The 72,089-nt window shown below is 42.2% G+C and overlaps 1 protein-coding gene and 1 long non-coding RNA gene across 7 annotated transcripts; one reads left to right on the top strand and one right to left on the bottom strand.

Annotated features, from left to right (window-relative positions):
• Window positions 1-13,736: 13,736 nt before the first annotated feature.
• Window positions 13,737-26,117, bottom strand: LOC123843812 (uncharacterized). Of its 5 annotated transcripts, none has more exons than XR_006790637.2 (5): window positions 25,706-26,117; window positions 22,140-22,252; window positions 18,200-21,419; window positions 17,664-17,815; window positions 13,737-15,370 (listed from the first exon to the last, which is right to left on the bottom strand). It is a non-coding gene; the product is annotated as an uncharacterized LOC123843812 (long non-coding RNA). The 5 variants fall into 5 exon arrangements; XR_008505982.1 differs by having other exon boundaries at window positions 17,664-19,567; window positions 21,177-21,419; XR_010411536.1 differs by having other exon boundaries at window positions 17,664-19,567; window positions 21,181-21,419.
• On the top strand, window positions 24,770-35,218 carry PCED1B (PC-esterase domain containing 1B). Of its 2 annotated transcripts, none has more exons than XM_064591357.1 (2): window positions 24,770-25,212; window positions 32,079-35,218. In XM_064591357.1, the coding sequence occupies exon 2, from the start codon at window positions 32,136-32,138 to the stop codon at window positions 33,420-33,422; it is 1,287 nt and encodes a 428-aa protein (XP_064447427.1). In that variant the 5' UTR covers window positions 24,770-25,212; window positions 32,079-32,135; the 3' UTR covers window positions 33,423-35,218. The 2 variants fall into 2 exon arrangements, with proteins under 2 accessions (XP_064447427.1, XP_045724470.1); XM_045868514.3 differs by having other exon boundaries at window positions 24,770-25,721; window positions 32,079-35,217.
• The last annotated feature ends 36,871 nt before the right edge of the window (window positions 35,219-72,089 follow it).

Genomic DNA, 72,089 nt, shown 5'->3' with positions numbered 1-72,089 from the left:
CTGTGGAATATCTATCTATTCATTGTTCTAGAACTACCGTTTTCTCATTGCATCTAGATTTGCTTTACTTAAACAAACTGATAACTGTCTCCAAGATGTAGGCTATGCTTTATCATCTTTGCCTCTTTCCATAGTGGTGTGTGTTCATTGTTTTTGCAGGTCTTCCCCAGCACGCTGAGAGTACTTTGAATTCCGGGCTTGGCAATTAGAGACACTCAATATAGATACCAAGTTGGGGGTATAGACTCTTACTGAGTCCTCACAATATCTCTGTAAGTAGAAGTCTTCTTGCTTTTATGGCTAAAGGCTCAGAGAGGCTAAGTAATTGACTCAAATTGGCACAGGAAGTAAAAAGTGGAATCAGGTGTTGTATCCAGGCAACAGAATGTCCCCATTCCGTACTGGTATCACTGTCCATTCTGCTGTCCAAGCCAATCCAGAAACCTCTCTTAAATTAACCAAAGTAGGAGGCCACTAGGTTGAAATAGCTCGAATGCCCTGGCAGCCTATGTAAGCAAACCAAAATCTAAGCCCAGATTACAAAATGGAAACCTAAGTTTAGCCAGTCACAAGTGGCCAACTAGGCTTTAAGCTAGAGCCAATCAATGACATCCTTGCTTTGCGTCTACCTTTTCTCTAGAAGGTAAGTCTCTCCGGGAGCTCCTGTTGGTGGGGTTCTCCTAACGGCTTCTGATTTGGCACAGCGCCCTAGAACTGATTTTTTGCTCAAATAAACTTAAAATTTTGAATACACCTCAGTTTATCTTTGAACACCAGGGAATCATGCTCTACAATACTTCCCCAATGGTGATTCCTTTTTTTTTTAATATGGAATGCTTCACTAATTTGCGTGTCATTCTTATACCCTCCTCCACTCCACTCACCGCTCGGTTCATCAGTCTGTCCCCACCCCTCGATCGCGTCCGTAATTCAGATTACTGCCTTCACATACCCAGATTCCCATGATAGTTAGAGGGGAAGATCTGGAACATTGGCTGACCCCCAACACAAAAACCTTAAAAATTGTGAATGACTTGTATAAACTACAAGCATTTCTTTTTTGAAAAAAAAGATTTTATTTATTTATTTGACAGAGAGAGAGAGAAGAGCAGGGAGAGCAGCAGAGGGAGAGGGAGAAACAGGCTCTCCGCAGAGCAGAGAGCCTAGCGCGGTACTCGATCCTAGAACCCTGAGATCATGACCTGAGCCGAAGGCAGACGCTTAACCGACTGAGCCACCCAGGCGTCCCCAGCATTTCTTATCATCTCTTTTAGAGACAAAGACACTTCCACACACTTTGTCCTGAATCGCCTAAATCATGGTTCCATGGGAAGTTAGCATTGTATTTTCACCCACTGACATTAATTTTGGTCTGAGGATCAGCACACTGCTCTAGTCCTGTAAATCATACGAGGCAACCAGATAGTCTCCAAGATTCTAATCTTGTTTGCTGATTGTATTTCACCGGTTTATTTCATTGTCTGCCATTTAGGAACTAATCGTGATAACTGCACTGATTTTCTTGAGGTGTCGTTGCGTTTAACCCATTTCGTTGCTCAGTTTCTCTGGAGCTGGGGCCTTGTGTTGTTCTTGCCCTCACTGAACTGAATTCCCTGTATCCCGCCTACCTGTCATTGAATAAATATCATGTGCTGTGATATTGAGGTGCTTCTGCTGTGCTTTGCCACCTGTAGGGGGGACACTTGGCCACACTGCCTTAAGACCTCCCTGCAGTACTTACTGCTTGCCCTTTGCAGCCAGCATCCTTCAGATAACTTTCTCCTATGTCCCTGAAACAGATCAGTTTCCGCACTGCCTGCCTCATCTCCGAGGTGGGTCTCCTCACAAGCATGAGAAAAAGTTCAGACCCATAAATGTCCCTTTGATATCTCCTTATTGCAAACACAAGAGAAACTTCTTCAGAGCAAAGGAGTCAGTCATTTTTGGCAGACTGCTCAGGCTGTTTCAACAATGAAGCTTCTCCGAATATTACGGTCTCCTGCTCTTCTGGGAACCATGGAACAAAGTACTCTAGTTAATATTCTCAGATGACCTGCCAAGAAGGAAGGTCACTCTGGTAGGAGTTCCATATGCTATTTAAAGAACAGATGTTCCTTCGATGGGAGAGCAGCAATATATGGCCAGGGTTTTAATGAGGCAGGGAAAGGTGAGATGTGGCAAAAGGCGATGTTGAATGAAATCGTTCTCTTCAAAAATAATGCTGGCCATTTATTCTGTTTTGTAATTCCATTTAAGCTTACTGGTTTCATTTGGAGTATTGTGGATTATTTACTAGCATTATATATTTAACTTGTTAAATGAAGAAATGTGTTCTCGTATGAGAGGAAAAGAAGCTTGTTTGAGTCTTTTGGAATTAGCCTTTAGGAATATTTCTAAAAGCTGGAGCTGTCACGAGGGAGAAAATGAGGGTCATGAGAAGAGGAAATGATCTCTCTCCATATTCATTATGTTTACATTTCAATTCTGTCTCATAATTGATGGTTGTAAGACTATTCCTTTTCCTTCTACCTCCCGTTCTTCCTCCTGTGATTGTCTAAATTCATTTAGAGGCAGTCAATCCCAAAAAACTACATGGTGGTAGATAGAGGAGGGGGTTGGCATTATGCTCTAGAAGGTGTAGTTCCTGTAAGTAACGTGCTGCAGTGAGAGTCCGAAATAAGATTGCTCAGGTCAGGCCAGTCCAGTTCAGAGTCAGACACAGGGCAAGTCGGGAAGATCTAAGAAAATCTTACCTGAGTCTATCAGTTATCTGTTCCACTTTTTCTGCTCTCCACTTTCTCACCTTCCATTCAATTTTTTGTGTGTGTAGTTAAATATTTACTTTTCACTTTATTATGTCCATGCAAATAGCATTCATAACTTAATATTGACTGCACAATGATTATTATTAAATTTTCTTACCATTTGCTTTTGTCTTGTAGGTAATAATTGCCTTTAAAAAAAAATTGCTTAGTTTTCTTTCTCTCCATAACAATTCTTCTCACACCTTCCAATATTCTATTAGACCAGTTTTTCACAAGATCCGTCAAACTAAGAAATGTATCAATTCTGATTCCAAATAAATAAATCCTTTCAGGGGTGCCTGGGTGGCTCAGTCGGTTAAGCGTCCAACTCCTGGTTTCGGCTCAGGGTTGTGAGATCAAGCACCATGGCAGACTCTGTGCTTGAGACTCTCTCCCTCCCTCTGCTTCTCCCCTCCCCAGCCCCTGCCACAGGCGTGCTCTCTCTCTCTCGCTAAAGTAAATAAATAAATATTTAAAAAATAAAATAAATTCTTTTAAATTTGTGAGGGCCATAGCATATAGTTCTTTTATGAAATTTGAAACTCGTGCTACTTTTGAAATAGAGTATTTGTAAGTGTCCTTTTTAAAAAATATGCAAACCATAAAAAATATAGGTAAACCATACCATCTTCAAGTGGGAGCACTTTACTGGACTCAGTAGAGCTCAGGGACTAAGTTTCTAGCATTAGAGTACCTGTCTTCAAATCCTGGCTCTGCCTGAAACAAGATGTACCTGAAACAAGATGCTCACCTATTTGTGCCTCAGTTTTCTCAACCATAAAATGGAGATAATAGTGGTTACCACAAGGACTGTTTGAAATTGAACTTAAATAATACATGTAAATCATTTTATAAAATCCCTGACACATAGTAAATTATCAGCCAAAGTGAGATATTGTTTAACAGAATAACAAAGGAAGAAATAGTCAAAAAAATAAAAGACTTTATGTAAAGCTTATGTATGAAAAAATATGAACACATAATTAAATGGAAAAATAATAAACTGGGGAGTACTGGGTGGCTCAGTCAGTTAATCATCTGCCTTCAGCTCAGGTCATGATCCCAGAGTCCCAGGATCCAGCCCTGCGTCAGGCTCCCTGCTCAGTGGGGAGTCTACTTCCCCCTCTGTCCCTCACCCTGCTCGTGCTCTTAATCAAATAAATAAATAAAATCTTTAAAAAAAAAGAAAATAATAAACTGGGATAAAAACATTTATAGCAAGCATGACAGAGCAAAAAGTTAACATTTAATATATCTTAAGTCTTAGATAAAAGAAAAAAAAACCAAGAAATGTACATGAATTGGTGGTTTACTAAAGGAATAAAATTGGCTATATGGAAACATATCTGCCTTCACTTGAAATAGAAATTACATATTAAAATATAATAATATACAAAAAAATGAAAGAAGACACAAATTACTAATATCAGAAATGAAAGAAGGGGCATCACTATGGATACCATGGACTTTAAAAGAATAACAAAAGAAAATTATGAATAACTCTATGCCCCCAAATATAATATTCCAGGTGAAATAGACCATTTCTTTGAAAGATACAATCTACAAAAATTCATACCAAGGAGAAATAAACAATCTGAGTAGGCCTATGTCTATTAAAGAAATCAAATTGGTAGTTAATAATCTTTCAAAACAGAAAATACCAGGCCTGGATATGTTCACTGGTGAATTTTATTAGACATTTAAGGGAGAAATGATATCAATTCTCTACAACCTCTTCCAGAAATAGAAGCTGAGGAAATACCTCCTAACTCATTCTATGAGTTCATTGTCACCCTAATAGCAAAACCAGACAAAAAATATTAAAGAAAGGAAAACAACAGACTAATGTCTCTCATAAACATAGATGCAAAATTCCTCGACAGAATATTAGCAAATCAAATTTAACAATATATAAAAAAAAATTATTATACATCATGACAAGATGGGTCTTATTCCAGGTATGTGAGGCTGGTTCAATGTTTGAAAACCAATTAATGTAATTCATCACATCAACAGCTAGTAAAAAGAAATCATATAATTACATCAATAAATGTAGAAAAACATTTGAAAAAATCCAACACCAATTCATGATATAGAAAAACAAACCAAAAAAACCACCCTACCAAACTAGGAATAGAGGGAAACACTGAATTTCCTCAACTTGATAAAGAATATATACAAGACACACAAAAAGATGCTCAACATCATCACTCATCAGGGAAATGCAAATCAAAACTACAATGAGCTATCACCTCACACTTGTCAGAATCAAAACAAATCAAGAACACAAGAATCAGCCAGCGTTGGCAAGGAGGTAGAGAAAATGGAATCCTCATGCACGGGTGGTGGGAATGAAAACTGGTTCAGCCACTCAGGAAAACAGTATGGAGGTTCCTCAAAAAATTAAAAATAGAATTGCCAGATGATCCAATAATTCCACTATTGGATATTTACCCCAAGAATACAAAAGCACTAATTCAAAAAGATACATGCACCCCTATGTTTATTGAAGCATTATTTACAATAGCCAAATTATGGATGCAGCCCTAGTGTCCATTGATAGATGAATGGATAAGAAGATGGGATAACTATATATATATATATATAATGGAGTATTGGCCATAAAAAAAGAAATGAAATCTTGCCATTTGCAACGACATGGATGGAGCTAGAGAGTATAATGCTAAGTGAAATAAGTCAGTCAGAGAAAAGACAAATACTGTATGATTTCACTCATATGTGGAATTTAAGAAACAAAACAAATGAACAAAGAAAAAAGAGACAAACCAAAAAACAGACTCTTAACTATAAAAGACAAACAGATGGTTACCAGAGGGAAGCTGGGAGGGAGGATGGGGAAAATAGAGGAAGGGGTTTAAGAGTACACTGACCATGATGAGCACTGAGTCATGTATAGAATTGTTGAAGTGCTACATTGTACATCAGAAACTAATATAATATTATATGTTAATTATACTGGAATTTAAATAAATAAATAAATAAATGACTCTCTACAAAATATCTGCACCTAACATCCTACTTAATGGAAATTAGATGCTTTCTCCCTAAGATTAGAAATAAGGAAAGGTTGTCCTCTCTCACCACTCCTTCTCAATATTGTACTGGAAGTCCTAAGTAATGCAGGAAGATTTTTTTATAAAGAAAATAAAGGTATACAGGCTGGGAAGGAAGAAATAAACTGTCTTTGCTTACTGATAACATGACTCTCTGTGTAGAAAATTCCAAAGAATCAACAACCACAACAGCAAAAAAATCCTGTGATTATAGCAAGTGATGATAGCAAGGTTGCAAGATACAAGTTAATATACTAAAGTAATTGCTTTCCTATAGCCAAGGAATGAACAGTTAGAGTTTGAAATTTAAAACACAACACCATTTATATTAGCACCGAAAAGAAAAGAAAATCCCAATTATAAATTCAGAAACTGATGTACAAGATCTATATGATGAAAACTACAAAACTCTGATGAAAGAAATCAAAGACCTAAAGAAACAGAGAAGTATTCCATGGATAAGAAGACTCAATATTGTCAAGATAGCACTTCTTTCCAATTTGATCAGCAGATTCAACTCTATCCTAATAAAAATCCCAGCAAGCTATTTTTTGACTATCAACAAATTGATTCTAAAGTTTATAAGGAGAGGAAAAACACCCAGAATAGCCAACTTAATATTTAAGAAAAAGAACAAATTCAGAGAACTGACACTATCTGATTTTAAAGCTGTAGTGATGCAGTATTGTTGAAAAAATAGACAAATAGATCGATGGCACAAAATAAAGAAGCCAGAAATAGACCCACATAAATATAGTCAACTCATCTTTGGCAGAGGAGGGGCAAAGGCAATTCAGTTAAGTAAGGATAGTATTTTCAATAAATGTTGCTGAAACAATGGTACATCTACATACAAAAAGAAAAAAAAAAAGAATTGACACAGACCTTATGCCTTTCATAAAAATTAACTCAAAATGGATCATAGACCTAAATGCAAAATATGAAACTATAAAACTCTTAGAAGATAAAATAGGAGAAAATCTAGGTGACCTTGTGTTTGGCAACAAGTTTTTAGATTCAACATCAAAAGCATAATCCATGAAAGAAAATTCGGTAAGTGGGACTTCATTAAAATTAAAAGCTTCTGCTCTACAAAAGACACTGTTAAGAGAAGGAAAAAACAAACCACAGATTAAGAGAAAATATATTTTTTAAAGATTTTATTGATTGATCAATTTGAGAGAGAGAAGAAGAGCATGTGTGCAGGAAGGGGCAGAGGGGGGAGGAGACAAGAGGGATAGAGATCTTAAACAGACTCCCTGTTGAGCATGGAGCCCACCCTGGGGCTGGATCTCATGACCCTGAGATCATGACCTGAGCCCAAACCAACAGTCAGTGGCCGCTAGGAGAAAATATTTATAAAACACTTAAGTGATTAAGAACTTATATACAAAATGTACAAAGAACCCTCAAAACTCAATAATAAGAAAACAACCTGATTTTTAAAGTGGGCAAAAGATCTGAGCCTTACCAAAGAAGATATAGATGGCAAATAAGCATACGAAAAGATGCTCAATGTCCTATGTCATTAGGGAATTGCAAACTAAAATGAAAACGACACATTTATTAGAACGGCCAAAATCCAAAACAATGATGACACCAAATACCGGTGAGGATGTGGAGCAACAAGAACTCTTCAGTGCTGGTGGGAATGCAAAATAGTACAGCCACTTCAGAAGACAGTTTGGCAGCTAATATTTCTACCAATCTCTATTTTGTTTTTGTTTTTGAACTTTAAATGCATATTGCTAAGTGAAAGAACCAGTAAGAAAAGGGTGCATACTGTATGATTCCAACTATATGACATTCTGGAAAGGGCAAACTATAGAGACAATAGAAAAATCAGCGGCTGCCAAGGTTTCTGGGGGAAGGCAGGATAAGTAGGTGAAGCACGCAGGATTTTTAGGGCAGTAAAACTATTCTGTATGATACTCTGATGGTGGATACATGATACGGTGATACATGATGATACGTGACACCAGGAAACATGGTGGATACAAATATACATTTGTCCAAACCCACAGAATGTACAACAGAGTGAACCTTAATGTAAACTAGGAACGTTAGTTAAAATGATATATCAATATTGGTTCATCACTTGTAACAAATGTACCACACGAATGCAAAATTTAGTAGGGGAACCTGGGAGTCAGGGGCAGGGGGAGTATATATGGGAATTTTTACTTTCTACTCAATTTTTCTATAAACCTAAAACTGCACTAAAAATAGGCTATTACTTTAATATATATTTTATATATCGTTGTATATAATGATATAGCATGTTTCACTTATGATATTTCAATATTATTTTTATATTGCAATATCCACTGTTAGGATGAAATCTACTCTCCACTCAAGTATATTATACATTTATACTTATACATCTGCATATATAATTTGTGTGTATCTACTTTATTTTTTTTAAGATTTTTTTTATTTATTTTGAGAGAGAGAGAGCACACGAGTGCATGAGTGGGGGCGGAGGGGCAGAGTGAGAGGGAGAGAGAAACAAGCAGACTCTGCACTGAACATGGAGCCCAACGCGGGGCTCGGTATCACAACCCGTGAGACCATGACCTAAGCCAAAACCAAGAGTTGGACACCTAACTGACTGAGCCACCCAGGCACTCCTGTGTGTATCTACTTTAAAATCTCTATTTGCTTCTCAGTGCCCTTTACAAAAAAAGCCATATTCACTCCTGTGATTGTAGAACCCTACTACAGTGCCTAGTCCGTAGCAGATACCCAATAAATATTTGCTAACTCAATGTTTGTTGAATGATTGTCGAATAGTGAATGTAGATGACTAACTATGAATGCACTAAAATGTGCTATCATGTAGTTTGGACATATTTCTCCATCTTATTTATAAAGTTCTAATGACAGGCATTTCCAAACGCCTTGCTGGTATCAGGACACAAGGTGCCTTTAGCATTCTCCTGGTATGTCAGACCAATCACTCTGATCTCAGTTCAGCTTGTTAGAGTAGGTGGAAAAATCATAAGGACAGTTAAACAGTAAAGGATACACAAGGTGTGGATTAAAAGGCACAGTTACTCATTTAAATTCTATTTCCCCAGGTTCTTAAGAACAAAATAGAGAATTGCTGGAAGCTATTTGGACGGCTTTTTAAAGGTCTCAATAGTGTGGTTATTAATACTGCCCTAACAGTATTATTATTGTTATTATTATTATTATTATTCCTTAACAAAGAAAACAAGTATTTTTCAGTTCATCTTTGAGTAAACCTGAGCTTCTATCTGAAAACAGGCCATTGAGCTCTGCCCGATTGTGAAGAAATATTAAAAGCCATTTGAATCAACTATAATATCAATCTATTGGTGTTGCAAATATCCAATTATCTATATTCATTGTAAGCACCACAAATAAAAACAATACCTAGATGCTGCTTATGAGGAATTCAGGCTTTGAGAACCTGATTTCAATGAACTGCAAAGACAAAGAAATGAGAATTCATTAAAAACTCTGTACTTAACAGAAGGGTTAAAATTTGCCAGGATAGGGACTTGCTACTCACTCAATAGCACCATCTCAGCTTCCTTTCTTGGGTTTGTAAGACTCCGAAATTGTGTCCAAATTTGCCTATCAAGAAATGTCGCTACATTGCAGAAGCACGTGGGTTTCCAGGCAAGGCCAGGCTGGATGTTGCCTAGGAAACCATTACTGGTTTCTGCTACAGCTAAAACAGAAAATGTCTGTTCCTGAGGCAAGAAAGGCATCAGAATTCTGTCTCGAGCCCTTCTGTAGTTTCTGCAATCCTCCTTGCTTACCTGCCCTCTATCCACTGCTCCTATTTGACCTGATTCTGTGTGGTTCCTGATTCCCAGACATTCACTTGAATTTGACTCCCTCACTATCTAGACAGAAGTAAAAACCTAATGATGCAAACTTGTTTGATTTTTACCTACATAGTACTTTTGTTTATTTATTTTGACCAATGTTTAAAAATCAGGATATATCTCACAAAAACCTTTACAGTTTTTCTTTTTGAAAAATTGGAATACCTGTCAATAACTGAAACCATATTCTCTCATGGGGCAATCTGCTAGAACAGAATGGCTAATGCCTACTTAAATGACACGTGTTCTCTAGTTTGCCGCAATCCCCACTATTCCCTATTATCTCCAACAGTGAGGCTGAGTATTAAGTTTTCATTTATCACTCTACTTTCATTTTTGTTTTTCTTTACAGTGGAGAGGTATTTCTCTCTTCCCATGTATTTACAAGAAGTGGCAAAATGAGATATGAGAGGTTTAAGAATTTCTAGGAAAAAAATACCTTCTTGGGGGAAACAAATACTATTTCTGTATGTTTAATATGGAAAATGAGTATACATACAAAGAACAGACCCTGCCCACTTACCCTCTTATATCTTATGTCTAATAGCTACAGCCATTGGAGTTTGTGACTTTTGCTCTAGTTCTCAGATATCTGGGTTTTCTTGGAGTGGATACTATGCTCTGGATTTATCCCCAGTCCTAGCTTGCTGCTTCATTTCCTTAATTCGCCCCTGCCTACAGACCAGGAGAGGCAATCATACCTCTAATAGTGAAGGCTCTGGGTGGTTCTACTTGCTCCTCCTCATTATCTACAAATAAGCTGATTTCCACAGATGGGCCATAACATTTCCTCCTAATTTAGCAATAAATGCTAGATAGTCCATGATTCTTCATATAAAAGAATCTGGATATCCCAGCTCACTTATCTCCCTAATCATTTAATTTTCTTTGTAATTGTGGTTGTGTGTAGATTATGCTATAAACATCAACTAATTTCGCCAATGTTTTTTTGTTGTTGTTTTGGTTTTGTTTGTTTGTTTGCTTATGAAAAAGAAGGAAAGGGAAGGAAAGAGGGAGAAGAAAGGAAAAGGAACACAAATAGCACTCAACAAACTGGACTATTATCATTAGGGATGTTTAGACTGCATAACCCAGAATGACCTCTTCAAGGAGATGACATGTGAGCAAAGATGGGACAACATGAAGGAATGAGCATGGGGTTATGGGGTCTCTACAGGGCAAGAGCCTGCCCTAAACAGAAGCACACGGGCATGTTCTGGAAAGAGCAGATGGGCAGATGGCATCAGGCCTAGTGGGTAGTGTTCTACTTCCTCTCCCCTTGGTAATTCTCTCAGCCTCCTGGAGACAAGGCAAAAGTTCACTTCCGTTTTCTGCACTCTCCCTTAATGAACCTTAACCTAAAGGTGATGGACTGAGGGCTAAATGGGTTTAGGTCTTTGTCCCCCAAATGTAAAATAAATGATCAGGGTAGTCCAGGTTGGGTTCGAATAAGCACGCTGGATCGGGCGGGATGAGGCAGGGAGCTGGCAGCTGGGCCCCTCTGGTAGCACAGAGAAGAGTCAAAACTAGATGCAATGAGTGCGGTCAAGGAGGAAGCCCCGAGCCCCTTCCCCACGGCGGTGGGAGGGCGCGGGGCCATGCCTTCCAGCGGGCTGCCGCTTTAGCCTCCACCCAAGCCCACTGACAGGAGTGCCGGTTCTCCCCCGATAGGATAACGATGACCCAGCACAGCAGCAAGTCGCCAAGGGGAGCTCCCAACTGCCTTTTTCTGCACAGGTGACAGTGTGGCATGCCCCCTGACCGCCCTTCCTTCCTCCTCTGGACCAAGTGATGAAAGGACAGGACAATAGGGAAATCCCCCTTGCATTAGCGGGTAAGTATGCACCCCTCATCAGACACATCCACAACGTAAAGTATTCGCATCAGCCTCGTGAGCTGGGGCCTAGCCCCTGGCCATCAACCACATGTCGTGTATTCTTAAGACATCCACTGAGAACTCACTCAGACAACACGTTTTAGCATTTTTTCCCCCTTTGGGACTTTCCCATTTGAAGAAATAATAAGCTCGCTCTCCAGTTTTAACAAACTAAGCATGTGACAAGCAAGGTCTCAGATTTTTTCTTTGCCTATTTCCTCCTAAAATTTAAGGCTGTGGTTAGGTAAGCTCTGCACGACAGTTTCTCCTTCAGACCGTGGGCTAACGCAGCTCTCTGAATAATACCCCACATTTTCTTGTTTTTTCTTGAGGAGCATAAGCAATCAGAATTAAATTGTACATAAACGAGGTATAAGAATTTTTCCCAGGGTCTTGCATCTGCACCTGCACCCAATGTCAAGGACTTCTGAACCTGCTGTCACCAAACAGACGCCTGAAACGAAAGCCGTGACACGTTAGGTGGTAAACTTGGTGCTGAGCCCTCGGGGCCAGCCTCCGTACCCCTACAGGTCATTATTAAACGGTCTGCTCGCCTTTGCCACAATATTCTAATTCTGTATGTCACCATTCCCTCCGTGGAACCCTGTAGGCATGCAGCCGCCGACCAGGAGGTGTGAAGTGCCCAACTGGGGGCAGGGCAGAGAGCACAGGGGTAGGCTGAGGCAGGCTGGAACTCCAAGTTCCTACTTCGTAGCTAACCAGCCTGGGCGGACACCCTGCAGGGCTGGTTTAAAAAGTAACAACTAGTGGACATGCATGTCTGGAATGTAAAGGGGACGCCCAGTAAATGGCTGGAGTAATTATTGTTGCTGATTCTGTAAAATGAGTTAATATAAATTATTAACATTCTGAGCACTCAGTTGATGATATACACAGTATGTGTTCAGAATGGTATACTCAGTATGTATTTGTGATTGATTATCGTGATCTAAGGGAACCCAGATGCCTTGTCAATTTGGGATCTTCAGACCTCACCAAGGGAATGCTCTGTAGGTATCTGACTACAATCCCTGATTAGGAAAGGCAAGCGTCTGAGTATTTTCAGAAAAATCCTGGCATGATTTAGTAGGTTGAATTCAGCCTCTGAAAGGGAAATGAAATGATAAGATATGCATCTTAGAAAGAGCAAAGACTGTAGGTTGGAGAATGGGGCAGAGGAAGAAAAGAACACATGTGGGAAGATATATTAGGAAGCCACAGCCAGATTTCAGATTTGAGCTAAGTAGCTGCTATAGGGAGAGAAGAGCACTGATCACAGAGTGGTCTAGAAAGGAGAATCTACCCTAGTCCTGGCGGAGGAAGGCAAGGAAGGAATCCCAGATGATCTTGCAATTTCTATCATGGAGCAATTAGGTAATACTGACTTCACTTACTGAGAGGACGAACAAGCTTGGGGAATAATTAGTTTAGAATTTACTTTAAATTGGATCCTTACATCGTCACAGAGTTTATTCAACCGGGAACAAAGAGACATTTCTTTCTTCTTAGCTATTTTTGTCATGCATTTTAAAACTGCCCCATGATTTAACTAGCATGCATCACCAAGAATAAATGCATATATAGAAAATAAACAGTCTTTTGTTCTCATACAAATATATAAGGTGGCTGAGTCCACAGTTAAGCAACACCTAGAAATCATGACTAAGAAAATAGGATATTGACATAGGACTCAAAGATTTATAGTCAGGGGTCAGGGAAATTGGTAAACATCCCATTCAGAGAAGTGAGAGTAATTTACAGTTCTCCATATTTTTGAGATTTATTTATTTATTTTAGAGAGAGAGGGAGAGAGCATCAGCGGTGGAGGGGCAGAGGGAGAGGGAGAAGAAAAATCCTTGAGTAGGCTCCGTGCTGAGCCAGAGCCGGACACGGGGTTTGATCCCAGGACCCTGAGGTCATGACCTGAGCCCAAATCAAGAGTTGGTCGCTTAACCAACTGAGGCACCCAGGCACCCCTTTATTCTCCATTTTCATTTGTTTGAATATATTTCAGAGATTCAACAATAAAATATTAAGAAAAAGAATGTCCTAAAGGAGGAAGAGGAAGGTAACAAGACATCAGCAATGACATTGGTTTTGTAAATGGTAATTTGGAAAAATATTTAAAAGTCTGCTATTTTATTGGTATAATAGTGATACACAATTGATACATAAAACAAATAATACAATTTGGGTCAATCATTATAATTATAAAGCAAAAACACTCATTTGTAAAGAGTCTGACCAGAAGCCACTTTTTGCAGTGCTATTTTCAGTCATTTTCATATTTTTAGTAAAATTTTTATTTTTTTTTAAGATTTTATTTATTTATTTGACAGAGACACAGTGGGAGAGGGAACACAAGCAGAGGGAGTGGGAGAGGGAGAAGCAGGCTTCCCGCAGAGCAGGGAGCCCGATGTGGGGCTCGATCCCAGGACACTGGGATCATGACCTGAGCCGAAGGCAGCCGCTTAACGACTAAGGCACCCAGGCTCCCCACGATCTGACAATTTTAAATAGTTTTTAAATAGTTTTTCAATAGTTTTTCTCTATAAAAGTTCACAAATCCTCTATTATTTAGAGGTAAGGGACATTGCTAAACCATTCAAGGTCCAATTCTCCTAGGATATTAAATTATTCTTTATGAAAAAGGTTGTAAACCTTTTTTTGCCACCCCCCCCCCAAAATTTATGAACTGTGTCTCTGGGACTATGAGCCTGAGATTCAGGAGGCCTGGTCCTTAGTCCAAGCTCAGTGGCTAGGCTGGCTGGGATTTGGGCAGTTGCTAGAACTCCCAGAGCCTCAACTTGGCCTAAGGCCTTTCCTCTTCCCCACTTGTCAAGTCTGTTCCTGCAGGGATAGGGACACACCAGTCCACAGAGCTGTGCCATCAAATGGGGTACCTGTCAGTGTTTATATTCTATTCAGTGGTAGTCATCTAAAGCTTATTTTTATGTTACTGAAGCATGGATATAGGTATACTAATTTCTAGAATAAATTGAACATTTACCACATGCCAACCACTCTGCTTAGCACTTTGCATATTCAATCTCCCCTGAGGGATTTGGGCCAGAGAAGTTAAGTAACTTTCCCAAAAATCACACAGCTCGCACGTTTCAGACTTGAACTCAACTTTTCTGCCTGCAAAGGCCATGCTCTGAACCACTAAGCTGTATTGGAGCAGAACAGAGAACTTGCATAAAACATACGAATTCTAAGAAAGTCTGTAGAAAATTTTAAGAAGTCCTGACAGAATGGGGTCTTCTATAAATTCCTCTCTTATAATTTGGCTCTTCTCAACCTATAACTTCCCAAACTCTAACTCCAGCCTTGCTCCTCAACAACACAGAAGTGTGCATATACTGACTCAGTGCAGAACTTAATTCTTAAAAAGCCACTAAATTGAACTCATGACAAGTTTTAATCCAGTCTCAAAATTCTCAGTATACTATCAGAGAAGACTTTGTGCCTCAGTAGAAACAAATTATTCATATGTGCTTAAAAGTGCTAAATGCAAGTGCTTTGAAGAGAAATGATCCATCAAGGATACACAGACTGTTTCAAGCCACAAAAAGAATACACATACTGTTTTGTGACTTGCCAAATTTGATCCTTTTTTAAGGTAGCCACTCATAGATTTGAACATAAACACACAGCAGTTTGCTGAAATAAGTATATTCTAAGTACATATTTCGTAGGTTGATTTCTGGCCTGCTTGCACTCCGTCCCAAGATGATAAGAAAAATAACAGCGTTCCTGGAAATAGAAAATGTGAATTAAGTGATATCAGCTCATATAAAGATCAGCTTAAACTAATCTGTGGCTGGAACTATTAAAAGAGTTGTTAATATTAAAGGAACATCATTTTTATCCCGATACTCATATTTTTTGATGTCTAAAATATTTGGCTTTTATGGGTTTGCTTTTAAATAAAGCATAGTTTAAAATACATTATAAATTTGTAATGGCATATTAAGATACATTAATGGACACCGAAAGGCAAAACCTCAGTCCTGACTGAGTCCTGATTCTGCTACCGGCATCCCATGGGGTTAAAACAGACCAGAGAAAACCAATCCGTGGTGAACACTCTCAGTTCAAACAGGGGCTCCCAGCCTGCAGTGGGCCTCCATGCTGCTCAGTAATTATAGCCCCCTTCATCTCCCAGATGATGATTTCATACCTTCTCCTTGATCCTCAAACCTCTAATAGCACCTGCCTCAGGTTCACTCTCAGCGGGTGACCTTGACTTCACTGCCTATTTCTCTGAGAATATAGCAGTTGGGAAGAGCTCTGCAAGCTGGTGCCTCCACACCTACCCATACAGCAGCCTCATGCCCCTGTACCCAGCCTTTTCCCATGTATGCTCCTAGCCAAGGCCAACCCCTCTACTTGGGCACTAGATCCCAACCAATCACCAGCATTGCTCCTGCATCACCTGTTTTCCCTATTTACTGACTTACTCCTATGAGCATACAAATATACTATTTTTGTTCCCCTCTTAAAAGAAAATAAAATTCTCTTAACCTCCCTTCCCCCTTGTGGAGGAAGAAAAATTTTCCTCTGCCCGTCAAGATTCTTCTGGGTGGTGTAAGACATTAACATGAAACAAATTAACAGGGCAAAAAAAAAAATTAATTCATATGCACAGAGGTCTCATAGATACGGGACCTAAGAACTGACCAAGGCAGGCAGCTTTTATACTTTCTAGACAAAGGAATGTAAGTTTATGAGGAATTGACAGGACAAAGAAAACTTATGTTTGGGACTGTCAATTAGCAAGGAATATAAAGAGAATTTGGGCTGGGGTGGTAAATCAGCAAAAGTAACAAGGTTTGCTTATGTAAGCTTCTTCAGCCCTGATTCCCTGTCTCTGATGATAAGGATGTGTCTCTTCCTCCCAGTGTCGGGAGGGTACCTTTCACATGGGAGATTTATTACCTGCTTTCTAGAGACCTAGGATGGTCAGACTGTTTTTGTTATACTGGCTGTTTCTTAAATAACGTTAATTAAAAATAATCATTATGCCATTGCCACATATTTTGGGGCATCCTGCCCTGGGCTCCCACGCTTTCCAGCGGACTTCTCATTCTCTACTTCCCTTTGTTTATAGTAAAACTACTCCAGGATGGTATTGTCCCTGATTCTCCTCTTTGTCTTTCTTAACCACTCTAAGCAGGCTTTGTCCCTACCACTCAGTCAAGGTCATCAATGTCCTGCACAGCCAATGGTCAAATATCCCACTTGACTTATCAACTATCTCTGACACAGACTATGTCTCTTGAGTCCTCCCTTGAAACACTCTTTCCCCTCGGCTTCCAGGATCTCCCACTCTCCTTGTTTTCTTCCTGCTTCATTGACTCTTCCTCCTCAGTCTCCCCTATGAGTTCTTCCACTAGCGTAGGTTTTAATTCTCAAACCTCTTTTCCTCCCTAGCTTCACCCTCTCCACTGGTGACAGCATCCAAGCCAAACTGATATCTCCGGCCTGGCCCTCTCCCCCTAACTCCAGACCCGTATATCCAAATCCCCATTCAACATCTCAATTTAGATGTGTATAAGGAATCTCAAATGTAACAAGCCCCAAATCAAACTCTTGTCTTCCACCCCCTAAACTTGTTTCTGCTAAATTTTCTCCATCTGAGTAAATGGCAACTTCATCCTTCCTGTTGTTCAGGCCCAAAACTACAGAGCTAGGCTTGCCTTCCTTCCTTTTTCTCATACCCTATCTTCTCTCCATAGGCAAATTCTATCACCTCTACCTTCAAAATGGATCTGGAGGCTGACCACTTCTCATTCCTCAGCTATGTCACTCTGGTTCAAGCCTCAACCGTTGTGTTATTCAATAACCTCTGAAGTAGTCTCCTTGCTTCTCCTGCTCCACAGAGTCTATTAGTAAGATGGTGGGAATTTTCTGCCCAAACCCCTCACAATGGCTCCTAGAGTAAAAGCCCAAGTCCTTTCAATGGTCCACGACCTACTTCTCTTTCTTCTCTGACTCCATCTCCTGTGTCTGCCTCTCTTATTCACTCCAAGCTAGTCACACTCACCTCTTTATTGTTCTCTCTGCTTGGAGCTTCCTGCCCCCAGATTTCTATATGGTGTTTCCATCACCTCCCTCTGGACTTTGCTCAAATGTCATCTTCTCTGGGAGACCTTCTCCAGACCACTGTTGGTCCCTTCTAGGTTCTCAGCCAGGTCTCTGTAACAAAAGACAGATTGACAAGAGAAAAGCATACAAATTAGCCTTCAAGAAGAGGGGCACTTGGGTGGTTCAGTCAGTTAAGCATCCGATTCTTGATTTCAGCTCAGGTCATGATCTCAGGGTCATGAAATCAAGGCCCACATAGGGCTCCACACTCAGCAGGGAGTTGCTTGAGATTCTCTCTCCCTCTCCCTGTCCCCCACCCCCTGCTTGCTTGCTCTCTTTCTCTCTCAAATAAATAAATAAATAAATCTTAAAAAAAAAAAAAAGTTCAATGAAGACACAAAGCAAGGTTAAGCCTGAGTGTTTTTCACTCTGGGTTTGATGAAGACTGGTAGGACAGAGGATACCAGCTAAGGGTGATAAACTGGGGGAACTTACCAAAACCTGTTTGTTTAGATTCCTCTCTGAGTCCTGGTGTCTTTGGAGATAAGGATGCTACTTTCTTCCTGGTAAGGGGAGAGCACCTCTCTCAAGAGGGCCTTGTGACCTGCTTCAGGGGAGGCCCCAGAGTCATTCCAGCACGAGCCGTTTCTCGAGTCCCCTTGTCTTAAAATATTCAGCATGCTGAGGTGCCATATTCTGGGGTAGTGGGTCTCAAACCCTGTCACTACCCCATTTAAAATTCCAACCCACAGCCCCTGCATCCTCCTCATCCAACAATCATGTTCCTCTTCTACCTAACATATTATTTTACTTATTTATTTATTTATTTATTTATTTTAGTTGTCTGATTCCCCCAACCAAATGTCAACTCCATAGGGGCAAGGTTTTTGTTTTTTTTTTTTTTAATGCCACAATTATTTATTGAATGAATGAAAGAGCTAGTGGATGGGCCACGATTAATGATGTTGACATATTTTATTATACACTACTATATACCTGGTGCTCTGGGTCTATGTTCTCATTTAACCCTTGCATCTATGTAGCCACTGTTATTGTCATTATTTTGCAGATGAGAAAATCAAGCCACAAGGAGTTCAGTGACTACCAACATCATGCAGCCATAAATGACAAAGTTCATTATCAAACCCAAGTCTGTGTGGCCCCAAAGCTACTTTATTCACAGCATCATAGCTCTGGCTTCAATTCACACCATCAATAGACATGCAGTCACCATATCTCAAATCCACATCAAGGTTTAAGTGGTCCCCAGACAGGGTACGAGGGCCCGGGTCAGTTCTAAATGCCACACCATAGGGATGAGCTTCACCTAACTCCTTTTACAGGCTGTCGCGAGCCATGAGTTTTCTGTACCATTTCAAACATCTGAATATTCAGAATAATCTGGATGATCCGTTTACCAAAGACTTTCTGCAGGTTAACATCTGTTCTAAGTGGTGTTCGTATTCTTCTTTCCAGACATCTGCCTTAAATAAAAAGGAAAGTTGACTCTTCAAGAAGAAAGGAAGAGAGAACAAAATATTTCAGAGAGCTATAGGTTATCTGTATAGAATATTTCTGATAGAATAGACAAGAAGTCCATGACCGCATCACTTCTGGCAGGACAAATGAAGGATTAGGAAACAAGAAAGGGAGAGGGACTTTTCACTCATACCACCTGTACCTTTGGAAGTTCCCTGCCATATGGATTAAGTACCTTCCGAAACTAAGCAAAATAACAATGGCGGTGCACCCTGTCTGGCCTCCCACTGAGAGGGCAAGGGGACACACCGCAGTCCTAAGTGCCCTGAGCACTCCATCAAGGTGACAGTCATTCCGGCTTGCTCCAGGCCTCAGTTCCACCATCTGCAATGGGAAGACAATGATTAAAACTTGCCTGACTTTATAAGCAGGGTCTGTTGCAAGATTCTAAGTGTAAAACCTTCTACACGCATCAGTGTTCATTATCATTTAGGGGAAGTTTGGTGGGTAAGAAAGCAAGCCAGCTCACTGAGCAATGGAATACAAAATGGGGCCAAAAGACAGCAATACTGTCTCCATATAGCGTAATAAGTTCTTAGAAGTAAGAAAATCAGTAGAAAAATCTGCTGTTTTGTCTCAAACAATTTTATTTTAAATTCAAAGAGGATAAGCAAGATTATCATCTGCATCATTCCTGCTCCTCTGTTCTCTGGTCTTAGAATTATGCCAATTCTGGTCATGCTTCCCTAGACCTCACAAGGCCTTTCACCCTCACAATGCACAGATGAGCTGGAACCTGGAAAGAGTTGAAACTCATTTCTAGAATCAAATAATGGCCAATTTTCAGCTATGTAATACACTACTCTGAATTGTAAAATGCCAAAGCTATCCATTGGGTTCTAGATGCAGCCTTGCCTTGAGACACGCAACGAGTATATGAAAAATCATGGAAAAAAATGCAAAATAACTTATTTATAAATAGAGATAAGAGATAAGAAAATAAAAACAATGTGTAATGGGTGGAATTCATGAGCCACACACTGAGTATTCAATGAAGTACCGTGAAATGACATTTCTCAAGAAAAGGCAGCTGGGTTGCTTTATAGGCCAATTTACCTAAACAGCACAGTATTAAAAAAACAAACAAAAACTAAGTGCAGAGGGAGTGTATTTCTGGATTGTTTTGGAGCCTATTACTCTTGTTATTTTAGACCATTAAGTGGGATGAGGAACCCATTTTAGAGTTAATTTAGACCATTAAATGGGATGGGGAAATACTCGGTCCTAAAGTATTTAAAACACCATAGAAGGTCCACAGTTTGGGGAAGAACATTGTTAGAGCTTCATTTCCTCATTTTTCCTTTTTTCTGATTCTTTTCCTCCTTCTCTTTCATCTTGGTATTTGTAGGGAAGAGGGTATTCCTCGGCCTCCAAATCACGTCCTTCCAAACCCAGGAAAACAAAGCAGGGCGCTTATCTAACCCACCGGAAGACCCCGCCCCCCATACCCTCCAGTTCCCTGCGGGGTTCCCAGGTTTCCCGTGGAACAGCAGAGGAGGATCAGCAGGTCTCGTGGGTGTGCCACTTTCTGAGCTTACTGGGGCCTGTAGTCCTCTGTGGCCATGGACTGGGCTGCTCCTCTACCCACAGGGCCATGGGAAGGTCAAGGGAAAGGATCTGAAAGCCTAATGTAAACTAAAGCAGCACAGGATTACTACTATGAAAAATTAATTAGAAAAGGGAGCAATCTTCTCATTTTCTTATTTCTTTTTTCTCACTTCCCCTTTCTCTGCCCTCCCCGCCAATCTTTCTCTCCCCCACTCTGCTTTCTCAGCGGGGAACACACACAAGGTAGAAAGAGCTGAGGGTCTGAATTGTTAAAACAGAACAAAGTTTAAGAGTCAATATAAGCTACACGCAAATTACTGAGAAATGTGAAATGAAAACCAGCTCAGCCCCAGATTCCAGGAAAATGCTACATTTTTGGATTTACTTGCCACTTTGTGTTTTCACATGGGCCGGAGCCTTCAAGCTTTGGTCATTAGTCTTCCGCTTCCTAATGCAAAGAAGTAAATGCTGACTCGTGTCATTTGCCTCAGATACCACCGGAAATGGCATCTTCTCCCCAGCCGCTGGCTCACGAACCCAGCAGCACCCAGACGTGAACTTATCTGCCTAGCAGCCGGGGCTCTGGGCTCTCCAACCTGGCCCTCTGATCGACAGCCGACAAAAGAATCTGTCGAGGGAAGAGATCTAGAGTCAACGGAGAGGTACACTTTTTAATCACCAGTTACTTTGATGAGTAAGTACTTTCCAGTTTTCCCATTTTATTTTAAGCATTAACTTCACATTTCTGAGCAGCCTTTCTTAGGATCCTCTTTTCTTGGGCACTTACTATAGAGTGGAATCACCATGCTGACGCCTTCACCCTACCCCCACTTAACTGCACAGCCCCAACGAGACAACAGTTATTTTGTAATGAGAAGGATTTGTGATTGGTAAACTACTCTATCTCTAAAAACCTACAGTAAAGAGAGACAGACAGTTGTGAACAGGGGAAAGGATGTGAAGCATCTGTTGTCTGTGCAATCTTGTATGTTGTGGTTGACCACAAAGGCTTGGCATCAGCTCTGACTCCCAGCTCTGCTTTTTATAAAATAGATGACCTTGGGCGGATGACTCAATCTTCCGAACTTAATTTTTCGAATGTATAAAATGGAGAAAAAGAAAATACCGATGTCATAGGGTTCTTAAGAGGAACGAACAGATAGCTGAAACACGTAACACACTGGTGACGTGGATACTAAACATTACTGAATAACAAGGGAACTTAGCGTTTCTAAATAATAAATGTAAGGCCTTCATTCAACTGGAAAGCTCTCTTAACTGGTAAAACCCATCCCTCAAACATGCTGAGGTGAGTTCAGACATTCCTTTCTCCAGCTGAGCTCCTCACCTCTCAGATCTTGCCCCCCTTCTGGTTCCAAGCCATAGGGTTTGGGACTGGCAAAATCCTCAGTCCTGCTGCCAACGCACAGAGCAGTGGGAACGCAGGTCTTCCAGATCCTTCTACAACATAGTGCGGGCAGGGAGAGGGCAGACAGAGACTGACTCTTAGAATCCCATTTTTACATTCAAAACCTATTTTTCCCCAGAGAAACACTATTGCACTTAGCATTCAGATACTACACTGTTAATAAGAATAACAGCAATGATAAAAGAATATCCATTTTAAGAGCTCTTTCGCATAATCTCCTTGGAGGAGCATCGGAAGCCATTTCTCCCATTTAAATGCTGAGGTAAGCATCTCACACAGAGATGAAGTGAGCTCTGGAGGTGGCGAAACCCCAGCCAGCCGACTCAGCCTCATGTTCACATCACCCGTTCAATTGGCTTTTGTGACCATTCCTGGAGACAGAATTTTCAGAATCCAACCTGTCCATCAGTTGAAAACCATTTAGTCATTATGGGCTCCCCCTCCCCCTTCCTTTTCAACCGTGGGAACTTTTTAGTCAACCACCACTTAGAATCTGGAGTAGTCAGCAGAAGTCCAAAAAACGTTGAGGCACAAGGAGAGCTTTGGCACAGACCTGACCTTTCCACTGACCCACTAGGAGGAATAGTTAACTACCAGTGACGCAAGCCCAACTAAGTGAACTTCATCCCCACTCCGTTTCCTCAGGGGAAAAACTTACAGCTGTGTACAAAACATGGCTTTGTTTTGTTTTTCAACAGAGAATGAAAAGGAAAACGATATGCAAATATTTTTTTTCTAGATAAGGCTATTTTTTCCTCTCCATCTCAACTAGTATTTATAGCTGGGGTTAAAAGCTCAGGCTCTGGAGCCATATTTCCTCCTAAAGAAACAAAACAATATCTTAAGCTGATCTCGTCCATCAGAAGATTCACTGGCAATGACAGACCAGTTCTGCCATTTGCTAGCTGGACAGCCTTGGGTGATGGACATAACCTCTCCAAGCCTCAGTGTCCTTATCCATACAGTGGCGAATATAAGAGTTTCTACCTCACCAGGCTGTGCACAGAGAGAAGGCCTGGCACATAGTAACTGCTCGGTGAAGGCTAACCATTATGCAGAAGACACTAGCTGCAAGGGGTAGAAGGATGGGTGAGACCCACTTCTGCCATCCAGGCATAACTATATCCAGGACGAGGATATACTGGGGTGGAACGGCACATGGGCGGTTAATCATCGTACAAAATAGAACCAAGTGCTCACTCAGGGCAGCCATCAGAAGAAGCAGATTTTTCTGTCTGGGGGAAAAAAGGGAGACCTTCAGACAGACCTGCGTTTGGAACTGGATCTTAAGGCAGAAACAGAATTTCAGTGGGTTAGGGAACATTGATCCCGAACCACAGAGCAAACATAAAGAGGTGAGAAAAAGCTCTCTTGGGACACATGGGTTCCAAAATTCATCCGCAGGCGTTCGGGAGCTGCACAGGAGGAAGGGTCATCTCCTAGGTTAAAAAACAGAGTTTCTAAATACAAAATGTTGGGAGTTATGCTAGCATACTAAACGGAAATGAAGACACGAAAGTCAAAACCCTAGATGATCGCGTAGTAGGTGAGAAAACACAAAATAACAACCAGACCCTTTTAGAAGTCTTCCAAAGTGAAGACACACTTCCTTAAGATTTAAGAGTAATTTATGGAAAGTAAAAAAGTTCATCATAAAATCTAATAAAACAGAGGTAAAATTGGTCACTGTGCTCAGCTTCCCAAAATACATTGCAACATCCTCCTCCCTAAAGCATAGCCTCAAGAATTACATCTTTTTTTTTTTTAAGATTTTATTTATTTATTTGACAGAGAGAGACACAGCGAGAGAGGGAACACAAGCAGGGGGAGTGGGAGAGGGAGAAGCAGTTCCCGCTGAGCAGAGAGCCCGTTGCAGGACTCCATCCCAGGACCCTGGGATCATGACCTGAGCCGAAGGCAGACGCTTAACGACTGAGCCACACAGGCGCCCCTACATCTTATTTTTTAATGCCAAGAAATAGTTGAACTGTTCTCCATCCAGGCCATCATTCAAGGATTTTGAGGGAGGTTTTTAGGAATAATGGAAGCAGCCAGGGTCACGAACCATAAAAAAATGCCTTGATCCAAGCATTTCAGAAGCAGAGGTTATTTCCACCTGGTTATCCCCAACCAATGTGGCACGCATGAATTACATAGCAACTCTCAGAAAACGCACAGCAAGAATATGCTGCCGTCCCCACAGATGATCGATTTTTACCTTTAGGAAGATTGTCCAAAGGTCACAAGAGAATTATCTTAGGAATTCAGCCACAGTTTGATAGTAGGATAAATGGGCGTCTAGAGAATTTGAAAGTGATAAGAGGCCCGCACAGACGGTTTACTCCTTGCCCCCTCCCCCTTCCCATCCCCTGGGAACTTTACTCTACTCACCTGAATACCCTGAAGCTCAGGAGACAAGTTTGGGCTGGCTAAATTTATTGAGCACTTAAAAATGTGGCAGACCTCACGCCAATGACTTTGTTCACGTAACCCTCACTTCTTAAGAAAGTCATAGTATTATTCTAGTTTTGTTGATGAGTGTTCTGAAGTGCAAAAAAAAATTTACTTAAGCTGCCCGGGGTCGCAGAGGCGAGTCAGCGGCGGAACCGGATATAAACCCAGGGGGCTGACTCCAGGCCCCCCTCCGAGCCACTGGGCTTCGCCACAATACAGGAGTCATCTGCATACAAATGGTGATTGATAAGAGGACCCGAATAATTTGTTTCCACCCAAAGTGGGGCTTTTTTTGGTGTGTGTGTGGTGGGGAGGTTGCCCCTAATAGTTGCGCTGGGAAAACGGGGGTAAGCCAGAACCGTGTGGGGCCAACTGAGAAGTATGATCAGCGTATTGACTGATGCCGTGAGCGTGGATGGATTTAGCCCGGCAAAGAAGGTTGAAGAAAGGAAGAAAGGAGCCGATTAGTGGGTCCTGAGAGAGACCAACAGTTGGGGAATTGCCCAGAAAGAGCAACTCACACAGGATCGTGGGGGAGGTGAGCCGGGAGACAAGGATGTCAGGCTCGGGCAGTTTTCCGAAGGGAGTTACCCGGGGCGCCCCGGCCCCGACGAGCTGGGAATGCGGCCGGGGTGATAAGGCCCACGAGGTGGCCATTGACAGGGGCGGCCGGGAAATCACTGGTGATTTCCTGACCAAGATTTCTCCCGTTTGGTGGAGTTGGAAGCCGCATTAAAGTAAGAGTCGTGAGTGGGAGGTGAGGACTCAGCCACAGGGCAGCGCAAACAGCTCTTGTTGAAAGTGGCCTTGAAGGGGAAGCCAAAGATAGGACTGTCCTGGAGGTGGAGTCAAAGAAGTTTCCTTTCTTTTTTAAAGCAAGAAACTAGAATGTGTTTAGTGCTTAAAGGAAGGAACCAGCCAAAGGAGAGTGAAGAAAAAGTAGAATGCATAATTATCCCCTCTCCAGGGGACATTCTGGAGCAAAGTTCCTGAGGAGGTGGAAGGGCGAGCCACCTGAGCTGAGGAGTTACCTTTTCAGGCGAGGAGGTACGGCTCTGCCCCTGCCGGAGGGAGGAGAAGGGGACTGTGCACTAGAAGGTTCCATGGAGGGAACGGGAGCGAGGTGACGTCTGCAGGCTCGGTTTTTCTCTGAAGTCCCAGCGGGGAGGGGTGGTCCTGCCCGAGGTTTAAAGGTGCCTAAAGCACGGCCCGCTCCGTACTAGGCCCTTGAAAGACATTGCCGTGATCTCTCATCTTCACTGCTGTTCAGCGAGGTAGGTGATCTTAGCCCGTTTGGCACCAGAGGGAAACGGCGGCTCAGCACAGTGGGCAGTCAGCCCAAGAGCGCACAGCTGTTTGGGGCCAGAGTCCACGTCTGAGTTCATTGGCTCCTGGAAAGGAAAGCCAGCTCACTGCCTTTCTGTTATCTGGCAGAGTCTTCGGGGAGTAATAGGTAGGGAGTTAGCGGATGTAGTTTAAATAATGGTTTGAGATCAGAATGTGGAAGTTCGTCAAAGACTGTACACGATTGAAATCCTATTTTTGTTTATATGAATTGCTTTGATTTTTTTTTTTTTTTTACTTTTAGGAGATCCTTTTGTAAAACAAGAGTTGTTATTTTTTTTTAAAATGGGGCTATTTGAATAAAGGTTCCATGGTTTATCTTTCGTTTTTAGAGAAGTTACCTGCTATCAGGTATTATGAACCCCCACTTCATTCAAAGGATGTCACCTGCGTTTCTTTCTAAAGTCCATAGGAACATTTCCTATTAGCCTATTATTATGGAAAATACTTTTTTAAAAAATACTTTTTTAAACTTGGTAATTTTCACTCTTCAAGTGTGTGAAATCCCTCCGTGGATATTTTATTGCGAAAGAATCACAGATTTAAGATGGTGGCCCCGTAGGGATGGTGATGATACAAGTTGATTAGTTCTGCAGGGATTCCTGCCTCCACGAGGAAAACTTGTGGTTAAAATGGAACCCACTTTGAAACCCACTAGTTTCAGTTTTCCATTTACATCACGTGTGTTTGAGATGTTAGATGTGGTGAGGACTCACTGAATAGCCAAGTTAGAAATATGGGCCATATGGTAGGGTTAGGTGATACAGGGGTGGAGTAGAGGAACCCTGACAGTAGTTGGTGGGTGTGTGAGTCAAATTTGCAGAATGACAACTGGTCAGAGCCCCAGGTAGACACAGGTGTTCTCTAAATTTTTGCTCAATTAATTAATGGGCTGCAGAGTTGAGGCCTCTTTTAGAGGTGAGGTTATTTGGAGTGGGGGGGATTAGGCTCAGACTTTCTCCTGGCTGATAGTTGCAAATAATTTGCATTATGTACCATAGCATCTCACAGTACTTTTATGTGTTTTTTAAAATTTACTCCTAAAACCACTTTTTAAAATAGTAGGCCTGCATTATTTCCCCCTTCTTTGTGTTATACAGAAGAGTGTGTTAACTGACTTGGCCCAGAGCAAAAGATGAATGTCTTGAGGGGCGCCTGGGTGGCTCAGATGGTTAAGCGTCTGCCTTCGGCTCAGGTCATGATCCCAGGGTCCTGGGATCGAGTCCCACATCGGGCTCTCTGCTCCTTGGAGCCTGCTTCTCCCTCTGCCTCTCCCTCTCTGTCTCTCATGAATAAATAAATAAAATCTTTAAAAAAAAAAAAAAAAGATGAATGTCTTGAGAACCAGCAAATCTCAGGCCATTCGTTAAGCTTTCCCAAAGAGAAGTTTGAATTGTTTTTCTTCTTTGAAAACCTTATATGGCCTGCAGTTTAATTTTTGACAAGTTTAAAGCCCACTTAGAAAACTAAGCAAATGCCAAGACCTTGAGGTGAATTCCTGAAAAATAATTGTATTTGTACAAGATGGTACAAATATCTAGTCCATTAAGTGTAAGGGGATCTTGGAAAGTTCAAAACATTAATTTGATTACCAAAATGCAGTTAGAAGGAAATGAACTATTTATATTCCCGGGATAATGTTGCATTAAGATGGTTAGTCTTATGCAAGAAACTTTTAAACTAGTTACAAGTACTTCCTACAACGAATCAAAACAACATCCCAATCGTTAGTGACCACCTCTGATTTAAGACCTCACTGCAGGGTCTCTAGAGCAGCTGACCTATTTCTGTGTCTGTCTTCCTGTAACTAAAGATCAGTAAGAAAAGAAAAAAAAAAAAATTAACCTAATTTCTACAACACATTGTAGTGAAAAGCAAATGTTACATGTTTGGTTTGTGATAGTTATACAGCAATAGTCAATGATTTATAAGTCATGGCTTATGGAGCTATTAAAAAATTAATTACCCCCAAACAAAAATCTAAGCAGAATTCTTGAAAGTCATTTATTACAGTAGTAGCCATTATTAATTCATGTTTCTGTCAGAGCTTTAGTCAAAGTCCAAATAGAAAGCGTGGAACTAACTTAAAATTATGATTTCAGGAATCATCATGAAACTCTTTTTTTTTTTAAAAAAGGTGTTAATTTGAGGTTGGAATCACAGATTGCAAGGATCACCGGTATACCTCCTCCCTCCCTCTTGACTCCTCCAGCTGGCTTTGGTGCTTCATTTGCATACATCCTTTGTACCTGCTAGCACCTTCTTCAGTATTTGCCTCTTACTGTCCATTTCCTTGCTGCAGCTCTTGAGAGAAGAGACTGCCTTTTTACACGTAGTCCTTCCACCTAGTACAGTATCGGGTTCGCGATGATCTTTCCTGAATGAGTGCATGAGTTACTCTTATCTACAAAATAGCTACCAAAACAAATAGGTGACTTGAGCAAATTTGAAGCAAAAAAAGAAGCCTACTTTCAAAAGACCAGTAATCTGTTTTCAAATCCCCCTTTTGTTTCATTTTTTGGAAATCAAAAGAGCTTTGAAAATGGAACTTACCAACGTTTCTTTTAGATTTAGCTCTTAATTATTCTTCATTCACCACCCCCCCCCCCCCAAAAAAAGTCACTTTGTTTTTGTTAGGTTTTGTTTTTAAGTGCTTGGTATCTTAGTTTAAAGGATTCTTTCCCAGGGTGATAGTCCTGCGGGGCGGGGGTCTGATTTGTTAATCCTGTTACAGTCGTGGTGCTCTTTATCAAGAATTTCATGAATTTCCTTTCAGTTTAACTTCTAACTAGAGTGTTCTTTCCAGTCATTTCCTCCTCCCTTCTTTTCCACAGTCTGATCTGCTCGAACAGTGAGAAATTCCTAGGGAGACATTTTTGCCCAGTTTTGACTCTGGGCATGTGGGTGGGTTAAGTTCACTGGTGGGGACACAGGGCAGCCAGGATTCCTCAAACACTGGGAGTCTGTGGAATTGTGTTTTGGTTATTCTAAAATCCACGTCACTTATTTTTTGCATGTCTCTTGGTCGAGATCAAGGTATGGGATGAAATATGTATACTGTCACTCACAGGCCCCCGCTCCCCGCCCCCAATACACATAAACCACCTCTCCTGGGCAGGCAGAGGAAATGGTTGCCTGCCTGCCACACACCAAAGCACTCTTCTATCTTGTCTTCAAATATCTCCCTGACAGGAGCCAAGCTTTTCGATTCAGGCCAGCCTGCAGGGCATTCTGCTATAAAGGATGTCTCTGCTGTAAAGGATGTCTCCCTACGGAGACAGACTTTGGCGTCGGTGGTTTTGAATTTTAGCTCCATCACACTGATATCCTTCTCTATAAAATGGAAATAATAAAGATTGTGTCACAAATAGGATTACATTTGTAAAGCACCTGGCATCCAGTAGCCACTCAACAAACATTAGTTTTGCTTTATTCAAAATCTTTCACTCGGATCGTCTCATCCGATCATCACAGAACCCTGCTAGACAAACAGGGCAAACATTGTAAGTCCTCCTCCTCCTTTTATAGATGATTAACCCGGTGTTTTGAAACTTGCTCAGTAATTAGAATAACTAACCCTTATCCATGCTTATTACTTGCCAGGCATTGTTCTAACCATTTTACATTTAGTCCTCACGTGAAATCTGTGAAGTGGGCACTCAAAGTCCCATTTTACAGATGAGGGAAATTGAGGCAGAGAAAGGCTAAGTAAGTGGCAAATAGAATAGTTGGGATTCACACCCAAGTACCGTTGCTCCAAAAGCAGTGCTCTTCAAGGGTATACTTCAGTGCCTCTATCTCCCACAGCTTTTAAGTAGTGGATTGGACTCCCACTTGTGAGTCCCAGTCTAGAGCACTTCACACCCAGACAAGGAACGCACTGGGCCCAGCAAACAAAGTACCCTGCCTGGAAAGCCACCAGGTTATCAGATCTGCCCACCCACCGCAGGGAGAGAACTCTAATGGAAGGGGATGGTGTTCAATATCCTATACGGGACGAGACCCACTATGGGAGCAGAGTGCCAGCCCAGAGAGAGCGTCATGAGAAACTCTGGGAGGAGGTTTCCCCCTTCACTTTGTACTTTGGAGCCTGGGGTCTAGGGCAGGGGGGTACTGTTTGTTCACAAAGACCCTGCAAGTCCGCAGCACCTGTTCCTTCTATGTTCATGGCACTTAGCACTCTTTCTGCTCCTGAAGGGCATGACCAGGTTTTACTCATTTTTATATCCCTTCTGTGGAGCACTGAGTAGACACTTAAAGTGTGAGAAATGATTGCAAACAAAGGAACGTGCCTGAGCCCCAAAGGGATCTGGAGTTTGCTTAAGGTTTTATTTTGTTGTACCACAATGAGCTCTATCCTTTTTCTTTCTGATAACAAAATCATGTAAATGAAGATTCTTTGGGGAAAAATAAACCAATATTTTCAACTGTTCTCTTAGGGCAACTCTTACAGACTACCCATTTTCATGTTTTTATTTTTGTGCTTGTACCCATTTAAAACCACAAATAGTATAGCTTTTAAAAACTGTGTAATTTAATAGTAGCTATCCACCCACCCCTATTAAAATGCTTACTGATGCATAAAAGCCTACGAATATCAAGCCACAATGGATTTTGTTGGCTTCTGTTTAAGTGTATGAAGTGGATGCCATGTTCCTCCCCATCTGAAATCTGTTGGTAATATTGAAGTGTGTTGTTACCTTTTATTCATTAATGGATATGGTTGTAAATGACAGCTTGAAAATAAACTGAAGTTTTGAAGATGAGTTTCACAACTCTTAACGTTTTATGCAATGTGCTCAGGAGGAAAAACTTTTCCTCTACCCTGTTATGTTCAGTGTCGGCGCCCTGTGAATTAAACAAAGACAGGTTAAAGGAGAAATAGCATACAATTTTTATTAATATTTATGTGCACAGGAGTTCACAGAATAGAAACTCAAAAAAGCAGATTCAGGGGCTTATATATAATTTTAATAAAGGAAAAGGGGTTTGGGTTTCATGGGATGATGAAATGTGGGGACAACTCAGAAATATATGAAGGTACTAATGGAAAATCGGGGCTATTTTTTTGTAAAGTCAGTTTATGAAAACTCATCTTGGTGTTGACAGTTCCCTATCTTCTTCCTTGACTCTTCTCTTCCTGGTGGGGGAAGGAGCACCTGCCTCAAAAGGAAATTTATACACTGCTTTTAGGCCGGGAACTCTTCCTGTGTCTGTTGATTCTTGGTTGCCTTCAGCTCAAAATAATCCTTATGCCAAAATGGCATATTTGGGGATGGCATATTCTGATCGTCTTCCTATGGAAAGCAAAGAATATTATAGCTGTAACATGTGAATTATTTCCAGTGTTACTGCCCTTTTTTACAAGTCCTGTTCATGACCCGAGTTGAAGGCAGATGCTTAACTGGTGACTGAGCCACCCAGGCACCCCATACTTTTCCTCTGTTGTTTGTTACATTTCACTGAATTCTTTTTATTAAAAGAAACATACAATTATACAAAGTATATTTACAAAAAAGGAGGGAATGCAAGCCATCCATAATCCTACATGTCTCTTAAAAGCTATGTTTTTGCATATTTTCTTTCCGTGTTATCTATTTCCTATAGTTTCAGCGACATAGGGCTCACATGTGACATGTAACTTCTTCAGTTTAACATATCGCAGCATTCTGGGCGTTCTTGCTCATTCACAGTCCTCATTGTTAAGCAGCTGCAAAGTCTGCCTCCCCGTTCTCCAGGGTCAGACACCTGAGCTGCCTTCCCAGGGCCAGTTTCTCCTCCAGCCAGGGGAGGGCCTGTGGGGTTGGCCGCTTCTGACCTGGTGGAACTTGGGCCTCCCAAGAGCCACGGGGCAGGGGTTCACAGGTCAAGGTGAGGCCCAGCCAAGCAGGGCTTATGCCTCCTCCGACTCCCTTCTTGCTCTCTTCCCACTCCCAGGCTTAAGGGCGTGGACTTCCCAGGCCAACCCTCCGTCCCCTTCCCCGAGGCTTGCCCACACCGAGAGCCTTCCGGGGAGGGCGGGGAGGGGTCGCTCCCAGCCACTCTCTCCTTCTGTCCTAGCAATCTGAAGACCTGCCGCACGTAAAGGAAAGACCTAGGCCGCGCGCCCTGGGCGTCATGGTCCACCTGCAGGCCTCTGAAGTGCAGCAGCTGCTCCACAACAAGTTCGTGGTCATCCTGGGAGACTCGGTCCAGAGGGCCGTGTACAAGGACCTGGTGCTCCTGCTGCAGAAGGACTGCCTGCTCACTACCACCCAGCTCAAGGCCAAGGGGGAGGAGACCTTCGAAAAGGACGAGCTGGTGGACGGAGGCCAGATGGGCCCCATGCACAATGGCATCCAGTACCGGGAGGTCCGCCAGTTCTGCGACGACCACCACCTGGTGCGCTTCTACTTCCTCACGCGCGTGTACTCCCCCTACCTGGAGGCCATCCTGCAAGAGCTGCAGGCCAGCGAGCACGGCCTCCCGGATGTGATCATCATGAACTCCTGCCTCTGGGACCTCTCCAGGTACGGCCCGGGCTCCTGGCAGAGCTACCTGAAGAACCTGGAGAGCGTGTTCGGGCTCCTGGGCCAGGTGCTGCCCGAGTCGTGCCTCCTGGTGTGGAACACGGCCATGCCCGTGGGCAAGCAGATCACCGCGGGCTTCCTGCAGCACAAGCAGCAGCCCGGGGATGACTCCCTGAGAGGCCGAGTCATCGAAGCCAACTTCTACAGCTCTACCGAGGCCAAGAAACACGGCTTCGACGTGCTGGACTTGCACTTCCACTTCCGCCACGCGGAGCAGCACCTGCAGCGCGACGGCGTGCACTGGGACGAGCGCGCGCACCGCCACCTCTCGCAGCTGCTGCTGGCGCACGTGGCGGACGCCTGGGGCGTGGAGCTGCCGCGGCGCGCCCGCGTGGCCACGTGGATCAGGGAAGGACCCGGCGCGGCGGGTGAGAGGCCGCGGCAGCCCAGCAGAGACGCGCGGGCCTGGCCGCCTCGCAGGGGCAGCCCCCTCCTCCCGAGTCCCCCTCTGCCCCCGCCCCCGCCTCCCCGCCTGCCCTTGCCCGCACAGCCTCGTCCCTTTCCTTTTCAGCAGGTGATGCCGCGGGTCCTGTTCTGTCCCCAAGATGCGTATTTTTCCTCAGACCAGCCTTCCCAGTCGGATCAGTTCTCCTCCAACTATTTCCATTCAGATGTCCCCCCCCCCGCCCAGACAGGATCTGCCCTTGAAGATGACTTTATGATGGACCCTCAGCCATCCGTGCTCCCTTTCGCCATGCCCCATCTGCGGCGAGCCCCGGTGGTCCATAGGGGTTTCCCCCGGCACTCGCCTCGCGGCCCCTACGGGCCCTGGGGCCGGCGGCCGAGATCTCCCAGGAGACCGGCCCATTCCCGCCCACAGCCAAGGCCTCAATAGACCCCCCTCCTGTTCGTGGACTGGACGGATCCTCTGACTCTCCCGAAACCGACTGGCCTTGTTAACTTAAGCCTTTGATCGTGCTCGGACTTCTTTTCGGTCACTGCTGTCACCGATAATGGCAGGGAAGGGCAGTCCCCTCCATTTTTGTCGGCTCTGGCCTCTTCCTCTATTCTCTGGGGGTGACCAAGCATTTTTCCCGCCTCCCCACCCCCTATCCTGTCTTTTTTGTAAACAGAAAATGGAAATAAAGAAGTTGTTTCAGGAAAGTAGTTGTGGGGTTTGGGTGTGTCTATTTAATGGTGCCTCTCCCTTCCATTAAGAAGACAAAACAAGGACAGTATCTGCTGACCGTTTATGGCATCTACTTGATAAACTACTCGAAGTGGAATTTGGCTAACATCGTTCTGAAGTTCTCCATAAGATGGACCTGAGTCCTTACCAATAAACAGAAGAGCTTTAACTTTTTGTGATCATATTTTCCAGAGATTCTCAAAGAGTCATCGAATTTTAAAACTGGGAAAGCTAAATAAATAATATTTAACCGACACAAACAAGGAAACAAGCTAAGAGAGGTGAGTGACTTGTCCTAGGTCACACACAAAAATCCCTCTTCCACTAGTCTTTCCTAGTTTTCCTAGTTTCTGACTAACATGAACTTTCAAACCAGGGGGACTGATGGCTACCACAGCAATGTCACACCAAGAAGGAGCGTTTACCAAACATGGTCTTTCTATGAAAATGGTGGTGAAAACAGCTATCTATAGCTCCGTAACTCCAGAAGCTCACTGGTTAGATGCACAATGTATGTAGAGTGCACGGCATGCTTGTGATTTTGTGATTTCTTGGAATAGTCTTGAGTTTTGTACTTGAGAAAATTAGAAAAAAGTAAGTTGCACTCAATGATGGTGTCTATCACCATTACAGAATGAAACTACTGGTCAGAAGGGACCACCCAGGGCACAGCTCTGACAGACGGCCATGACCATCTCTTTGCTGTTTTATGGAAATGTGAACATCAGGAAGACTTTATATGCTAGGGTCTTTATCACCCTAGACTCGTGAAATGTTAATACTTGTATAAAATTGTCAAAACAGGACCTGACTAACGTCTGAATGGTAGATTATTTCATTGGATTGATTTAACTGGTTTGTAAGTCCTCAACTGGACCATTCCTGAAGTTGACAGTAAGTGTCAGGAAATGTTATCCTGTAAAAAAATGAAAGTCATGAAATCACAAAAAAATAGATGAGATCAGCTCTCTATCGGAGAAATACACAGCAGCTTTTAATCTACTAAAAAGCCATAAAATTTGTGAAGAATAAGACCGTCTTACTTAACTTTGTGTCTCATATCCTACTGCAATGTATAGCATTTAGTACTGAATAATGTTTCTTGAATGAATCTGAGTGAATGAAGAGTTCTTGGTGACATTGTGACCCAAGTATCTGAGGAGATACTATATATACATGGACGTTGAGTCATTGTAGCATATCTAAAGGAATATTGCTGAAACAGCTGGATGACAACCATCAAGGACTCAAGAAAGGTGGTACCTGCAAGGCAGAATTTGCCAGAACGTCCCAGCAAAGTCAGGAGAGAGAGCACCTGTCTAACTAATGTCAATGTTCTAATCCCAGGTAGGAGGTGAATGCACCAGGCTATGAGATTTGGTAACATCAGCCCTCAAGATAAACCCGTTGCCTCATTCTGACTTTACGCTTCCCAAGCAAGACAAAGCAGTGCTTAGGGGCTGATCTGAGTAAGCAGACTCTAGTATTTATATTTTCATGAATAAACCAATAAATCAGTGGTGTGATTTATGAGTTAGGCTCGTGAGTATTATTCCTCTTTAATCTGATCACGCCAGATGAGGCAAGGAAAATGAGTTCTTAGAGATAGAGTACTGAGGACCAGACACTGAATGAGGAATCCACTATCTTATATTAGGGATTGAATTGCACCAATCACTTAATGATCCTGTTTCTTTCAGATGGGGAGGGGTGCAGGTAGACTCAGACAGGGACAGTCTTTTCCTGCACAGGTGTATTAATGTCCTAGGGCTGCTGTAACGATTACTACAAACTTGGTGACTTAACACATATTTATCCTCTTAGCAGTTCTGGAGCTCAAAAGTCCAAAATTCACTACCCCCAAGCAAAATCTGTATGGGGTCTCCTGCTGTCCTACATGGTCAGGCTTCTGCCTGCCCCTGCAATGTCGTCTTCTGGAACTCTCTTCATTGATCTTTATGCTTTCGGCCACACTGGGCTTCTTTCTGTTCATACACAACCTGCCAACCCCTTTCATAACTCGGGTCTTTGTGCTTGCTATTCCCTTTGCCTAGAATGTTCCACATCCCCTACTCCCTGTTTCTTTGGATATCTAACTTTTCATCCTTCCATCCCCACTTTTCAAGTCCCTTCCTAAAAGGCCTTTTAGGATCATTTCAGCTACAAGTACTGTTATGATCTATCACAGCACGCATTCTTTCCTTGTATTGCTTATCACCCTCATTCGTGGCTCCAGTAGTTGCCTTTTAGCCCCTCCCACTAGGAAGTAAGCTCCATAAGTGTTGTTCACTGTTGAATTACCAATGTCTCAGCACAGTGCTTGGCAAGGAAGGTGTCCAAGTATATTTACTTCCAGATAAATGTTCAAGAACATAATTCATGTTGTGTACTCACAAAAACATAATTTATATTAAAATTGAGCTGTATTTGATCACTTTTCTTTAGAAAATGTCTCTAGACTTCTCTCATAACTTGATCTAAGTCACTTAGGGTGGCTAACCCCCCCTGAGCCTCTTCACCCCCATAGGATTAGCCTGATAGCACCTTCAGTGCTAATTTCATACATAACCTGGCCTTTATCATCCAGCCCTGAGCTTTCCTCGCCCAATTTTACTATTGCTACCTTGCTCCTTAAGTCAGGAAACCTAGCAATGCAATCAAACTCTTGTCTGGTAAAAAGAGCCTAAATTATTCAAAAGTTATGAGAGAAATGATTGCTTTATTGTTAAGACTTACAACGCAGGGTTCATTCCGCCTCTTCTCCAGCCTCAAGAAATGATAACGCTCAAAGCTTTTTTCACTTGACTCTTCTGGAAAAAGAAAATTAAAAAGGGGTAAAATTAATGTTTAAATTAACATTATCCAAGCAGCATATGAGTCTCACCTTATTCTAGAATAAGGTATACTGTTATGTCGAAGGCCAAAACTTCAAAGCTGTACCTATTTTTCCCTAAGCACAAACAAAGTAAGGCCCAGGATTTGAAAACAGACGGAATCATCTATCCGGCCATAAGTTGGGGATCAGCTCCCCCGACCCCTGCTGGCCAGGCGCAGAGCTCTTGTTCGCAGGGCCCCTGCATTGCATGATGCCTGGACCCAATGTTCATGTTATTTCCTTGAGTTGGTCACAGCGGTGGCTTCATCTCTGACAGCTTTTCATTCATTAATTCTGCAAAGGTAAGTTATTTTGAAAATTTGGGTCTTTAAGGCTCATATCGAAAGGATTTGCCATTATTTTAAACCATTTTATGCTTGTTTTTAAAACTCTGGAAACAATATCATTCCTACCACATCAAAAAAAAGGCCTCTTATCACTGCTTCCTTAATGCATAGATACAGTTTTTCCACAAGATTTTACCCATTAAGCTTTAAAGAAAGAGTTCCTAAAACATGTCTCTGAGCCATCATCTGTACATGCATTCGACAGGCAAGGATACTTGGGAGGATTTGTTCTATAATTGCCCCATGTGGAAATTCACAATGACTCTTAATGGAGAAATTCTGCATGAAATGAAATTGATTAAACATGGTTAGCCTAGTATTTTCCAGATTTATTGAGCCACAGACAATTTTCATATGCATTATCTCTTAAAAACATGTTTTGGGAAATACCGTTCTAGAGAATGCTATGTAAAATAGTTGGTGTAAGTGAAAAGAAGGCTTGTTAGCGTCATTTTATATATGAAGCTCTTTTTCAGAGGAGCATTATAATCTGCGCCCACGTATGAGCTAATATTCATTAGGTAAGCCTGGGACAAGTCTGAGATTGTTTAGTTAACCGAAGTAGGATGAAATGGACCAGGCAGGAATGATGGCTCTCTTCTTGCTCTAAGATGGGAGGTTGGAGGGGGAGAATGGGACTGTGTGGCCAGTCCAGCCTGCAGAGCAAGGCATGTCAGGGGAGGTGAGAGTCATTCCACACAGCACCTTCTGTCAGCACTTAATAACAGTCTTAGGAGCAGGCCCCAAATCTCTAAGAAGGGACCTATCTTGGAAGAATGAGAGCACCCATGGAAGGTGCTATGGCAGAGCCAGACACCCCCGATGAAGAAGAGACACCACCAGGCCATGTGGTCTGTGACGTCTAGTCTGGGCCCTGAGCAGGTGCCCTCCATCATGCTGCAGTGATGCCTCTCAGACCTGGAGGATACCTGGCTTCTTACCTTCACTTCCCACTCTCCTGTCTACATCGCATGGACTCATTTTTGATATTATATTTCATCTCAGTAATTCCATCACAGTGCCAAATGGATCCTTTTCCTACCATCCATTCCTACCTACCCGTACCATGCCCTAAGGCACTGGTTCTCAAACTTTACTTCCAGAATATCCTGGAAGGCCTGTGAAAATCACTGCTGCCGTCTCCCCAGCAGCGTTTCTGATTCAGTAGGTCCAGAGTGCAGCCCTAGAATCTGAATTTCTAGTAAGTTCCACACTTGGAAAACCAAAGAAACAAAAATGTAAAAAGATGCATGTAATTCCCACTTATGTAACCAAAACCTAAATTTATAACCACTGTCAATCTTTTGCCATATTTTCTTTATCCTTGTCCTAAAGTATTTTACAGGAAATTGCCTCATGATATTTCATCCCTAAATATATTGTATTTGGGAAAGAAGGACAAGTTCCTACATAACCGTAAATTTTACATCTAACAAAACTGAAAATAGCTTGCTGATATCATGTGATACTGTTATGGACTGAATGTTTGTGTCCACCCCCCACCCCAAGTTCGTATGTTGAAACCCTATCCCCCACTGTGATTGTATTAGAAGGTGGGGCCTTTGGGAGATAATTAGGATGAGATGAGGTCAAGAGGCTGGAGCCCTCCTGAATGGGATTAGGGCCCTTATAAGAGTCACAAAAGAGCTTGTTTTCTCTCTACACTCTTGGCCATGTGAGAATACAATGAAATGTGGAAAAAAGGGTTCTCACCAGAATCCAACCATGCTGGCACCTTGATCTCGAACATCTAGAGAAATTTGTATATCAATTTCTAAATTTCTATCTATAAACTTACAAATTTCCACTGTTTATAAATTTCATTTCTTTTATTGTTGTAATAAATTTCTGTTGTTCATAAGCCACTGGTTTATATACCAAAGTCAATAGTACTTTGTTATACCAGCCTGAATTAAGACAAATGCCCCTTCTCAAAAATGTTTTCTACAGCTATTCAAGCTGCGATCCACTAAAGAATCACACATTGCAGTGGTTATTATTGTCTCTTGAATCTCTTTTAGTCCGGAGGAGAACCCAAACACGTGCTTTTTTTTTTTACGACATTGACTCATTGAAAAGACATGTCCTGTAGAATGTTCCACTTTGAGTTTGTCTGATTTCTGCATGATGTCATTTAATTTTTACTTTATCCCCTGAATTTCCTATAAAGTGAATGTTAGCTTCGAAGGTTTGATTAGATGCAAGTTAAACATTTTTGTTAGAATACTTCACAGGCAAGGCAATGTAGTTCACATTGTACCACAACAATAACCACCTAAGCTGGTTTCCTAGTATTCAATACTAAGATCGATTACCAAATAAAAGGTGAGAGCTTAAGCCTTCATTTTTAAAGTTATATTTTTCTACTTGCAGTCAGCAAGTGTCCTGTGGGTACCACGTCAGTATTCCTATTCCTCATCAATTTTTCACTTAACGGTGGTAGCAACTGTTGATGATTCTTGCTTGAAACGGTGATTTCATTAAGGATGGAAAAGTGGTGATTTTCTAGTTTTGCCATTCCTTGTACAATTCTTAGCCAACATTCTTCTGTAAAAGAGAAATTTTTTCATCAACCAGAACTATTTGGTTACTCTAAAATACACTTCCTACAGAAAAACCTGGCCACCATAAGATTAAGATATGACAATGGGTACAGCTGGATTGTACTCTCTCAGACTCCCCCTCCCAATCAGCTGGGGCTTTACTGACAAGGACCCAGACACAGAGGAAAAGAAATGACACTGATTATCTGAAATGTGGTTCTAGATAGAAGCTGGGTCTTTGAAACAACACAAGAACATTGATATTGACATTGGGAAATAAGCTCAGAGCTAGACGGGCAACAGGGAGATAGACCAGGTGGGGATGACTGCAGATAGAATACAGGTGGTCTTGGTTTTGTAGATGAGAAGGAGGCAAAATCTCCTAGAAAATTCTAGAAAGACTCCAGAAAACCAACCCAACAGGCCAGTTAATAAATGAATGTTACAAGCAGAAAAATTTCCTTTGCATGTGAGTCATCTTCATTTGGGGATTGTATCTTTCCTAACTGACCAATAAATAAATTATTGCATATCAGAGTGAGGGTATATATGTATCTATGTCAATTGGCAAATGAGAGACTAGTCTTTTATTAGTTTATTGGCAAATACATATTTGTTAGCTCAAAAAAATGTTTACTTTGTATTAGGCAATACATTCCATTTACATGGTTAGAGATAAAATTTAAATAAGAAAGCCGTACTATATAATATTCAAGAAAATTGCTACTTGGGTGAATTAACTTAAGAATGCTTTACTGAGGGGCGCCTGGGTGGCTCAGATGGTTAAGCGTCTGCCTTCGGCTCAGGTCATGATCCCAGGGTCCTGGGATCGAGTCCCGCATCGGGCTCCCTGCTCCTTGGGAGCCTGCTTCTCCCTCTGCTTCTCTCTCTCTCTCTCTCTCTCTGTCTCTCATGAATAAATAAATAAAATCTTTAAAAAAAAAAAAAAAAAAAAAAAAATAAAAAAAAAAAAAAAAAAAAAGAATGCTTTACTGAGTAATTCCTTAATACCAAATTCTCAAATTTTTCCACTGAAATACCTCTAATGGTGGAGGAGATTAAGCCTCTACTCACAGGAGGTCTGCCTGACCCCAAGATCAAATTTATTTTCCACTTCCTATTAAAATATTAACTGAGGCCACCTAGGTGGCTCAGTCAGTTAAACATCTGACTTCAGCTCAGGTCATGATCTCAGGGTCCTGGGATTGAGCCCTGCGTCTGGCTCCCCACTCAGCGGGGAGTCTGCTTTTCCCTCTTCCTCTCCCTCTGCCCCTCCCCCTGCTCACACACACTCTCTCTCTCTCTCAAATAAGTAAAATCATTAAAAAAATATTACTGAAATTCTGGGCTCAACTCCGTACAGTATCATTATTTGTTTTATATTAAAAAATAGTAATAATGCCCTTCAAAACACTGAGCAGAATCAGTGCTACAGAAATACAGGGGGATTCAGGGTCCTAATCCATAAAACTGGAGGATAAGGGCACCTATCTCATAGGACTATTACAGATATCAACTGAGTTAATATTTATAAAGTCCTTGCAACTGAGATTGGCACATAGTTGGCACTCTAAAAGTATTTGTTAAAAAAAAATTAAAGATTTTTTTCAAGCTCATCCTATTGTTTTTACCTACCACCATACCTCCCAGAGTCTTAGTAACCCAGTTTGAGTGTGATTTTGGTATTTAAGGCCGTAATTATGGTTGGAGTAAGAGAAGACGCAGAATGTGATCGTTTATTGGGCTGAGTTAGAAAAGGAATCAAAGAACAGAGGGAAACGGATGAGAAGCCGGGACAGTGGCAGAGAGTAGTGGTGTCCGGGAAGGTTTATGGTGCAGCTTTCAGCAAACGTTTCAGGGCCCCAGCCCCAGGCCGCGTGCCCGGCACTGAGGACTATGGGAAACTACCCACAGCTGCCGAGATGATGTAATGCAGTGTTTCCCAGACCAGCCCCATCAAAAATAAAGTGTATGTGGCCCCAGCCTGGATGTCCACAATCAGAATCAATGGGGGTACACTCGGGGCATCAGGAGTTTTAAACACCAATTCCTGGGCGCCTGGGTGGCTCAGTTGGTTAAGCGACTGCCTTCGGCTCAGGTCATGATCCTGGAGTCCCTGGATCGAGTCCCGCATCGGGCTCTCTGCTCGGCAGGGAGTCTGCTTCTCCCTCTGACCCTCCCCCCTCTCATGTGCTCTCTCTCTCATTCTCTCTGTCAAATAAATAAATAAAATCTTTAAAAAAAAAAAAACAAACACCAATTCCTTATGTAACTAGAATGTGAAAACCGTTGTTGTAAGGGATATTGCTCAAGGTTAATACCCTTTTCTCCTTACAAATACTAACTTTACAAAGAATTTTTAAAAAATATAATCTCTGAACCTTATCAAAATGGTCAGAATTGTTGGCTCGAAGAAAATGTAGTAATCATCCAGTCCGGTAATTCCTAACTCTAGTGGCATGGTAGAGTAACCCGGGGAGTTAAACCAGCCAAAAAATCCACAGGCCCCACCCCAAAACAAGTAATTATCAGAAATCCTGGGGCAAAAACCTGGACATAAGGGTACTTAAAAGTCCTCCAAATATTTGCAACGTGCAGCCAGGATTAAGAATCATTAATCTGGCCCAACCTAATTGTGCAAATGTGGACACAGGACTTGGAAATTAAATGACTTGCCTAAGATGGTAGAGCTTTCTTCAAAAGGTAATTGTGTAAGATAGACCAGCTATGTTCTAGTGCAGTGTTTTTCAAAATAAAGGTAATGGCCCATTAGTGAATTATGAAAACAATCTAGTGCATCCTGATGGGAATTTTTAAAAAAATGAAATAGAATAGAATAAAAGACATCAGAATACATATCAAGCAGTGATGGTATTATTTCATAGTGTGTGTTCAGTGACTAGATGTTAAACGTGATTCTTATTTGGGGTTCTTGTCCAAAAAGTTGGAAAGTCCAGCTCTGGAGTTTCCTTATAATTCTAGTATCTAAGGACAAAAGCTGACATCTGTGTACAGGAGGGATACCACCACCTCCTCTGCCCAGCGAGTAGCCCACAGAGAGGGTCTGCATGTCACTGAGGTCAAGAACACAGGCTTGGAGATGCAAATACCTCCAGGTAAGTTGAGTCTGTGCCTCTTATTGGTGACGAAAGCATGTGCAAGAAGTTAAACGCGCTATGGCTCAGCTACCCAAACTGTAAAGTGAAGCCCACCTCGCAGAATTGTTGGTTTTAAATAGCACAATCTCTATAAAGCACTTGGCATAGTGTCTGGCATATAGAAAGCGGTCAATAAATCCAAATATCTAAAAAGGCACTCGTGAGCTATCATTTCCCGACTCTGAGAAGACATGAACTACACTTGATCTTAGCCAAAAGGCCGAGAAGCGATCTGAGAAGACATGAACTAAAAATGTACTGAGATGAGGATAGTCTTTGGAGGGAAGTGTATTCTTGGGTCTGATATTTATTTTAGAAGAACAAAAGTTTAAAAAACAGCTAAAGTAATTGCTTCAACAGGCAAAATATTAACAAGAACAATTTTCTGTTTTCACAAAACTGGAAGTTATGGCATCACAAGATACCTGCTTATCCTGGAGACAAAACATTCCAATTCTTTTTTTTTTTTTTTTTAAAGAATGCCTTGTCTTACAGAGTACAAGCCAAGTGTGTAATCAGCCACTTGATGTCATAACTTAGTTTTATTCCTAGTTTCTTTCTTTCTAGAAAGATATTATTCAACATTGGCAGGAAAAAAAAAATGTTTTGCATTCTTTTCTGGTAGCATTCCTTTATCCCGAATAAAAGGAAAAATTAGGCTGTTGGCTCAAAACCTCCCTACAGTTGCTCATGGAGCCCCCATTCCTCTTTTGCTCCGATCCTTTGCATAAGCACAGACGTGTCTCAGGTACAGCTCTCCACTTTTAACATGCAGCTCCTCAATCAAGAAATAAACTCCCCCACACTCACCCATGCCTTGGCCTCCAATTTGTAAAGAGATAAAAGCTCATCTGGTCCTAAAATATAGACATGCCTGGAATATTAACATTTGTATGGCAGTTGGTAAAAAACCCGAATGCTCTTTTTCCTCTTATTCCTGTGAAAGCATATGAATGTTCTATAATGTCATGTGCATATATATATATACATATATACACACATGCATGTATGTGCATTTACACACAAAAAAGGCTGTGATTATATAAGTTGGTAGACCATAAATGTAATGGGCTAGGCATTGTAGAGGATTTAGAGATGCATAAAAACTAGCCCTGTCATCAAGATGTTTAAAATCCAGTAGAGAAGATAGGACATGAGCACAAATAACTCTAGTCCAGGAGAAAATGCAGCGAGAGCCAGAATAGACAGTCCAGCGCTGCAGGAGCTCAAGGGAAGAGATTCCATGCATCTAGCAGGTGCAGGGGCCTAGAGCAGAGGAGGCATCCGGGCAGCATCCTGAGAGATGGACTGGAGTCACCTCTGCTGACGTGAGGTGGTGTGTTGTCCTAATGAGGGAGACCATAAACAAGGATCCGAAAATAGGCAGGAAAGCATGCCCGGGGAGGCATTGAAGAAGTCACTTTGGTCAGAGCACAGGGCCTATAAGGGAAATAGAGGTCAAGAGTTTGTGGAAAGAGGTTATGTGGTAGTTTTCTCAGCTGCTGTCACAAATTGGGGACAGCAGCTGCCCCAAACTGGTGGGTTAAGATAACAAATACATTATCTTACAATTCTGGAGGAAAGAAGTCCAAAATGGGTCTCACTGGGCTCAAATCAAAGCGTCTGCAGGACTGTATTCCTTTCCGGAAGCTCTAAAGGAGAATCCATTCTCTTGTCTTTTCCAGTTAAAAGCTGCTCCCATTCCTTGGCTCCTGGCTCCGTCCATCTTCAGAGCCAGTGATGGCCGACGGCCGGTTGAGTCTTGCTCCCATCACATCCAATCCTATCACTCTGACACTAACTCCTCTGCTTCCACGTTTAAGATCCTTGTGATGACACTGGGCCTACCTAGATAATCCAGGATAATCTCCCCATCTCAAAATCAGCAATTAGCAACCTTCATTCCTTCTGCAACCTTAATTCCCCTTTGCCATGGAAACCTAACCTATTCTTGGGTTCTGGGAAATAGGACATGGACATCTTTGGGGGGCCATTATTCTGCCTACCATAAATTTGAACCACAGATTAAAGGGCCCCGAATGTCAGGATTGTCATCCCCATTTCTCATGCTGGGGTAGAGAACACAATGTCTGTCTTCAGATGAAAGATGGTTTCTTTAAAGCAAATATTTTCTTGCTTTTAGCTGGAATTACAGCAATTCAGTATAATAGCCCAGGCTGTCTCGTACTGATTGAATGTTCCAGGTGGCACTGATAGATGACTTTGATTAATAAAATATGGGGAAATAAATTAAATATTGATAAATGCATGTTGGTATGTTCAGTTTTTCCAAACACAGGGCCCACAGGGAGAGGAAATCATAAAGGAGGATTTCAGTACTGGAAATATTGGGAAGTACTGCCTTAAAAAATACGGCTTCTGATTATTCCAGTTGGTTCTTCCTGTAGTATAAATAGCATTCTTTCTCTACTATTGACACATCTCTAGGATTGCAGGATGAGAAGTTTGGAAAAGATTTAAAAATATAGATTTGGCAAATGCATTTCATCTTCCAACTTGTTTATGGTTTGATCAATAATTCATCCCTCAGCGTCTGTCTCTTACAGACGATCTTGTCTGTTGTCTTTATGGATGACAAATTAGGATATTAAAAAACCAAATACCTTCTTTTTAAAGCACTCAGTGTCTCAAATGAAATGCCCCAAATTTATAGCATGTAGATAACAAAAACAAATGACTTAAAGCCGTAAACAGGAAGACGGAAGAAGTATCTGATAAAGCAGGAAGCACAAATGTGATAATGGAAAATCCATCTGGGTTTGGATGCAGAGCTGTTCAAATGGCTTTTATTTATTTGCTTAGCCAATTGGAAGTTTCTCCCTTTTAAAATACCATTGCAGTTAAAATGTCCTACCATGAACTACCGGAGGGTAAGATTATATAGCCAGTCATTGCACTGAGCACTGATTCCTTTCTATTCCAGCTGTTGGTATAGAATATATTTTCCCCAAATTCCTAGAGCTTGCCTTTTGAATAAAGACATGGTGTAAAGGCAGCACCAACTAGTTCTGTGGAAAGCCACATCTAGGCAGGGAGAGTGGTGTCAGTTGGCCACACGGACTGTGGCCCATGGTGCAGTTTTTTAACAAATCACGGCGAACCCTATTTGAGCACTTACTGTGCACAGGGCTTTGTAGAATTACTGATCCTCATAGCCACTCTGTGAGCCCTGCACTAGTATTAATCTTATTCCTACACTCCTAGTAACCTTCTAAAGAAACTAAGGCTTAGAGAGGTTAATTTGCTTGTCACTGCTAGTGAATGAGGGGGTAGGCAGTCAATCCCTGGGCTATTTTTTTTTTTTTTTAAACACAAATGTAGTCATTTCACTCCCCTGCTTTATAACATTATCTCTTTAAAACTTAAAATCCTGTGGTTCTCCACATTGGCTCAGCATTAGAATCCCTTGTGGACCTTTGACAAAATACCACTGCCCAGAATCCACTCAGGACCACTTACAAACAACAGTAACACCCATGATGGCAACTATTGATATTGGGCTCACAACGTGCCGAACCTTTTCCCAAGGGCTACACATATCTTCATTTAATCCTCTAAATAACTCTGTGATGAAGACATCATTAAGTATCGCCAGTTTAGAAGTGAAGGTGAAGCTCCAAAGGATTAGCTGCTTAGCTCAAAGTCAGGTGAGAAAGCTGAGGTTCTGATCCCAGGCAGTCTGGTTTCAGAGTCTGTGCTCAGAAAACAAAAATAAAACAAACTAAGCAACCACAACAAAAAGCCTCACTGGTAACCTCTGCAAGATGCCAGACAACCAACCCACTATTTTTTTAAATTGGCAAATAAACACATAGAAGCAGGCATTTATTCTGCCTTTATGTGTATAAACTGTACCTTAAGAAAGCTGTTGACCTCTCTTTTTAGGAGAATTTTGACTAATAAATGAATGAGTAATACAATTAGAATATCGGGGCGCCTGGGTGGCTGTCATTAAGCGTCTGCCTTCGGCTCGGGTCATGATCCCAGGGTCCTGGGATCGAGTCCCGCATCGGGTTCCCTGCTCGGCGGGGAGTCTGCTTCTCCCTCTCCCACTCCCCGTGCTTGTGTTCCCTCTCTCGCTGTCTCTCTCTCTGTCAAATAAATAAAAATAAATAAATAAATAAATTATCAAATTAGAATATCATCTTTTTGCAATCCTCAACAAAGTAATGAATCTAAGCCATGACCATCAATGGATGCCGATTTCTCAAGAAGAGGTGTCCAGATTCTTCTTTATAGAAGTACACGTCACGTCTTATGAAGTGTTCTTGCTAGAAAAACCAAGTCTCTCCAAGCTTCTGTAACCAAATACCATTTTGGAATAAAACAAGAGACCAGAGGAACATGTTACATGCATGACCTTGTGGGGCACAATCAGCAAAATCCAGACCATGGGGAACTCAACAGACAAAACACTGGATTTCTTCACATATAAGTTGGAAGAGAGAAAGAGAGATAGTGCCTACTATTAAAAGATTCATATAAACTAATTGCAACATATGAATGTATCATGTTTGGATCCGAATTTGGTCAAATACCTGTAAAAAATATAAAATCTGGGGACATTTGAACATTGACTAGATATTTGATGCTCTTAAAATAATTATTCATTTCTTTTTAGTGTGAGAATTGTAATTATGTTTTTAGAAAGAGACCATACCATTCATAGACATATACTGAAATATTTATGGGTACAATGAGAAATATATAGCAATAATTACTATTTAAATAGTTATTTAAGGATGTGTATTTAAAGCAAAACTGATTTGACTCCTGGCTCTCTCCAGCACTTTTATTAACTTTCTCGATGACTTAATTGAAATCATAATTCTCATCGTCATCATTTTTTTAAAATACCCTGTGCGTGGCAGGTTTTTAATTAGTGTTTTTTATAATTAATGATAGCAATAATAGATTATGTGGGATTAGAGCATACTAAATCCTTCTCTAGAGCCCCCTGACCAAGAGAATGCTACTCAGAAATAATTGTCAAATTATACACACTTTGGAGAGTTGTCCTCACTGCTCAGCCATTCTTGAATTGACCTTTTATTGGCTTCTCTATCACATTTCCTCAACGGCCGTTCTGTCTTCACTACTTTTTTTTTTTTAAGATTTTATTTATTTATTTGTCAGAGACAGAGAGAGCACAAGCAGGGGGAGAAGCAGGCTCCCCGCTGAGCAGGGAGCCCGATGCGGGGCTCGATCCCAGGACCCTGGGATCATGACCTGAGCCGGAGGCAGACGCTTAACTGACTGAGCCACCCAGGCACCCCAATCTTCTCTACTTTTTACAATTTTTCACATCTCCTGTCAGATGTAATTCTTATTTGTAAAAAGTTCCTTATTTTCTCCTCTGTACCCTTCAAAAAGTCTGTGCTATTTTATGTTTTCACTCATTTACTAATTCATCCATTCATTGAAAAATGTTTAGTGAGCTCCTGTTCTGTGTGGAGAACAGGTGTGAGGATACAACAGTAGAAAGACAGACACAGTTCCTTCCCCGTGGATACGCAGAGACCATTTGAACATCTCTTGGTATGCTTCCCATCCTTTCCTCTTCTCTTCCTTTCGAAGACCAATGGCTCCCCTCTTCCCTAGGAACTTGGAAAATTTAGCCAGGTAGAAAATAAAAACACAAAAACAACAACAAAAAAACCCCCCAAGGTTGAAGAGTTGAAACAGATCTGGCCTCAAATCATGATTCTACCGCTTAGTAGTGATACGACTTTGAGCAAAGACCCTCTCTGAGCTTACGTCCTGATCTGCAGAATAAGAATACCCAAGTCACAGTGCTGTGGGAACACGAGGTAAATATGGCCCAAAGCTGAGTAAAACCTGTGGCCTGTCGCAGACACTTGCTGACAGCATCGCATCATCATCATCATCACACCCTCAAGCTTCCCCACGCTCACATAGACTTTCAATTATCCTTGCTCAGTGGCTCTTTCTCCTCTATCTGCAGAAGGATGTGGCTACACCACACAGATCCTGGGGGCCACAAAGGAATGTTTCTTCCCAGCTCCCAGGGAACTCCCACTTCCGTTGGAGAAAAGGTGTTGCCTTCCTGAACCATCATCGGAACCTTGCCTTTTCCTATCTCTGTCTCTCTCTCAGATATGTTTTTCCTCACCTCCCATTCAAAGGATGAGATGCTGATGACAAATGTATACACATGGGACCTCTGAGAAAGAAGCTTTACTTTAACTGGCTCTCCCTGTGCTCAGTTGTGCACACCTGGCCCTTTTTGGTTACACTAGAAGCAAAGATCAGCACATAAACTATAGGGCCTTTACCTTTCAACTTTCCAGAAAGTATTTTCTTTTTTTAAAAAAAATATTTTATTTATTTATTTGAGAGAGAAAGAGAGAGTGGGGGAGGGGCAGAGGGAAAGGAAGAGAGAGAATCTCAAGCAGACTCCGTGCTGAGCAGGGAACCCAGTGCGGGGCTTAATCTCAAGACCCTGAGATCATGACCTGAGCTGAAATCAAGAGTCCAACGCTTCACCGATGGAGTCACCCAGGCACCCCTTGACAAAGTATTTTCAATTGTCCTTTTATCTTCCACTCAGACTCCACCAAGGAATTCATAGAACTGCTCTTACTAACCTCACTTAGGGGTGAGAACTTTGAGTCCCCGGTTGGTTAAGCAAGTCGCGCAACAACAGGCTGGATGGTGGTGGCCGAAAGGGTTGCGCCACTCTTTCTGGAGTCTGTTCACCAGGAGACAATTCTTTCTTCTCCAGTCATATCGCAAAACGGGGAGTTTGCTGCCCACAGAAAAGAGTCTAAAGGGAGAGTGACGTAAAATAAGAGGACAGAGATTAAAGTGGATGGAAGAAAAATCACAGTTTGAGAAGTAAAAGAAAAAGCCTAAATCAGCATTTTTAGCAGCTTCCCTGGGGTTGCTGCACAAGGCTGGGCTGTCCTCTCTACCAGAGCGTTCTGATTTGTCTGCAGATCCTTTAAAATATCATTCACTCATTCATCATGGATTGCTCAGCTACTGAAAGCCCCCTACACTGGTGCTGGGCTTGTAGACACCCAAGGAAGCCAGAAACCACACTCTGAATCATTCTCTATTGCTGGGATTTTGTGATAAATGCCAGAAGTTTCAACTAGCCCACAGGAGTCCTCTGTACAGCAATCACAGATGACCTCACCCATCCGGCTGGGGGCCCAGGGGCATCCTCCACAGCGGAGTTTGAATCTGTGTCTCAGTTAAGTTACCTCTTGTCCTGGAATCCTGGCCCCATCGTGGGATTCAAATAGAATTGTGAAGAAATACGCTCTCGTGTAAGATAGTCTTATCCAACTTCACTCCAAGAGCTCAAATGTGCTCCACTACATTCATGTGAGTTGACCGGAGACAATGGAGAATGGAGAGACAGCCCAGGGCTTCTCTAGAAGGCAGCCTCTTTCACCTTGGGCTCAACTTTTAAAATACACATTGGCACAAGATCATTGGCTGAGGCTCAGATGTTTCTGGAGAAAGTTTAGTATGTATATTTGAGGCCTTGATTTACATGGGAGCCAAAGAGCTTCCTAGGAAAAAGACTTGAATTGTGTATACCCAGGGGGATTAAACACAACACACACACACACACACACACACATGCACACATACGTGCATGCATGTGCGTGTGTGTGTGTTCAAAGCATGCCGGTGGTTCCAAAGCAGCCAGATTACAGGGAGAATGATGGGGACCACTGAGGGAAAACAGTCCATGAGGGAGGAAGGTCTCTGGCCTTGGGAGTTCAGGGCGCTGGTGATTCTAGGAATCACCAGGAGCCTTATACTTCTTAGAAGTCAGTGTTACTGAAACCCAAGTACAGCAGGACTCTATTTTTAACAGCAAAAACATATGATGGGATTCCAACCTCAAAGGCAGACCTTAATTTTGGTCACATCCACTGGCATTAGGAACAATATTCTAGCTCAGTGGCATCACTGTAGACCTATCAGGTGAGAAACTGAGAAATTAGGAAGTCAGTAATAAGCAGGGCTGATCTGTGGACACATGTGAGCCCGACTGGAGAGTTCCAGAAATGGCTGAGGAGGGGAATACTGTCTAATCAGCTAAATGCAGATGCCCCTGCCTTTAGCCTTTCTCAGCTATTTTAGCAGCCAAAACCAAAACCAAACAAACAAACCAAAACCCCCAAAAATCCAGTTCTCAAAAGAGTTGGTGAGTAATATTAAGATTTTGGAAGAGCCTCAATAAATTGCACTCCTCTTCCCCACCTGGGTTCTGAACAAGTTGAGGAAATGAAACATAGGTAGAGTCAATGGGGGTCAACTCGGTTGCTGCTAAAGACCAGGCTGAAAGAGTAGGCTTTAGGTCTGATGGTCAAGTGGGCTGAAATTTGGCAGACTTACCCATAGGTAGGCATTTGCTGGACCAGGGCAGGCCCAGGCAAGACGGACAGTACAGAGAGATATAGTACTCTCTTGGAAGGTTCACTCCAAAAAGGAAGAAGCAGAGCTGAACCAAGAGGCCTAACAATTCTTCCAAAATTATGATCAGATTACTCACTCCAGTGCCCCAGGGGTGGAAGGAGTAAATGGGTAAAGAGAGACAAGGCCTGTGTTTAGGGAGATCCTCATTTAGAAACTGGGTGAGAAGAAAGGTTCCTTTCTCTCCTGTATCCACCGGGGGTCTTCCAGGAAAGCAAATCCATGCGAGGACATTAACTAGAGAGTTAAGAAACACAGGGAATTGGTTATAAAGGTGTTAGAGTTGCTGAAAGAATATTCTGGATTGGAGGAAGCATCCCAAAGACCAACAACTGCATAGCCACTACCCATCCTTAGGGCTGGAGGGACAAATGAAGAAGCTGGTATTACCTGAGCCCAGGAGCTGGGGCCACTTGGGAGACCCTGCGCATCATAAGGGGCCTATTTGGGCACGAGTTGGAGCCACACAGGAGTCGTGGTGGCTGCTGGATAGGCCTCCGGAAGCAGAGGAGAAGGGCAAGAAATACCCTGGCTTCTCCTTTCCTCCCAAACTCCAGTCTCCAGCAGTGCCTCTGATGGGCAAACCTCGTCTAGAGCCGGTGGTCAAGAGAGCCCGAGAAGCAGAGCTTGTGACCGTCAGACGGACAGAGCACAGGCAGGGGACGGATCTGAGAGCAAACAGGCAACCAGCCAGCACAACCTTTAACAAGGAAGAGTTTTAAGAACATTTTTGTCAGTAGATTAAAGAGGAATTCATATAGGGGCGCCTGGGTGGCTCAGATGATTAAGTGTCTGCCTTCGGCTCAGGTCATGATCCCAGAGTCCTGGGATCGAGCCCCACATCAGGCTCCTGGCTCAGCGGGGAGCCTGCTTCTCCCTCTCCCTTGGCCTCTCCCCCTGCTCATTCTCTCTCTCTCTCTCTCTCTCTCTGTATCTCTGTGTCTCAAATGAATAAATAAAATCTTTTTTTAAAATTTTATAATAAAAAGAGGAATTCATATACTTACCACGCAACAAAGCCTTTCCAAATTCTCTTTATTTCTTCAAATTTCTCTCCCTGCAGCAGTGCCATGTCTCTCCCCATCTCTCCTCCCTGCTGAGCTCTCTCTCTCTATCCCCGTGGCTATCCTCTGCTCCCCCACCCCTCTCTCTGAATCCCTTCCACAAGAGCCTTGTTCAAAAGTCACAGGGACTTCGGTTGCCCCCACCTCACCTTCCCTATCAAAGATGGTGCTCCTTGGGGCTCTCAGTGGCCACTCAGGGCTTTGAGATTGGGTGAAGGGTATTCATGTGACCAACCTGGACATCACAGTGTAGTCGAGGCAATCCAATTACCCAGCTGAAGAGGCAGTATTCACCTGCTCAAAAGAAGGTAGTCAGCAGGAGCCCTGCTGCTTTCCTTTCCTCCTTCAGTTTAGAGCAATTGACCACTTGGTTACCCTGGTTAATGCCCAAGTCAAAATACAGCCCCTGCAGCCCCCACCTGGCCTACAGGGGTGTTTGCTTTGGATCTAACAGAACTGAAAGGACCTCTTTCTGTTTCGTTTTCTTGGAACCATAGAATTTAGATATCTGTGGTTTAGCTCACGGGCTCACCTTTGGAGGGTGGTAATCACTGCTATTTCAAGGTGGATGAAAAAGATTAGGATAGTGCCTGGGACATAATAGGAATTTGAAAATTGTGTGTTGATAATACACAGCTAGATTCTCTGATTGCATTTGCTTGCTAGGGCTGCCATAACCAAGTACCACATCCTGGGTGGCTTAAACAACAGAAATTTACTTTCTCACAATTCTGGAGCCTAGAAGTCTGAGATCAAGACTTTTTTTTTTTTTTTCTTTTTTTTTTTTCTGGCCAGCGTTAGTTTCTTCTGGGGCCTTTGTTCTTCTGAGGCCTTTGTTGTGTGGATGGCTGTCTTTTCCCTCTGTCTTCACAGGTTCTTCCCTCTGTAAATCCATGTCCTGATGTCCTCTTCCTATGGGAACATGACTCAGATTGGATTAAGGCTCACCCTAATACCTCCTATGTCCAAATAAGGTCACATTCTGAGGTGTAGGGGTTAAGACTTCAACATATGAAGTTTGGGGAGGGACATAATTCAGCCCATTACAATGATTTACTCGAAGTCATATTGCATCTCATGCAATAGATTATTATTATTATTATTTTATTATCTGAACTACAGAGGACAACACAAGTATTTCCATGGTTACCTTTATTGTTGGTAGTGGCAGGATCAGGATGAGACTATGGATTTCCTGGCACCCTAATCTGTCCCTGCAGGCTCTGTTAGGCTGTCTTTCCATCATGCTGGGATAACAGCATAGTTGTTAGATGATCAGGCTGGGTAGATATGCCCAGGGGTCCAAATCCCAGATCTGCTACCTATTAGCTACTTGACCTTGGACCAACTCCTTAACATCTCTTGGCTGAGTCAGTGTAATGGGATAATAGCAGGCCCTTCCCCACTAAGAGGGATGAGGATTCAGTGAGATGATGTATGTTGTCAGGGAGGAAAAACTTTCCCTCTACACTCTTCTGTTTCGTCTTTGGGGGCCTGCAAATTAAACTAACAAAAGATAGATTAACAAGAGAAAAGGCACACCGCTTTTATTACTATATACATGCATGGGAGGCCACAGAAAGGAGTGAAGCTCTAAGAAGCAGTTAGTCTCAGGGGCTGACATACCATTTTAACTAAGGAAAGGAGGTTTGGGTTTCAAGCAGTGATAAACGATGGGAAAGTAGCTAAGAAATACATGGGAGAACTAATGGAAGATGAGGGTTATTTTGGCAAGGTCTGTTTATGCAGACTCATCTCAGTGTTGACTCTCCATTTCCAGAGATTAGAGTCATTCATGCCTCCCTGGTCTAGGGGCAGAGAAGGAGGGAAACTTCATAAAGGAAAACTTACACTCCACGTTTAGACAAGTGGAGGGCAGAGAACTCTTCCTGTCGATTCTCAGTTGCCTTCAATTCAAAGTAATCTAATGCCAAAGTAGCCCATTTTGGGGTGGCATGTTCTGATCCCTGCTTAGCACCCGATGTGGGCAGTCCTGGATAATCACCCATCATTACGGTCAAAGATGACCCTCCCTTCCAGCACAGCAGGGTGGCATGGGAAAGGGACGAAGCAGTTTTGTCTCTTCTCCAGTTTTTCTGCCTAGGCTTTCTTACAAACAAGATTTTCCACATTTAAAACTATCTGATCCACCCTGAAAACTCACTCAGGTCTGTCCTCACCTCTGCACCCCTTTGCCACAGTCCTGGTTCAGGTTCCTGGAGCGTAGATTGCCCTCTATCTAGCTTCCTTCCACCTCAGACACCAGGAAAAATGCAGAATCCTTCATGGGCTCCCCACGCCCTTACATCTTCAGAGTAAAGTTCAAGTGCAAAGCCCGGCCCACCTGCTCTGCACCTAACTCTTCAGTCTGAATCCCCTTTCCCGCCAGCTCAGCACCGACCCAATAGCTATCACCCACTCAGGGGTGCATTCTCCTGCCTCGGGGCTTTTGAGTGGGGGCTTCATGTAGGGCTCTCTCCCTTACTCAAATGTTGCCTGCTCTCTGTAATATTTCTCCGCTGCCCTGCTGCCAAGCCTCTTCCCGTTTTGGCTGATTAAGGTGTCCCTCTGTGTCTCCTCGGCTCTACAGAGCTGTAATTGTGCAATTTCCTCTTTGTCTCTACCTTTAATTCATAAGATATTTGAAGAAGGGACCACATTTCACTCATCTCTGAATCCCAGTGCCCAGCACAGGCCTGGCGTAATAGAGCGGGCATTCCTTATGTGCTTATTGAATGTAGGATGCCATTTAGTCTGTGGCACAAAAACCAACAATAATTTAATAGCTTCCTCTCTTGTCTAAAGTTCACGGCTTCTATAAAGAATATGTGAGGTGAATAGCAGGGGGCAGGTAGTGATCCTACAAAAATATGTGGGGGCAAGGAACAGTTGTAATGTAATGAAATAGACTTCATAAGTTTCCTCGAGGAAAATATATGTTAATTTCCCAAATGTATGAGCATCTGTGTATTTTCATGGAGAATATAACGTCTTTTCTAACACTGAGATGCTTGAAATGGGATTATTTCCCTTCCAAATGAAAACCAATTAAATAAATTATATTTTTTCCCCTTGGTGCTTACAAAGTGTGGGAGTTGTCACCAAACATTACTAAATGTTCTAATTTAGTCATAAATGGGCTGAAAGAATGGAGCATAATTACTAAGTCCAAAGTAAGTTGTTCTAAATATTTTATCTTGTTCAGCATATGCTGCTAAAAAAAAAACTGCTCGAACTATAATTGTCAACATTCGATTCACAAAAAGTAAACAACAGCTGAGTATAATGGGATGATAAAGAATCTCTCCATAATTCCCAACATATGGGAAAGAGTATGTCCATTTTGAAGTGAAAGATGATCACGTTTATCAACTGAGCTATTTTCTGTCTACAAATTCTTCCAATTGGAAAAAACATCCCCAGGAAAACTAGAGGCATTTTCCTAAGTGGACAGGAAGACATAAAAACATGTTTGATTTTGGGGAGGAGGAATTTAGACTCACTGCGGGGATGGCAGGGGGCAAAGGGAAAAACACCTCATGTTTCTGTAAGAGCAGTCATTCTAGAGTTACCAGGCATGAAATGAACAAGCATATGTGGAAAATGTCTGGGTAAATTTCTATTTATCAGTTTCAGTTTCTGTGAACACACTGGGGTGGGTGGAGCCCATGATACATCTTGGCAAGATTTGGATTCCTTTTAACCTGGAGGACCATATTTCAGGGGAAGGCTCCTGAGAAGTTGCCTGAAGTATCTTTTTCTTTATCAGATGTTTTGTGCATGTGGATTTTGAGCTCAAAGGAGACATTTAGAAACTATTTATCTTCAGAGGGAAGCACTAGAGGGGTGGGGGTGGGGGGATGGGCAGGTACTTCACAGCTGCTCTAGAAGAGGAAGATGGAGCAGGTCTCCAAAGAGCAGGGCTTGCTTCTTGGCTGAGAGAGACAAGGAGCAGAAGCCCTGCTAGGGGACAAAGGGCTCTGTGAAGAAATGCTGAGGAACAAGACTGCCCCTTTGTTTTTCCCCACGAATGAGGACAATCTAACTTAAATCCTTTCTGGAATGAGTAGCAGGGTTTGGGAGCAGGTATTGAATGAATAAATTTACAAGTCATTGAAACAATTAGTTATGAGTAAAGCACATCTAGACAGAGAGAAATAAACAAGAGGGCTGGCTCACTGAGAACTCTTTAAGGAGGAAAGGACATGTTCTCTATGGTCCAATGTGAGCTAAAATACAGCAATTTGGAGGCAAAGAGCTGCTTTCTGAACTTAGTTTTCTGGAGATGATAATCAGGAGTATTGTGAATATACTTTGCCGCTCTAAAACCCCATAAGTTTTACTTATCTCATTCTGCCTGTATCCTTGACGTGCTATTCTTACAAATGATAGCATTATAATTAATCAGATTAATCTCACTGAATAAGAAAAAAGCTGCCTTTTCACAGAGCTCTTCATTGTGCCAGGCAGTGTATCTGTCCACACACAGTGATTCTTTCTGTATAGAAACTCTCTGTTGGACTTCAAGGAGAAAGGAGGTGGGAGCCATAGAGAGAGCAGAGTAAACAGGTGCACACACGCACGCACAGCTCAGCTATTTAAGGTTACTCCAAGGAACATAAAACAGAAAAATTCTAAGAAAACAAAGGCACTTCAGGGAAAAACTCAGGATGACTGGCGTGAAAAATCTGTAAAGGTCATTATATGAATTCTTGATGGGTAAGATGGCATTCTCATTCCTGAGACACAGAAAATGGCAGAAGACCTGTGTATTTGAGGGGTTTGATTGATTTCACTTCCATCAGTATCTTTGGAAAGCCAGTGCTCAACGCTGACCAGGGAAGAGTTGAACAGGTGGCAAGTGTAAGACCCAGCATTGCCTTAGGCAGGAAAAAGTCACACGAAGCATGCCACACACCCAAGACAGTACAGGATGGATTGCCAAAGGGAATCCCAGAAAGGGTCTTTTCGCCAAGAAAAGAAAGAACAACAGGAGCTGAAGTAGCAGGGAAGAGTCTTACTATGCTAGCTGGTAGACATTCTAGCCCCTCTTCTTGTGAGGCACACAATGATTTGTTAAATATTTGATGATGATGATGATGATGATGATGATGGGAAAATGTCTTAAAAATAAAATGAAGTGAAGTAGGAGGAAATGGTGTGTCTTAGTGCCCATCCCCCATCATTTAATCATGAGATATAACTGGATTCCACTGAATGCAGCATCATAATGACACTGGATTGATGGTATGGATCCCGAAAGCAATATCCTAGTCATTCTCTTTTTTGAACAATTCTGGTCATTTGGATTCTTCCCTTTAAGATGTTCTTTTCCATCCATTATCTTGTCGGATGGTACTTACCTAACAACTAAGTGTCGAGTTGGGAGATGGTAATTAGATGCCACATCCTATTCTCCTGGTTTAATTTGACCTTTTCTTGATGAGGTGTTTTCTCCCCTCGAGTACTGGCATTTGAGGCCTCCTAGGCAAGCTATTTTGGGTTGTTCCTTGCAGCAGAACTTCTCATATAAAGAGCTTCAATGTGAAAAGTCAGTCATTTCATTTTTTAAGTTAACATTTCTGCTGACTTAAACAGATTCTGCCTAACTTTTAGACAAAGGCATAGAATGGATGTGTATATTATATGACAAATGACAAGTGCTTCCAGAGAAGGTAAATATAATTTAGGTTCTAGATCGCGCCCTTGTCTAACTTTTCATTACTTCACTGACAATTGTAGTGATCTCCTTGCTGATGAGATTTTTGCTCTTTCCTCAAGCTGAGATTTATACTGATTTGAGATATATATTTTGGAGGAACATTTGTTTTGTGGTAGGAAGAGTGAATTATCTCTCAAGTTTTCCCATTGGATTTTTCATTAAAGATTCATTTCATGGTCCTCAGAGAATTGTTGATGCTGTGGTTTGTATTTTTTCAAAGCAGATTTTTAAGTTGGCAGAATAATTAAGCTTGCATTTGTCTTTTATGCTTAAAAAACAATTGACTGTGCTTGTGGGATATCCATATTTTACATTGACTAATTTGATTATTGGGGATGCTCAGTTTTTTGGCCTATGGGGTTTTTGTTATTGTTGTTGTTGTTGTTTTACTTTCTTTCGTTTTAAGAGAAGGAGGTCAGCAGGGCACAGAAAGCCACTTCTCTGAGATTATTAGAATTTGGAGCAAACAGTTTCAGAAAGAACTGTATGTATCCCTTTCCATAAATGACAATCTGTAGGCTTGCAGGAGAAAGAGGTCCAAGCAGGAAGAAGAGGCAGATTAGTTTCTAAAGAAGACTATGTGTTCGGATGCTTCTCGAATTTATGATTTTAGGGTAATTTGGTACCACCATAATCACAATATTACCATGTATCTTTCTACACAGTAATACCCATTTTAGCTCAGCCAGATTTATAGATGTTTGCTGATCCCTGTAGCATCTAGAGTTACTCATTCATAAATGCTTGATGAGCCCTCCGTAGGAGCCAGACACTTTGGCTCTACGCAAGGGACACTTTTATATTACATCTTAGTTGGTCCTAGTTAAGATCTCATGAAGAGAGTTAGGCACCACCCTTATGGTGTTTATTACATTGTTCAAACATCCAGCATACATCTGTGATTCCTAAATATGCGAACTCAAAATAGACTTGCTGTGATTCAATCTTTCTGTACAGCAATTTCATCCCTTTCAATGTCATGGTACCTTCTATCTTGACAGTACCCTTGCACATAAAAGCAGCTCAATAAATATTTGTTGATGGCAGACTGGGTATAGGTATGCAAAAGGTAGCAGCCCCCTCATCCCCCACTGGCCTGCACTTGACTGCCCCATCATGGGGCTTCTTACCATTTTCTTCTAATGAACTCTCGGTAGATAGCAAAGAAACGGGCCCAAACTCACCCCAAATCCATGTTTACAGCTTTGACCAGATTGACTATCACTCTTTAAGTGTGTAAGCACAAAACAGTTAAACAGTAGAACCCAGGGAGACAGGAAGCAGACGACTTTAACCATAGCTGCCACTACTGAAGGGGGGGGTGGGGGTGGGCTGGCCTTTACTGTGTAAGATAAGAAGCATCCAGAGAGAAGAAGGAAGGGTACGGACTTGTATCAAGTGTGAACTCTTGGCAGGCACCCTACCAGCTGCTTGCATGAGCCGTGCTTCGGTCTCATAGCAGTCCAGAGCCATTGGCATTTCAAGGTAGAAAGGACGGGTCTCAGAAGCAGTTAAGTAACTTGCCCAAAGTCTCACAACTCACCTTTGGTAGATTGTGGACTTCAGCTCAGGCCAATGTGCTTGGAAGACCAGGCCTTTTCCATCCTGCCCAGCTGTGTCCATCCCACCTTCTGTAGTGAGGGGACACCTGCATGGCAAGCTGATCATTTGAGGTAGGCTCTCTTGATTTTAAGACTAAGATGCAGGTAATGAAGCATGTGCTGCATGTGTTTTTTTAGAAATGAGGAAACAGTGATCTCAGCCACGTGGCCAAGTCCCAGGGAACCCAGGCTAAGCAGGAGAATTGGGTTTCAGGAAGCGTAGGAAACATATCAGAATTAAGCTCAAGGAGACTGAGAGGAGAAAGTCGTGTGGAGGCCAAGACCATTGTGGGAACTCAGGCGGTGGAGTTCCAGGGTCTTCTGGGAGGCCTCTACCATGAACGAGACCAATGCATTCTCTGCAGGTTTGCTTCTCTGAGCTTCTCTGTTTCTCTTTCACTGTCAGCTGGTTTCCCCAACTTGTACTCACCATCCTTTCTTACAGTATCTGTGGGCCCATTGATTCTGCTTCTTCTCCACTGCAACATGCTCATGGCTCCTCTTGGCCCCCTTTTTACTTCAAAGCTCTTTCTGTTGCAGATTCTATACAAACTCTCACTGCAAACTGCCCCGTTCTCTCCAAGGTTCTCAATTCCAACTCCTGAGAGTTATTAGAGCCAGTTTCACCTTGTTTGGAAAGGCTTTTCCTGTCAGAATATCTCCAGGGCTCTTACCAGCCTATCAATTTTGATCGCCCCTGTGTTAGGGATCCAGCTGGGTGGAGTCACCCCAGGAGAGCTCAGGAACACCTCGCTCCTTCAGGAGTGCTGAGGCACTTGCGGGCAGGGTGACTGAAATGTTGGCAGTGACTGACAAGAGTCAAAACTGATCTCCCATCAATAGCAGGTCAGCATTGGAAAGGGGAGATCCCGAAATGCAGGGACACAAGATGGTAGCTGAGCAGGGGGTGGGGGACCAGAGGCGGCACTAGGAAGAGATGAAAAGACATCCAGCTGGGAATTGAAAGTTCTTGGGAAATGAGCTTGCAGACCAGGAATCATCAAAAAGACATCCGCTGGGAACAGCGGCTTCTCACAGAGGCATCACCAGAGACCTCCGGGAACACTTCTTTTCTTTCTTCTGCTTGTGAATTTCAGGAAAATGTGTACAATCTCACTGGAAGCAGAGATTTTCTTACTTCCTTGGTATAGAATCTGAGAATATGACATTCGTTGTGTATTTGTCTCTCTCAAACTTATTTTTTGAAATTATTTTTTTTTAAAATAATTGACAAATAACATTGTGTTTGTGTCAGGTGTAAACCATGATTTGGTATTTATATATATTACAAAATGATCACTACAATAAGTCTAGTTAAAATCCATCACCATACATAGTTACAATTTTTTTTCTCTTGTGCAGTGAGGACGTTTAAGTTTTATTCTCTTAGCAACTTTTGAATATGCAATACAATATTATTAACTATAGTCACCAGACTGTACATTATATCCCCCTGACTTATTTATTTTATAACTGGAAGTCTGTGCCTTTTGACCTTCTTAACCCAGTTTGCCCAACACCCACCCCTTACCACCGGCAACCACTAATCTGTTCTCTGTATCTATGAGCTTGGTTTATTTTTGTTGTTTTGTTTTTAGATTCCATGTATAAGTGAGATCATATGGTATCTTTTTCTGTCTGACTTATTTCACTTGGCATAATGCCCTCAGGGTCCATCCATTTTGTCACAAATGGCAAGATTTTTTTTTTTAATGGTCAAATAGTATTCCATTGTATGTATATACCGCAACTTGTTTTATCCATTCCTCCATCTATGGACACTTAAGCTATTTCCATATCTTGTCTATTGCAAATGATATTTCAGTGAGCATGGGTATGCATGTATCTTTTCAAGTTAGTGTTTTTGTTTTCCTGGGATAAATACCCAGATGTGGAATTGCTGAATGATACGGTAATTCTATTTTTAATTATTTGAGGAACCTCCATACTGTTTTCCATAGTGGATGCACCAGTTTGCCTTCCCACCAACAGTGCACAGGGTTCCCTTTTCTCCTCATCCTCGCCAACACTTATTTCTTGTCTTTTTGATACTGGCCATTCTGACAGGTGTGAGGCGATATCTCATTCTGGTTTCGATTTGATTTTCCCTGATGATGAGTGATGTGGAGCATCTTTTCATGTGTCTGTTGGCCATCTATTTTGTCTTCTTTGGAAAAATGTCTATTCAGATTCTATGCCTATTTTTAGTCGGATTGTTTTTGGTTTGGTTTTGGTTTTGGTTTCTACTACTGAGTTGTACGAGTTCTTTATGCCTTTGGGATATTACCTACTTATCAGATCGATAATCTGTTAATTTTGGCTCGCATTCAGTAGGCTGCCTTTTCATTTTCTTGGTTGCTTCCTTTGCTGTGCAGAAGCTTTGTAGTTTGATTTTTTTTTTTTTTCTTTTGTTGCCCTTGCTTTTGGAGTCAGATCCAAAAAAATCATCACCAACACTGATGTCAAAGAGTTTTGTTCCTATGTTTTCTTCGAGGAGTTTCACTGTTTTGTGTCTGGCATTCAAGTCTTTAATACATTTTGAGTTAATTTTTCTGTGTGGTATAAGACAGTAGTCTAGTTTCATTCTTTTGCATGTGGCTGTTCAGTCTTCCCAACACCATTTATTTAATGAAGAGACTGGCCTTTCCCCACTGTATATTCTTGGCTTCTTTGTCATAAATTAATTGACCATATACACATGGGTTTATTTCTGGACTCTGTTCTGTTCATTGGTCTATGTGTCTGTTTTAAGGCCAATCCAATACTGATTTTGGTTATTACAGTTTTGTAATATAGTTTGAAATCAGGAAACATGAAAGCTCCAGTTTTCCAATTTTGTTCTTCTTTCTCAAGATTGCTTTGGCAATTTGGGGTCTTTTGTGGCTCCATGCAAATTTTTTTTAAAGATTTTATTTATTTATTTGAGAGAGAGAAAGAATGAGAAAGAGAGAAAGAGAGAGCAAGAGAGAGCGGGGTGAGGGGGTGAGGGGCAGAGGGAGAAGCAGACTCCCTGCCGAGCAGGGAGCTCGATATGGGGCTGGATCTGGGGACTCCGGGATCATGACCTGAGTCGAAGGCAGACACTCACCTGACTGAGCCACTCAGGTGCCCCTCTGTGCAAATTTTAGGATTGCTCGTTCTATTTCTGTGAAAAATGCCATTGGAATTTTGATAGGGATTATACTGAATCTGCAGATGGCTTTGGGTAGTATGGACGTTTTAACAATATTAATTCTTCCAATCCATGAGCATGGACTATCTTTCCATTTATTTGTGTCGTCTTCAGTTTCTTTCATTAACGTCTTATGCTTTTCAGTGTATAGGTTTTTTACTTTCTTAAGTCTATTCCTAGGTATTTTATTCTTTTGGGTGCATTTGTAAATGGGATTTAAAAAAATTATCTCTCTGCTAGTTATTATTGTATATAAATACAACAGATTTTTGTATATTGCTTTTATATCCTGCAACCTGACTGAATTCATTTATTAGTTCTAACAAGTTTTTGGTGGGGTCTTTAGAGAGCTCTGTATCATCTGCAATAGTGATAGTTTTATCTCTTCCTTTCCAATTTGGATGTTTTTTAATTTCTTTTTCTTGTTTAATTATCTGGGAGAAATTATTTTATTATATGACTAACGTACAAATGTATGCTCACTGTGAAAAATTCAAACAGGGGCTCCTGGGTGGCTCAGTCAGTTAAGCAGCTGCCTTCGGCTCAGGTTGTGATCCCAGGGTCCTGGGATCAAGCCCCATGTCGGGGAGCCTGCTTTTCCCTCTCCCTCTGCTGTTCCCCTTTCTTGGGCTCTCTCTCTCAAATAAATAAATAAATAAAACTTAAAAAAAGAAAAAGAAAAAAATTCAAACAGTACAGATAAAGCCAAAGTCTGCCTTGACTCTCTTTCCCAAATCCTGTTTCTTACCCAGAGGGCATTTGGGTAGCTTTCCAGATCTGTTTCTATGCATATAGAGAGTTCCATTTGATTGTTTTGTATAAATAAACAGCCCTATCCAGCACTTTGCAATCTAGAACCACTTAAACCAAAGCAGATAGGTGAGATTTCTCACACCTCAGAAATACCTGCATCCAATTTCCACACACAGATACTGAATGCCATTAAAGTCTAAGTAATTGAGCAGATAATTCAAAGGCCAAAAAAATCATTTGGCTAAAATATAAAGAAGCACCTGGCTGATGTCACCCCTTATTCTAGAAGCATTAGACAATCTATGGCTTAGCTCCTGCCTGGTTTGGGGCTGTGAACTCTGTACACATTTACCTGATAAATAACAGCTGAACTGAACCAGTATAAAGGTCAAGGCTAGCTGATGAAAATGAAAGTTCCCTCATTATAAACAACTATAAAAAGTCACACCAGACAATAATAGGAAAGTGAGGACCTAAACAAACAAATGAAATTTTTATTTGACAGCCTTCCCTTCCCCAACGATTATTGTTATTTCCATTCCGGCCACATCGCCTAAAACTCTTCAGGGGAGAGTTGAAGCGGGAATTTAACCCTGCATGGAATCCTCACTGATTTATAATTTAAAATTTTATAAATTTAGGAAAATTAGCAATGAAAATTCTGAATTTCAAAACTCCCTTTTCTAAAGTGCAGTTTAATTACTAATTGTATGTAGCCACTTAAATAGTTCGACTAGGACCATTAGATTTTTTTAAATGACTGGCAATCAGGGCATCAATTAGCAGTATTTATATATGAACATCTGCTAACACCTATTTGCTTAATCCAAAACCATTCAAGCGCCGATGCACTATTGTAAACCACAGGAAGGCAACGATTCTATGTTTCTTTTTTTTTTTTTTTTAAGATTTTATTTATTTATTTGACAGAGAGAGAGAGAAAGATCACAAGTAGGCAGACAGGCAGGCCGAGGAAGAGGGAGAAGCAGGCTACCCGCTGAGCAGGGAGCCTGATGCAGGGCTCGATGCGGGGCTCGATCCCAGGACGCTGGGATCATGACCTGAGCCGAAGGCAAACGCTTAACCAACTGAGCCACCCAAGCGCCCCTATGTTTCTATTCCAACACCCCTCCCTTGCCCCCTGTATACACAGGACACTTACTATACCTCATGCATGGGCTTGCAGTAAATGCATATTGACTGTCAAAAACATAAACATGACAAGGCCCTGGAGATACAGGAATGAACAAGACAGACGAAATACTTGTCTTCCTAGTACTAATATTGGAGTGGCCGACGGGGACAGAAAATAACCTTAAAATTAAAATCATTTCAGATAGTGATCAAGGAATGAAGAGAACAAACCAAGGCAAAGGGAGAGGATGATTGGAGCTGGGTGTATTTTAGTTAGGGTGGGCTGGGAGGTCCTCTCTCAGGGGGCCATTTAGGTTGAGACATGAATGATGGGAAAGAACCCTTTAGGCTAAAATCTGTAGTACAATTGGAGAAAACAAATAAATCCACAAAAAGCAATTAGCAAATAATGAAGAGCTACAGCGTGGGAGTGATGAGCATGAGGGCATTAACAGTCAGGGAAGTGAAAGCTGTATCTAGAGTAAAGGAGGAAAAACTTGTTCTCGATCCTCTTAAGATCCCTGGCTGAGTCTGAAAATCAAACTGACAAAGACAGATAAACAGAAGAAATGCACACGAATTTATTTAGTGTAAGTCTTACCTGACATGGGAGACTTCATAAGGAAACAAAGACCTGAAGGAACAGTTAGACTTGTGTGCTTTTATGCCACGTTGGTTGGAGAGTGGACAGTCATGGGGGAATATGACAGGGCAAGGAGTATCTGGTAAGTGAAACAAACTGGGGAAACCTAGCAAGTCCTGTTTGTTAGGATTCTTCCTGGCAACCCTTTGTCTTTGGAGATAAGCATGCTCCTTTCCTCCAGGGATTGGGTGTAGCAAGGGCACCTCTCACATGAGGACTTTATGACCTGTTTCAGAGAAGAAGGCTGAGATGGGGAGGAGGTCAGAGTGACCTTCCTGCTTCTGCCATGTTCTCAAACTCCTTCGGCTTAAAATACCCAATAGGCTAAGGTGCCATATTTTGAGGTATGAGTCCTGAATGCCATCAGTGGTCTCAGTAAGTCTGAATCTGGTCTGGATAGGATTTAGGGTGAAAGAAGAAGGAAGGGCGGAGGACTTCACAGACAAGGACAGAGGTGAGGCAATGTAGGGGAGGGAGGCATGAGACATAAGGAACCACTCCCTGTTGGGGTCATGCAAGGACATGGCCAGTACCTGAGAGTGGGTGCCTCCTTAAATTGTGTGCACGTCTTGCCTCTTCTGCCTCCCCCTCGTCCCAGGGCTAAGGATGGGCATGACTTGAGCAGAGAGCAAGGAGACCTCCTGGCTGAGAAGGAAAACTGCAGGGCTGGTGCTGTCACTGCAGACTTGGCATTGCTCTGAGAGGTCTTGGCACCACTAGCTAAGTCTCAGTGCTCTTCTATCGAAGGAAAACAATTTCAGGGAATCTCAGCATCAGACAAAGCCACTCTGTGATCATGATGGATCAAGATAAAAACAAGACCACTTCATAATTACACCCGAACACAGACAAAACTCGAACCTTGTCCAAGTCACGATACCAAACATCTCTCCCAGCTAATATGGTGGACGGGCTGTTTCTTTATCAACTACACCCCTAGTTTCCCTCTAGTCTGCCCTCTCTATACCTAACATTTCTAAAGATACCAATCAGAGAACGAGCCAGCCTCCTGATAACACCCAATCTAGAGCACAGCCCTGTTTCCCTGAACACTCCCCCAAATCAGCAAGTGCAAGCCTATGTCCTGTAGGTCTTTGTTAATACCCACCCCCCACTGAAACACCCATGGGTTGTGTAGGGGTGCTCCTGGTGGTCTTTGCTGGAGGGCACTGACATGGGTAAGAACGTGTCCCACTGGGGTGTGGAGGGAACAAGATCAGGTGGCAGTAGGAACTGGTCGGTTTACGAGGTTGAGCATGTAGGAGGGCTCCCCAGCCTTGGAAGCTAGAGGCCATGGGAGGGGAATCTCACTGTCGGCCCTTTAGGAACTGAGACTGGTCCCAATGGAAATTGTGGTACTGGAAAGTTGATGTGCCATGTACACGGTTCATGTGGGTGTGGGGTTTCATGTGGGTTCCCTGGGCCAGGGGCTATGTTTCACAGATAGGAAAAAGGGGGTAGCAGCTAAGTGACTTCTTAAAATTTGCATATGGACTAAAATAGGGCTTCTGAGTCTCTTGTTTTTAATATTAGCAGTAGCTCTGCCTGGCCCCATCCCACTCTCACCCTAACCACATGTAATATTACTAAAAAAATGAAACCGTTTCTTGGCTTTTTAAAAAGGTCATTTAATATGGAAATGCCTATGGGAAATTTAATAAATAAGACAATTCACACTGTACCTGTGAACTTAATTTTATCGTTCATTAAGCCAACAGAGAAAGGAGCGTCTCAGCTAACTGCTTGGTGCTTGGTCTTGTTTTCCCGGAAACACAAACTTCTCTGTCTGTTGCGACTCTCCAAAGCTCAAGGCCAAGACGTGGCTCCACTGACGGAGCTCCAGGGCTTCATTTGAGTTCTCGTGTCGCCTTTCTGTGGGTGCCCTCCTCCACAAGCCATGCTGACTCCCTGAGAGGTCTAGAAGAAGGGGATGGCTAAGAAAACCTGACGCCTGGTAGAACTGCATTCCAATGAATGGAATTGCTCCATATTGGACTTTTCAGCTGGAGTTTCCAAAAAGAGACTTCAAAGTAAGACAGATGTTCCAGGATTAGGTCACAGAGAAAGTCCTCTCAGTCTTAGAAAGGACAAGACATGGGCCTATGTCTCAGGCTCTGAGGAAGAAACTTCTCATTTCCTTTCCCTGTAAGTCTGTGTGGTGTCATTTCTCCCACCTGCCTTGGCTTATTGGCATGGGCATCTCCTTGTCCTTCCAGACTGTCAGATCCCAGAGGGCAGGATGCACCACTGATATGCCTCTGTTTTCTCCACAGCGAGTCTAGTGCCTGTCCCCAAGGAGGTTCTTGGTCATTGACTGACACTGTATTTGAAATGATCTGAAGAAAGATTTCAAAAATAGTTGGCTTTCTCTGATCGGAGTTTTGCTGGGAAGGTGATGCCGGGTAACTTCTCAGCAGGGTTTGAATTTTGAGTGCTAGGGAAAGAGCAGCCTGATTCAAAGAGGGACAGATTTCACTAGGATACACTCTATTATCTTTGTTTTACATTTAAATGAAACATTTGGGGGCTACATAAAATTTGGATGACACATTAAGGGCAATTTCCTCAGCATGATTCAAGCTGCTGATTAGAGATCTGAGGCCTCCTGGAGAATGCTGTTAGTGCTGCTGATTGGTTAAGGGCTGTTTCCCAATGCGGGGTGGGCTCATTTTCCCTGGGAGAACTGCAAAGCAGCACCTTCCAGGCGCAGCCAAAGCGAACTCTCTCTTCAAAAAGTCTGGTCCCCTGAGCTGAAGCTCTTGAGCTCTCTTCCTAACTACACAGGAAGCAATGAAATGTCAGCTGCACTGTGGGGTGAAGAATTAACCACCCTCTGAAGAGGTCTGACCTTTGTTCCTGGCTGCTAGTGGGTAATCTCTGGTGTGAATCTTCTGGGAGCAGTGATTTAGATGGGGGGTTGGCCACCCCAGAAAGACCAACAACATGACTTGGGGCCAAGGTTTTGGGTCTTCTAGTATCAGTGGCCTGGAGACTGAGGTCAACAACGTGCTATCAGTCAGTCAGTCCATCATGCCTGTGTAATGGAGCCCCAAGAAAAATCAAACGCTGAGGATGAGGTGAGCTTCACTGGTTGGCAAGACCCTGTGCGAACTGTTACACACTGATGTCATACAACACATCTCCTCTCCCTGGGTGAAAGCCCCCAGAAGCTCTGTATTCCAAACCTCTGTATTTGGACTCTGTCCTATGTGCCTTTTCCTTTGGCTGACCTTTATCTCCAGCTTTCCCCTGTAATAAAGCATAACTGTGGATAAACCAGCTTTCAGTGAGTCCCGTGAGTCTTTCTAGAAAACACCAAACCAGATGGTGATTTTGGGACCCATTGAACTTACACTGGTGTCAGAAGTGAGGGCAGTCTTGGGCACTGTGCCCTCTACCTTTGCAATTGGCCCTAAAGCTCTCACATGCACCCTCTCAGTAAAACCAGACCCCAGGCCCTGGAAATAAGGAATTAGTTTGCTCCCAGGGAACAGTCTATACTGAGATTGGGAACATTCCAGTTTAGAGTGCTGGTGGTGGAGGATAAGGGATAATGTGCTCCATATCCCCCTGCAAACCTGACAAGAATCTATCAACAGTAAGTTTACCAGCTAACTAGAAATATTAAGGGAACACGCTTAGATAGATTTTAAAGCCCCTGTGCATCTGGAGTGCACAGGGTAGAAGAAAGAGCAGTAAACTTGAAAACACCAGACCAAGTCTCTAGCTCAGGCTCAAACTCTAGAAGCCTCTGTTAGTCTATATAACTCAGTCTCCCAGGCTTCAGTTTTCCCATCTTAAAGTGAGAATGATGGTCCCTGGCCTGATCACTTCAAAAGGTTATTTGAATGAACAAATGAAATAATGTGTGTTAAAAGTTTAGAAACCTGTTGGGGTGCCTGGGTGGTTCAGTTGGTTAAGTGTCTGACTCTTGATTTTGGCTCAGGTCATGATCCCCGGGTTGTGAGACTGAGCCCCACGTCAGGCTCCATGCTCAGTGAGGAGTCTGCTTGAGATTCTCTTTCCCTCTGCCCCTCCCCACCCCCCACTCTACAATAAATAAATAAATAAATCTTTTTAAAAAAGTTTAGAAACCTGTGATGTGATATTTATAGAAACAGGCAATATTAATATTGTCCTACTCCCAGCCATTTTATAGATGAGACCCAGAGGGCAGAAGTGACATATATTGCAAGTCAATAAAACTGGGACTCCCTATCCCCTGACTAGCATGCCGGTGATTTTTTAATAAAAATTCGTTGTACGGGAGTATTCCCTTGTCCAGGAGGCAGGCCTTCAATGACCTCCACTGTTTAGAATAAGCAGGGAAATGTCAGAACACCGAACAGCTGTCAGGAACACCACTTTCCGATGGAAGCTTCCAACCGTACAACCTGGAAGGTAATCTAAAATTAAGAGTACCAATTTAACGGTTTATTATTTGTTCTATTGAGAGCTACAAAATAGGTGGGGTAGAGCAGCTAGAGGCCAGTAAGCAGATGTGAGAGAAAACACCATCAGTGGCATCAATTTCAAGCAGGGACGAAATAGCCCATAATTTGTTAGCATTGCCAGTCTCCATAATGATGTGCCCGAGTCATTAAGGGAGGTTTAAATGACGTTCTGTTTGCCCTAAAAGACGGCAAAGAAAGGAAATAAAAAGTGTAATTATTAAAAAGACAGAGACGAGGTTATCATTTTGTGTAGATGATGTCATTACATAGAGAGAAAGCTTCAGAGAATCAACTGAAAAACTTTTACAATCATACATTCATTAACTTCAGTTTCCTCAAAGTTATCATGAAGATAGCACTTGCACATGGCCTGGAACATGGGAGGTCCTTGGCAAGTGGCAGAGAATAAATACAAGCCTCATGTACAAAAGTCTAGAGCTTTCCAGCACACCACAAACTTACTAATTAAAAATTATAATGGGGAAAAAAGGGATCACATTTGAAATAGCAATAACAAGCCCCAAAGCCAAATTCCCAAGGAAGAAGAAGAAATCTGAGGCTTATAGTCTCCTGTGATAAGAATGTTCCTCCCTAATTCAAAGAGATGCATGCACCCCTTATTTATAAAAGCATGGTTAAAATAGCCAAACTATAGAAGCAGCCCAAGTGTACATCAGTAGAAGAATGGATAAGGAAGAGGTGGTGTATATACACAATGGAATATCATTCAGCCACAAAAAAGAATGAAATCTTGCCATTTGCAACGACGTGGATGGAACTAGAATATATTATGCTAAGTGAAGTAAATCGGAGAAAGACAAATACCATATGATTTCACCCATATGTGGAATTTAAGAAACAAAACAAACAAGCAAAGAAAAAAAAAGAGAGAGAGACAAGCCAAGAAACAGACTCTTAACTCTGGAGAACAAACTGTTGGTTACCAGAGGGGAGGTGGGTGGCAGGGAATGGGTGAAATAGGGGATGGGGATGAAGGAGGGCACTTGTGATGAACACTAGGTGATGAATGGAAGTGCTGAATCACTATATCATACTTCTGAAACTAATAACACTGTGTGTTAACTGTACTACTGGAATTAATTGAATTTAAATTATAAATAAATAAATAAATAAATAAATAAATAAATAAATAAATAAGCAAACATCTAATTGGACATGTCAGAAACTGAACTAATCTTCTCCATCCCTCCTCTAGCTATACTCTTCCTCATGTCAGTGGATAACAACTCTACCCTTCCACTGGGAATCCTGCTTTCAGCATGCATCCAAAGTCTGACTGCTTGTTAACCCTTCCACTGTTAAACTGTGGTCCAAATGCCACCACATCCCACCAGGATTACTGTAATAGCCTCTGAACAGGTCATCCTGCCCCTGCCCTTCTGTCCTACAGTCTATTTTCAGTACAGCAGCCAGAGTGGTCCTGTCAAAACCCAAGTAGACCATGAACCTTCCGATGGCTCCTATCTTATTCAGAGTGGATGGCAGAGTCCTTCCGATGCCACACGAGATCCCCCTTCCATCTCTGACTGCTGTCCCACTTTGCTCCCTCCGCTCCAGCCATCATGGACTCCATGCTGTTCCTTCAACACTGCAGCCACCCCGAATGGCAGAGTGTATCTACACCGTATCTACACAGCATCTACACCCAGAGCCTCTGCCCTTGCCGTTTCCTTCACCTGGAATGTTATTCCTCCAAATATCTACATGGTTTACTCATTCCCTCTGTTAAGCATCTTCTTCAAATGCCATCTCTTCAGATGAGTTCTGCTCCAATCACCTTGTTTGTCGTTGCCAGAAGTCCCCACCTCCCAGCCCCTGTCCTGGCACGACTGACCTTCATAGACTGCTCTAGTTTTCCCCCACGGCCCTTACTACTTTCTAATATATCATACGACATACTTACTAATTTTGCTTGCTATCTCCTTCCTCTATAGACAAGCTCCATGAGGGCAGGAAATGGTGTCTGTTTTGTTTTCTAATATCAACCTAGAACAGTGTTTCACAGATGCTCCATATTTATTAAGTAAATGAATGAGATTAATTGGGGGAATGAGAAATAGAGGAGGAACTACTTTCTAGGCATCGAAAAGATGAACAGGAATCATCAAGAAGGGAATTTTACTTTTTTACTACCTATGCATTTAAAAGTTTATCACGTATAAAACTCAGAGATAGGCTACTACACATATACTTTAGAAAATGCCCAGGCCTCTCCTGAAGTAAGAACTTTTTAAATTTTAGAGTAAATGAGTACTCATAATAAAAATTCAAAATTCAAGTCTTAAGTCACTTTTTCCAATTCTGGAAAAAAAGATTTGAGGTTATTATATATGCACTTTTGCTGAAGCCTGCCTACAGGGCTTTATGTTTTCTCCATAGTACAGATATAAGTGTGGGTTTCATTATGG

This window comes from Mirounga angustirostris, unplaced genomic scaffold, assembly GCF_029215605.1.
Source record: "Mirounga angustirostris isolate CCGP_5_RB_7025 unplaced genomic scaffold, mMirAng1.0.hap1 SCAF_5, whole genome shotgun sequence".
Taxonomy (NCBI): Eukaryota; Metazoa; Chordata; class Mammalia; order Carnivora; family Phocidae; genus Mirounga; species Mirounga angustirostris.
The sequence above is the reverse complement of the archived record's forward strand: the minus strand, read 5'-3'. Positions and strand labels throughout refer to the sequence as shown.

What these genes read in the sequence shown, in the direction of transcription:
- PCED1B (XM_064591357.1), top strand. Translation starts at nt 32,136, where the DNA reads ATGGTCCACCTGCAGGCCTCTGAAGTGCAGCAGCTGCTCCACAACAAG.